This window comes from Tyto alba, unplaced genomic scaffold (genome assembly GCF_018691265.1).
Source record: "Tyto alba isolate M040663 unplaced genomic scaffold, T.alba_DEE_v4.0 Super-Scaffold_9, whole genome shotgun sequence".
Classification (NCBI taxonomy): domain Eukaryota; kingdom Metazoa; phylum Chordata; class Aves; order Strigiformes; family Tytonidae; genus Tyto; species Tyto alba.
The window spans coordinates 12,669,719-12,730,385 of record NW_024881330.1 but is presented as its reverse complement, the minus strand read 5'-3'; the positions used below and the strand labels follow the sequence as shown (position 1 = coordinate 12,730,385).

Below are 60,667 nucleotides of genomic sequence, written 5' to 3'. Positions count from 1 at the left end.
AAGTGTATGAATCAGTCAGCTATTGCAGCACAGCTGACATGTAAGAACTCAGCCATGTGTCTCAGCCCTCTGGGCTAACTATTGTCACAGTGTCCTTCTTCCTGCATTTGTCTCAGCTTGTTTATGACCCTGCATGATTGGGTCACATCAGATTTATTTTGTGCCTTCCATTAGCAGAGACCAGGTTCCCATTTCATTTTTGCTATGCAGTTTTCACTTTTCTGGGCTTCTGTGGTTTAGACTTTTCTCTCTCCATTCAGGGGGGTGGTTTGCTGAGCTGTGGAAGTATTTTTTATGTTTTTACTTAAACCACCCATTGCTGAGTCTTTCTATTCATATTCAGACATGTTTTTCTATTGCTCTCCATGCAAGTAATAAAGCCCTCTTCATAAGCAAGCAAACAAAAAAAAATTAGCTTAGCACTAAAAGCTGTTTAAAACAGATAAAGCTTAAAGCCTTTACATAAAAACTGGGGCTGACTTTTGCAGTCCTCATTGTACTCGGTGGAGCATTTTGTCATAACTTTGGACTATAGCAAAAGAACCTTGCAATAAAAGGCTGCCATAAATTGACCTTTTGTTGCAAATTCTGCCATTCAAGCATAAAACAGCAAGAAAGGCGACATAAGCTGCGGTAAAAGTAGGTCACTGTACAGCCACTGTTACCACGGCTGGTCCTGGCTGTGTGTTACTAACTGGGTTTCTTGGTTTAAGCAACGATACCCATGCAGGCGAGATGGTGAACTCACTACACAACTTCATACGGTGTAGAAAGTCCAGCATGGTTTTGGGGGTGTTTAAAAGCCTTGTTCCCAGGTAGGGCAGGACTGCTGTGGACCATCTGTAAAGCCACTTTCCTAGAAACTGGGCAGCCTGGTGGCAGGGACAGTGTTTCTGGAAAGAGCCTGGTGGCTGGCACTGCCACCCCTTAGGTGGGTCCTAGGACTGCAGAAGTGACACCAGGAGCTGGTGGGAAGCTCTGCTGGTAATAATACAGCTCTAGATGCAGCAACATTACTGCAGGTCTGTGTTGGGTGGCCTTGCTGAGCCTCTCTCCCCCCACTGTGCCCTCGTCCAGAGCTGGGACAATGCTACCTGTGTGGGCTCCTTATCACGGCAGTAGTCCTCTCCCGCCAGCCCAGGGAGTCTTCCCTTTCCCCAGCAAAGTGCTTGCTCTGTTGTGCTCTGGCAGGTACAAGGTAGAGGGAAACAGAAGGGGTCAAGAAATTACCTGCACTGGGGATCTCATCTCTTCCAGTCTTATCTTCTCAGTCTTCCTTGTGGTAAAAAGTTGCCCCGCCTGCTGAGCTATTAGTTTGCTTTCAGCTAGAGAGTAGAGGGAAAGAAAATTTTACCTCCTTCACAACTGTCTGAAATGTCATTGATTCTTTGGTGTTGGTCCCCTGAAACATTCAAATGGTTTCAACCTCTGCAGCTCCAGGACAATCCGAGCAAAAATAGCAGAGGTGGCTTAATTCACTCCGCCTCTTTCCAGGGATACACCCTATGGGTGATACCTGTTAGGGGATCCCTGCTTTTTTTTTCAGCATTGTCAACAGTTACTGAAGACAAAGTTGAATTCAAGCCTCCAAGAGTCAACAGGATCTTTCTCCATTAACTCCAGTGGGACAGCTACAGACATTACCTCAACAAAACACCGTGCTCCAGGAATATGCTTAAGTGCACAAAGCTCTAAAATGCCATTCTGAATAGGAGTGAACAAAGCTCAGGGCCAAATGTTTCCTTGACTCAGACCCTAACCAGCATAATACAGATAATAACTGAGTGAGTCATAGGAACTCCTCAAGAAAACAATTATAACATCCATGTTTCCCCTGACAGTTCAAGCTTATCTGACTCAGCTGCACTAACAGGCCCAAAATAAAAGTGAATTCAAGATCCAGGCTCCTCCTGGAGTTTGACTGCAGACCCTGGCAGGTGATGGAGTGCAAGAGTACTTCCCCAGAATAGGCAATCCCAGTGCCAGTTCTGCTTTGTCCTCAGCTTGAGGGTTCCCTGTTAAATCTTTTACTCAGCAACAGTAAGAAGGAGCCTTCATTTACTATCCTTGACATAAAATGACATGATGGACTGAAGAGGAGAAATAGTTTTCCATCGTATGTCCACTATAGATTTACACAGTGAAATAATGCGCAGCCTTTGATCTTGTTCTGCTTGTTTTCTACACCATCTTTGCAGCTGATTGGAAAATAAAATATAGAATGTGTAGATTTAAAGACATTCAAAGTAACAGATTAGCTAGACTTTATTATTTGTGCTGAATTATTTATTGCACAATAAATGACTTATCTGTTTTAGTAGACAATCCGTCCACCCATCCCCTTCCATGAGCTGTTGTTCAAAAGAGCTTAAACACTGTCAGAGGAGAAAAGAAGCAATGGAAGAAAGCAAGATGCTGATGCCTAGTCAACAGAAGAAGGAACAAAAAGTGGAAGTTGTTGGGCTTTTTAAAATTATAACACTGAATAGACATTAAGCAGGAAGGTTCTTCCCACTATTTGTCTGCCAGTTCTGAGTGGTCTCAAATGGAAGTGCGGTTCCCTATAATGAATAAACACAGGCTAGATAGAATGCATGGCCCAAGATCCCACAGAGTTAGAACACCAGAACTTGGTGAGGAACACTGTAAGGCAACACAAATCTGGACTGACTTGATTATCTGACATACAAGGTGTTGCATTTAATGTGCACTTCCTACTAGTTTTGAAGAACTTCCACCAGAATCCATTGACTACAATTCTAGGTATTATATGCTAAAAGGTCTGTGGCCTGGATTGCACAGAAGACCTAAATCTACACATAGACTGATTAAAAAAATGCTCGGCAGCCTGTTTTTTCTGAGAAGTTTATGCAGTCAATCTATCTGCGTGTTCACATGTATATATGTGTAGATGTGCCCACCCCACAAAATCATGGAACAGTTGAACTTGGAAGGCATCTTCGGGGACCATCTGGTCTAGTCCCTGGTCAAAGCAGGGGCAATTAGAACTGCTTGCTCAGGGCTGCATCCAGGCAGGTTTTTAGTATTTCTGAGGATGGAGACTCCACAACCTCACTGGGCAACCTGCTCAAGTGTTTGACCAATGGACAGTAAAAAAATGATTTCTTATGTTCACACAGAATTTCCTATTTTTCTGCTTATGCCCATTGCCTCTCTGGTGGTGTCACTGTGCACCACCACTGAAAAGTGTCTGGCCCATTTCACCTGCTCTCCCCCTTCCCTCCAATTAGGTATTTATACACATTGATATGGTCCCCTGCAGCCTCCTCTTCTCCAGGCTGAATAATTTCAGCTCTCTCAGCCTATGTTTGTACAACCCTTAATTATCTTTGTGGCCTTTTTGCTGGACTCATTCCAGTATGTCCATGTCTCTCTTGTACAGAGGAGCCCAGCACTGGACACAGCACTCCAGATCTGTCTCAGGTGGGCTGAGCAGAGGGGAAGGATCATCTCCCTTGACTTGCTGGCAATGCTTTGCCTAATGCAGCCCAGGAGGCTGTTGGCCACCTTTGCCACAAGGGCACATTGCTGGCTCATGTGTCACTCCTTCCAGTTTTTCATCATCTGTGAACAATCTGAGGGTACATTTGGCCCCATTATTCAGTTCACTAATTAAAAGATTATACAGTACTGGCCCCAATATCAACCCCACAGTGTACCTCAATGGTGACTGGCCTCCAGCTGGGTTTTGAGCTGCTGATCACAACCCTCTGATCCCAGCAGTTCAGACAGTTTTCAACTTATCTTGTCTGTACTTCAACATTTTGCCTTGAGGATGTTATGGGAGACAATGTTGAGAGGCCTGCTAAAGTCACAATATAAAACATCCACTGCTCTCCCCTCATCCACTGAGCCAGTCATGTCATTGTAGAAAGCTATTGGGTTGGTCAAGCGTGATTTGACTTTTGCAAATTCATGCTGACTACTCCCAATTACTTGGGATCATTTGCTCCATCACTTTCCCAGGGATCGTAGTGAGACTGACCAGCCTGTAGTTCCTTAGATTCTCCTTCTTGCCCATCTTGAAGACAACAGTAATGTTTATTTTCTACCAGGTCTCAGGAATTTCCCCCAGTTACCACAACCTTTTACAGGTAATTGAGAGTGGCCTCACAGTGACATTGGCCATCTCCCTCAGCACTCATGAGTGCAACCCATCAGGCTCCATGCCTTGTATCTGTCTAGTCTGGCTAAACGTTCCTTAAAATAATCCTCATCCATCAAGGGCAAGTCTTCCTTGCTCCAGACTTTCTCATTGGTTTCAGGAACCTGGGATTCCTTTATAAAATCTTACCAGTATAAAACAAGGGAAAGAAGGCACTAAGCACTTTGACCTTTTCCGTGTCCTTTGTCACCAGTTTCCCTGCCCCATTCTCATCATTACTGCAAACAAGGCTATCCCTGACTTTCATACTGCTGACCAGTTCTTACTTGTTGGTGTCAGGTAGAGCAGAGCACATCTTTTTGCTGGCTCCTCCACCACCTGTGTCAGGAAGTGGGTTATCATCAAGTCACTCCAGAAAGAGCCTTGATTGCTTGTCTCCTGCTGTATTGTCCTTCCAGCAGATATCAGGGTGGTTCAAGAACCAGGACCTGCAAACATGAGGCTTCTTCCAGTTGTCTGCTTCTTCCCAGGCAGGTGATCTGTAGCAGACACCCACCACTGCTGCTCACATTGGTCTGTCCTTTAATCTTGACCCATAAGCTCTCAGCAGGCTCATCACCTCTCCCTAGGCTAGGATACACACACTCCCACTGCTCTTTCACATGAAGCTCTGACACCCTCCTAACTTCCCAATCTTCTAGTTGATTACAGAGGAATATCTATCTCAAGACTAGTGAAGTTCCTACTACATATTTCATGGGAACATGTCTCTATGGGTGGGGGGATGGGTGGATGGATGGACACATGACAGGACAGTGGGATGCAGGAGCTACTCAACCCTTCTTTGACACTGGAAATCCAGTTATAGGAGCCAAATAAATGGGGATCCAAATAAAGGGGAAAATCAGACTACCTTATTTCTACTGTGTACAAAGCAGTTCTGTATTTTTTACAGACGCATTATGAGGCTTTGGGCCATCTGAAAAAAAAAAAATCTGAATGTTATTCTCAGAAGAAAGGAATAGCTACGTCATTGGACATCCCAAGAGAACCGAAGAAAAAAAGTGAGATGTTCCTTACACAGCAGGAGTCCAGATCACAAAGTTGTTATCCAGTCCTATCATTCCACAAGAATTTTAACTGAGCTACAACCCCTTAAAAATAATGTATGGACTTAAGGATTTTGTACTATCAGAGAAAATACAAAATATCATTCATTGAATCATAAACATTGGGGTTCCCATTTCTAAGTAACTCACGGACACTGGAAACTCCCACTAGTGTCAATCATTTTTGTAGTTTTGGCACCACACAAGGTAATACTGCTTATTTGTTCTTTAATGAAGGCCAGTAACATGCTTATACCAAGCTTATAGAGAAGAATTAAACAAAAAGCCCTAAAGCTCCAAATGTAAAGAAAAGCTCCCATTTGCAGTTCCAGAGTCCCTCATCTCTCAGATTTACACAGGAGGGAGAGGGAATGAGTCCAGTCACTGGATGAAGTTACAAACTCCCCTTCAAATCCTGAAGAATTATTCTGATGGCTGTTGTTGACAATATGTGTATTAATTTCCTGGTGTAAACAGCTATATGTTCTGTGAAAAAAAAAAAAAAATTGGATTTAAATCAGAGTTCCCACAGCTTGTTGCGAATACAAACTTCTTGGAATTGTTTTAAAGCTTATCATTATTTGCCTGCTTTCTAAATAAGCAGGAATGAGGAACAAAACCATCAGTTGTTACCTCAGGCAGGTATCTCCTCCAACAGGGCTACTCTAGTGCCAAAGGCCGACCCTCATTCAGGGTTGCTGCAGGTCAGATGCAGCAGGAGCCCTCGGCACCAGTGTCCTGCGGAGCAGAGCTCAGTGCTGCTCCCAGAGCAGCCAGAGCAGCCCTCACCCCGGGGAACGGTGGCACAGCTGGCCCTGTGCTAAGGAATTAGAAGCTTCCCTTTTGAAAGGGTTCTTTGTTTCCATAAATAATGGATAAAACTCTTAAAAGTGCAAATCTGCTTTCTCAAAAGTGACAGGAAGCCCTTGAGCTTGAGTCGCCAGCGCAGCTGCAGCTGAGTTACCTGATCACAGGTATCCGTAGGATTCAGCATGCCCAAATACTTTTGATAATCTGGGCCAAGACCTTAATTTCATCAATATGAAATGGAACAAGGACTCCAAAGTGCTATTTTTTTGAGTACTTAGCAGCTGTCCTAATATGGCATTGTGAAATACATCAGTAGGACCAAAGCACCCCTTGTAATTATACAGCTGAAGAACTCTATTTTTGTGTCTGTTCTTTGCTGGCTTTGAAAAGTTTACCCCAAATCTATAGGGATTTTTCTGCCTGTCCAAATTCCCAGCCATCTTGAGAAAGATCTACTGCCAGTTACACCCTGCAAATCACCTTTACAGTAACATATGTGGTGGCTACATGCATCTATTAGGCCAGAATGGCCCTTTCCCAGGAATCTGTATGAATTTGGGTTTTTGCATGGTTTTTTTTTGTATGAATTTATTTGTTTCACAGGGGCTGTCCTGCATAACTGTGCAGCTTCTCCCCTCTCCATTATTACGTGACCAGCGCTAAATATCATTCCAGGCAGAAATAAGAGAGTATCAGATGGAATCTGAAAAAGAGCCTTCTAGGCTCTTGTAAATTTGTCTTGTAAATGCAAATTGCTGTCCCAAAAGACTTTTATATTACCTGCAAGGGGATCACTCCAGGGTCAATATCAGGAGATTTCTGTCACCACAACTCATCCTCCTTAGAAGATCTTCTGCAGCTCTCAATCATTTGTAATGAATCAGTGCCACCACAGTCAAAGAACATCTTAAGCACAGATGTCCTTTCTTACTGCCAGCATGCAGGATGTTGGTTTATCGTGTGTTTCCATAAACCCAGTTTAGAGAAAGGATTTTTTTTCACATGCAAACAAACATTTCAAGTATTTAACTCATCTTCATTAGAATATTGCATTTTGTCCTCCAAAGAGTTTTTCTTAGTTGAAACCCTAGAGTCACCCAAAAGCAGTGAATATAAGAACAGAAGTTTTTTCTTAGTTATAAATACAAAACCAGATAATAATTTAAAAAAAAATCAGGAAAAAAACATGGAGCTGTTATTTTCATTCATTCGCATCTGCCCACGCTGCTTCCATATGAAAATGACAAGAGAGTAGAATTAAATTCAAAAGTGATATAAAAGAAATTTTATCTAAGTTGAACCATCTGTAGTAGACCTGAAGCTGACCTGTCCTTTGTGGGTTTTTTTGCTAAATCAAAAGTGTTATTTTTCTTGTTGCTGTGTCCGTGGGCCAGCAGAAGCCCATGGCAGCTGCATGCCATCCTTCCACAGTGACATGCTGGAGATCATTCTGCAGGAATGCCTTATGTTAGCATTACTGCAAACGACATGATGTGCTAGTACAGATGTCAGGTGAGAATTTCACAGTTATGTTAAAAATCAGTACAAAGCCTGTAGCTGGCCAGCATACCAGGAAACCTCTGCAGACTTAGGCAAGCCTGTTTGTTCCAGTTACGTCAGTCAAAATTGCCCTGGCTCAGGAAAAATAAAGCAACTACAAACAATTATTTTCAAATAACAAAACTCCTAACATGTAATTGAAGAAACTCTGAACTCTGCTTTATTCCCATATAAAAAAACATTCCATACATATCAGGAATTCTTCAGAATTCCCCTCCCTCCGTCTTGCCTTCTTGTAAAATTTACTTTTAATAACTGTCAGCTTCCTGAACCACAAAGCTCTCTCTTCTGTTTTGCTGTTATTCACTGGGGCAAAATACAATGCTAAGGCAAGAAGAGAACCCAGGTGTGTTTACCCTGGGTCAGGGCAAAAGGAATTTGCACTCCGGCAGGAGTGGAAACACAAGCAAGGGGTTAATGGGTTGTTTCCAGCTTTTGCCTGCTGCAGTGGGAGGTCTCCTAGAAGGGCTTCTGAAGGGCACCAACCCAAACTGCACCTCCACCTGCATCTCCTACGCCTACATGCTGCCCACCTCGATGGCTTATCTTGGAGGGAATGTGGTCCTCCTCTTCCTACTGTAAGAAGTCACAAACCTGCAGAGAGCAGAGGGGTAGCAGGCATCTTAAACACTGCAATTTTCCCCCCAGAGAAACCATCCCACTTCCCTCGCAATCTGAAACCTTATCCTTGCAATCAGGGAGTAAGCTCCAGGGAGAGGTTGCAATGCCTTTCATCCCATCCATGTCTCTGAAGAGGAAGCTTGGAAATAAGACAATCTAGTGCAGATGTGACAGTGCAGCTCCCTGTTGCTGCGGCGCTCTTCTGATGAGGCCAGCAGCCCACCTTGTGCCACACCTGGCAATTCCCTTACAGAAGAACATGATGGCACTGCGCAGAGGTGACGGGCCAGGTTTGAGGAAGCATTGAACTCACTGCAAAGGTAGGGAGATCTTAGGGAGAGATTTTTCAGTTGTTTAAATCCTGTTGATTTCCATGGCAATTAGGTGTTAGTTACCTTTCAAAAATCCCACCAAGCACTGCTGCTTCATACCCTGGCTTTCAGCTAGCAATGGACAGTGTCTATAAACCCACATTTTCTGTGTGTGTGGGAAGGGGGTTGAGGCAATTACTTTGCTGAGAAAGGACAGGGAGAAATGAAGCTTAAGTAACTGAAGCAAATAGAATTACAGTTTGAACCTATCATGTAGAACTCTCTATAAAATGTATAAAAATGCTGAGAATATAGCAGTCAGTTCAGCCAACTAGCTTTTTTTTTTTTTTTTTGGCAATAATTTATAGACTTTGCTATAAAACATCCAACATCTAACACCCAACAGAATTATTCCCCAGATATTCTCTCTATTTCTTCAACACATATACAGCGTGTCAGTGCAGTAAGAAGCTATTCCTGTTCCAGGATGATGAGAAGATACATCTTTGGTGCATACATAGTGTCATATTGACCTGCAGTATTGACTACAAACCCACATCCCATTATGCCAGGAGCTGCACAAAGCGTAGAAAGAACTGGAGAGCAACCAGGGAGGGAGGGCTCTTGCAAGAGCCGGGAGGGAAACAGAGCACACAGTGCTTTTACAATTGCTTTGCATTTAGATAGGGAGTGATCTCTTTCCAGTTCTGGGAGAGGAAAAAAAAAGCAGTTGTGAGACCTGCTTCACCTCCACTCTTTACAATACTGACTACCCTGCGGTAACTGTCTTTCTCCATAGAGAACTTTTCCATGTTAAGCACATTTCCATAAGTCAGTGTAAGCACATAAACACCTACCATGCATGCAAATCAGGTATTGTCCTCAGTCTTTAAGTGTGTGACCACCTAGAGCATTCATGCTAATTCCTGGTTACAAACATAATCTTAAATTAGGAACAAAATACTGTGAAGAAATGTCTGCATATGTAATAGAAAAAAATTTAAAACATGAGAAAGAGCTCTGTTTTCCAAAGTAAATCCAGCAGTTGGTCTTCAACTACAAACATGGTCCAATAATTTAGTACACCACTTTGAAGCTCATCACTTGACCTATGTAGACCATGTAGAAACTTATCTGAAACTGTCTTAGAATAAATGCTGGCATTTCTGACCACACTTTTAACACCCAATATCCCCACCAGGAGATGTTTTTGCATGTTATGGATATTCTTCCACATGGATTTGTTTGTTGGGAATGTCTATATAAAATTTTCTGCATATATTGCAGAGTACTATAAAACCAAAAGTCTGGACCCTGCCAAAGCAAACACCTGAAGAACGGCGTTCTTGGTGTATACATGGGAATAGTTAAGATGCTCTTCAAGAAAGTGGGAGCTCTGGGCTCGTACCCTCTCAGGTTACCATTAGGCTAAAGAGAAGAATCTTCCTCCTCTTCCCCAAATTGCACTGCTGCCCAAGTACATGAGACCTAGATTTGAGTGTATTTGACTTCCTATCCATGTCTCTGGGAATTAACAGGAGCACTGACCTGGGCTTCCAGGTGACTTCATGCCTCTATTTTCAACCACTGATTTTAACATTGATTAACATTGATTTTCAACTATTGATTTTAAAGTTCACTTAACTTTTGAGGGCACATGAACAGCCTGAATAAATAAAGACTCAAATTAAGTGTCTCTAGTCATGACTAGGTGAAATTTAAGTCTAGCGTAGTTCTATATATTCAATAGGAACAGCTTGAATGTTGATTGCTAAATGTTTGTAATCAATTCTTCACAAACATCAATGAGCGAATTGGTAGAAAATATTTAATCAAAATGTAAAAACACCCCCAAAAACCAAAGTGTAGAAACATGGAATCTACTCATGAACAACTTACAAGCAACAAAGTTATTCTGTAAAAAATTTGACAGGAGCCATGGCTTGAATTATGCCACAGGTGCCCTCAGGTACTCGATTTTTTTCCCAGCTAGAGCAAAATGCTCCCTGGTCCTTTAATACCAGAAGATAAGGGGGTGCTCTGTAGATAAAAGTGAGCTGTACCGTCATGAAAAATTATAGCCTGCAGGGGCAAGCAGAGCAATTCAAATGTTTTGTTTTGTTTTGTTTTTTTCCTGTCTCTCTGCAGGCTGGTGGGCTCAAAGGAGCCACTGAGCCGGAGCCACATGATTTGCCCTACCCTGAAAGAGAAAATGCAGAGGGCTTCTGCCCTCTGGAGAAGGTCCAGGCACTTCTTCCTGCTTCTCCCATGTCACTGGGAAGTCCTGTGCAATCCTTTTTTCCTGTCCCCTTTGTGAGGCAGGAAAGGAAACCCAAGTCTCAACCTCCTGACTATAAAATACGGACTGAGGCAGCCAGCGTGCCTGAGTGGGCGTATGCGTGACAGGAGAGGGCAGCTCAGAGATAGGGGAGGGGAGGACTGGGACAAAGGCAAGGTGAGTAGGCTGGCAGCAGCAAGGCTGGGCAGGCCCAGCTGCAGCAAGGGTATGAAGTTCAAAGAGGGTGATGCACACTGAGGTGCAGGTTTGGGCCTCCCATACACACTGCGTGGTGGCACCAGGGAAGAGAAAGGTCTCCTGAGATACAGCAGAGAGAGAAAAGCCAAGTCAGGAACACGGCCTGCGATCAAATACCTTCTAAAGGTTAGTGCTTTGACAAGAAGAGGATGATCTGGAAATGGTGGTGGTTGATGGGGAAGCAAGTGGACTCAAAATCTTTTTTTATACCTTGCTGTAAAAGCATCAGCAGCTAAACTACAGACTATGTCTCAGATTCCTCTTTCCAGGCATTATCATTTATAGACATTTAAAAAAGCCACCCTCAAGTTCCATCACATTATCTATTAGGCTATACAGAAGCACAGAGTGGGGGGTCCATCATTTCCCTGCCTGCACAAGGCTCATCTGTGATCAGAAGTATTAACTCAAACCGTCTAAATGATTGCTGACTCTCCAAACAACATTTCTCCTTCCATTAAAAGAGTTAAGCAGTCAAATGGCCAAACCCCTAAAGCCATTAATATAGAGGCAAGCTTTTCTGGGGGTGTCTTGGCCCTCAGAAGCTGTTTTGCTAAATTAGACATTAAAAAGAGAGAGAAACCTGGATAACTAAAGCTGCCCAGGCAACGGTGAGCTGGTCATCTCTCTCTCTGCCTCACATCTGTGCTGACCAGCAGCAGCACACCGCTGCCAGATGGACAACACGGGCCACTTCCACGGCCCCCACCCAGGATGCACGGGCCACGCGGCAGCATTACACTTTTAGTTCCCAAGCAGTAAGGCCACGGGTGGGTCTTTCCCACCTCATACCCCATGAACAAGGCAACTGCCGGCCTGTGCTGGTTTTCTTCTTCATTTCCTGCATTTTCAGCAGTTTGCAGAGTTAAAATGTATTCAGTTGCTTAACCAGGGCCATCATCTGGAACAAAATCAAGATTAAGAAATCTGCATTTTGTGTCTTTCTGAGCAGAGTGCCTTTAGGTATCTTGAGATAACACACTCATTTTTAGCTCTGTGTCAGCAACAATTTTGTCTCACCCCCTTCATTTTTTTTTGTTTGTTTTAATATGAAGTGCACTCAAACAGAACCCAAATCTTTCCAAAGCTAACAAGGAAAGGATTTTTTCCTCTGACTGAAGCGGAGTTAGTAAGGCGGTGATGAGGCACTGCATGCTGAGACCTGTACGATGCCGGCAATGAACATGTATTAAGATGAGAGGAGTCATTGTAAAACTCTGGGCAAAGGGGTTGGGCCCATCTCTCTACAGCCTGATGTATGCCTCATTATTTCAACAGCAGACAAACAGCAAGACCAGATTGTTTACAAGAGTGTGGAGGTAAATCTTGACAGTATTTTGTTTATTTTATTTAGTGATGACAGAACAGGTGATAATGAAAAGCAATTGAAGTATTTCTTCCCAGATTAGATGATTCATAACTCCTTGTTGATGCCGTTGTCACCAAACCAAAGGTTGTTGAGGATGGTGAGAGGAGGAAGAAGGAAGAAAAGAGAAGGCACGAAGAAAAATACAGTGCACTTGCAGCAATCTCTCTGCAATCCTGAGCCACACCTACATGAATTCCTTAATGCACACATACAGATGAGCAGGCATCCAACACACAGGTAGGAACAGGAGTAAAACGTTAAAGATAGTACAAAAACAAACAATGCCTACATGGAAAGCAGAAGATTAAGTGCAAGCAGTAGTCTAGACACTGGGTCACGCACTTATTTCTCACAATAAACCATCACTCGGTTTACCCCAAAATGAATAACCCTGAGTAAAGCTCAGAAAAGTCTTTGTCTGAGCACAGGGACCAAGAAAGACGTAAGGCAACATGTGCTACATCCTCACCTGCCTCAGTCAGCATAACTAGAACAAAGCTATTGCAGCTGTGCCAGTTTACACCAGCCTAAGCTATGACCTGTTTAAACATTTTTGGATGGAGTCCAGTGACAGAGTCTAGACATTGTTATTCAGAAATAACTTGATCTTCATCTTTTTCTTTTGTACAGAAAGGAAGAGGAAACGTATGTCACAAAGCAACATTTCATGCAGAACAGCAGGGAAAGACAGGATGGTAACCCAATTAAAGGCAGATCAGAAATCTTTCAAAGCCATTTATAAAGAAACACAAACTATTTCCATCCTCCGGTGACTGAATGAAAAGAGATTGCACGGAGCAAGGAATCAGGTGATCTGCTTTGCAAAATCTTCTTTGCCTCAGAGAACAAAATTCAAGCGCCCATTTCATCAGCCTTGTCCCTTCAGTTATTGTTGCAATCTCCTGCTTTTATCTTCCTCAGTTCCCGATCTGGCAGACCCAGCACCCAAGAAAACAAGTCTTGCTTCTGTCTGCTATCTCATGTTTGCAAGGAAAAATCCAAGGAGCTTGTGAGGTCTTCTGTGTTTAGCAGCTATGTGAAACAGCACTGGGTTTTTTTGCCCCTACTTGCTTACTAGAAAGACTGTCTAAAGCAAAATACCTTCTCTAATTCTAATATTTTGTATCCTTCTGGTCTTCATTGCTTCTAGGTCTCCTGGTCATAAAGTTTTATTTTTAGCTTACTTCTCTTTATGTAACTTCCATGGAAGAATACGGCACGCTCCTTCCCCATGAATATCTGCACTAAGAGCAGGGACACGAGGGATTCTTTGAAAGGAACATCTGTGAAGTCTTTGTGCTACAGCTTCCTGAAGGCCATGACATTCTGTCTCTTCCTTTGCTTCTACATCAGCTTCTTGTCTCTTCATATATAGCTTTTAAGTGTATTTTTAGATAGCTGAACAATTCAAACAGTTTGCCTGGAGCCAGCATTTAAACTTAGACCTATATTTTCAGAAAAATAGATTTAAAGTTAGAATGGTTATTTAGAAGTTTCAAAAAGGTCATTCTCCTGCTGACATTTTTACATATCTTATTTTTGTAGGCGCTTATATTTCAGATGAAAAAATGGTGTGTTATAAAGAAACATATGTTTCGAGAGAATGAAAAAGAGGTCACTAAATTCTATCACAAGATGGCAGACTTTTATTTATTTACTTATACTTCTCAGGCTAAGCTCAGTGCAACTGATTTAGTACAGCCCAGACTACGATTTGGAGAGATGCTAATGTCTGTTTGAGGTCCTAGTACTGTATCTCAAGCATCATGTACACATCATGACAAGCACTGGTTCAATAAAACCCCCTCAATTTGCTAGTTCCTTTTTATCAAAAACATTTTTGTAGATTGATGTGCCGGGGGTAACCAGTATGCTGCATTGCATGCTGTCTATTCCCCTGTAGCTGACCAAGACCAGCATAAACCTCTTCTTGGGAGCCTTCGTGAGTTGAACAAAAGCACGCTCATAGTCCACACACTAATCTCATCCAACAGGGCACAAGTTCTACTTGCAAGTGGGAAACCAGAGCCTTACAAGATACATGAAAATGAAAACCAAATGATCTCAGCAGCTATTAGCATGGCTACGACGGTTGGATATTCATGAGTAAAACTGTTAAAATGGAGTCCTGCGTCTCACAGGTGCATCCCATCTCAGATTACAGGATTCATTGGAAGAGAGCAATCGAGCTTGACACACAGATTAGTTCTCCTTTAAGAGAACTCCAGCTATCTCCACCACAGCTTGTCTTCCAGTTCCCGGGAATGAAAACTTCCTGACCTTTCTTGGGTATCTGTTGAGAAATTGTCTCCATCAGTCATACGAAGACACTACAGAGAGATGAAGGGTGGGGAGCGCCAACGGATTTTGCCTGGAGAAGAAAACAGGAGTTCCAAGGACCTAACCTCTTCCTTGCTGGACAAACCTGTCTTAGGTACCTAGCTGGCCTCTGGATGATCTGATGATACCAACCTCAGAAGCTGAAGACTTCCTTTCTCCCATAGATGCAGTCCATGATCAGCAGCAAGTTAGTGCTGGCCCTAGACACCATGACGTTACAGGAGTTTCATACGAACTGCTGGAAAGCCACGTGTGGCTCCAGGGTCACAACACAGTTGCTGCTGCCTTAGCCATATCTACTTACCACTGGGATTGCTGCTGTTACCGCCTGCCTACCTGCTCCCCTCTATTGCTGCTGCTTCACTAAGGCTCAGACTGCTAGTACAAAACAAAATAAACCCAAACATGGCAGCTCCTTGCTTCCTTCTGGCACCACTCCTGGTCTGACACATCCACCAGTCACCTCTTCACTTTATATTTGCTGTTTTTGCTGGTGTTTCATGTCCATCTCATGCCTCCCGTACAAATGATGCCAGCTGCCACCAAAACATCGGGGTCTTCAAAGACTGCCACAACTGCAGTCTTGACACTGGGATACTTCCCTTCCCCACACTGCTAGCAGCATGCCTTGTCCTGGCAATTACTTCGGATGTATTCTGTGATGTTGGATTAGAGGAGACTGAGCAGAGGAAGACCAGAACACCAGTGGGGTGACTTGACCTTGACAGTCAAGGAAAACAATATTTAGGTGACAAGACAGCAGATGGAAGGGTTCAGACAGAACGGGGCTCTGCAAAGAAAAGCAGTTGTGATGGGGCTGTACTGGAAGAACAATTTACTTCTTTTCAGCTTATCTCCAGGTTTTCTCTGTGGTAATATGTGCTTATCTACAGCACATGTAAAGCAATCCAAAGAAAGTTAGTGTTCTCGTGGCCTCAGAATGGAAATCCAAAACAATAGGATATCTTTGATATTTGCTCATCTGGGCTTCAGCTCTGCCTTAGCAAAACAAGGAACTATACTTATCTCCAGAAAGGTATGAAAATTAATTAAATAATATCCATGATAGTTCTGAGAACCACAGAAGAGCCTGTTAGGAAATTAACATTGGTGACTTTGGTGTACTGTTAAACAGAACCCACTGGAACATGGTCTGAAGCTGCACAGTGAAACTGTTAAAGCTGATCATTCAGCAGACATCATCCCTATTTTGGACTGAACAAAGCAAGCATCATATGGAAAATACAGCATGTAATCACACAATAAAAGCCTGTATCATAACACATAGAAAGTGTATAAAATAAGGTAACATGGCAAATTTAATTCTAATGCTTCTCTTCAGAATTGCTGCATTTGTAACTCAATTTTCTTCTAATACAGCTTCTTGGATGCAATACCGGTATATGCTAGCAAAATAGAAATTCAAACCAGACAGCTGGATGTCATTTTTTCCCCTCTAAGGAATGTCACGTTTGGAATGGCCCAGTGGGCAAAGGCGAATACATAATGGTTATTCAGAAAGCAATTAGATTCTGACCGCAGGGAAATGTTTTCTGAATGGATTGGGCTTTAATAGAATAGACCCACTAGTCTTTTTTGTTCCTCTATTTCTTATATAAAGAATCTTTTTTCCTTAGAGTTAAGATCTGGGTTAACGATGAACACATAATTATACTCTTCACACAGTTCTTCACTATGAACAGATATCTTAATAGTTACAACAGCTGCATTCTAAGATAGATATAAATAAAAAAGTGGCTAAAGATATTTTGAGGTAAATGACTTTATACGTCCCCTTAACTACAAGCACAGTTACGCTAGTGAATTTTTTGCATTTTCATGTACAGATACATGGAATCACAGAAGTAGTTAGCGTTTTGGGCTGATACAAACAACAAAAGGAAGTAGTAACCCAAGCCAGAATTAAAATGAATTTATTTGCCTTTGAGCAAATTCTTACGGTTTAGAAATCTCACATCTTCTTGTGCTGTTTCTTTTAGTTCTAAGACATGAGAAGTTATACCGTATTTTGGGAACAAATAAATAACAGGCCTAATTCTTCTCTCAACAACACAGGCAAATCTCAAAGCAAAGGCAAGAGGGTTCAGGTAGGTTATGTAAGCAACACTGCTACCAGATCTCATCAAAGGCTAATCAGCAGCAGAATAAAATAAGGCTGCTATAAATCAGTATTTGAAAGTATAAGAAAAGTTAAGTCTTTACAATATCTAATCTCATACCTCTGTAATGACAACCTGTAAATACCTACATTATCCGAATAACCAGCAATAGGCAAGATTAGGTAGTAACACAGCACAGACAGTACAGACACTGAAGGAGCGTGGAGGGAAAGGAATAAAGAAGTTTTTTCTTTGTTTTTCTTATAGACATACCAAGGACAGGATGACAGTTTGCTCCAAGTTAAAAGGTGCAAGGCAACACAGAAGAGAAACAGCTTTGCTGAGTAGCTACAGAGCAAAACATGCTCTTCTAGGTAGTGACGTCTCATCAGGGCAGCTATGGTTTTTTTCTTCATAAATTACTATTGCTGTTTTTGCACTATTCCCAGTAACACTCAGATGGTCCACTAGAACAGCACATTACTGCAACAGCTCTAAAAGCCCTGATACCTTACAGACTCTTTTTTTTTTTTTTTTTTTTTTTTTTTTAAGGGGGTTTGTCAGATCTCAGTTGTGGCAATTATGTACACCAGAGCTGCTTGACACAGGCTTGAACATACCAGCTGTTGCTGGTCTTTGGACAGAATCAATTTCAAGTGTCTCTAATTAACCAGGGAGATCAGGTGCTCTCATAAAAGATTGCAGTGTTGGCTCAGCTTCTTGGTGTATCAAAACCAGTCTTCTGTGTTTGGTAGTTGATCAACAGCTGAGGTGTGAGTGGAAATGCCTGAGGTTACATCATCTCCTTTTTTGATATTAGGTATAACATAAGGTGGATAAACCTCTTTTTTCTTCCCATTTTATTGTATTATTTCTTTTTTGTAAGTGGAGGAGGGGAAAAAAAGTCTTTGTAATTAAATACATTTCTATGTCTGAACAGCCAGAATACCTGTACAACTCAGTTTCAATATCTGTGATGATTTACAGGAGAAAAAAAAAAACAAAACAAAACCAAACAAACTTCCTTGATTTGGTAGCACTATCCATAACAGTATTTATTATGTAGTGAACAGAATCGAGATGTTAAGTAGAAGAAGGGGCTTTTGTGTTATTTGTGACATGCACATAGTGAATGAATTCTAATCATGAAGCTTGTTCCTAAGAATGATAAAACACCTGCTCGCGTAGGCACCAAAGTTAAAACGCATGAGTGATATCACGAGTTATCAAAGGATATGATCTTGCTCTTATGAAGTGTGTTTCACTGGTATGCTCAGATCATAAAGCACATTTAAATGGAAATCAATACTATGGGAAAACAATTAGGAAGCTGGTAGACAGAGAAGTGAAGGACACACTCTGCCAGCTAAGAGGTCAGTGGGAAGAAAATCCTTGTCTCTCCCTTCCCTGATCCATTTTCTGTCCCTTGCACTGTTGCAGACTACTGTCATTTAATGTTTTGTTTTTTTTTTTTTTAAGGTACAACATTATAGACACAAGTGCAAAAAGAGAAAAATAATCCTTGTGGACCATCCTTTCAAATTATTCTAATACTATAACGGAAGTTTGTCCACTGAAACCCAACATCTTCGACATTGCAAGTTCAGACTTTCAGGAACAATATGGGGGAACTATGTTTTATGTTCAAATAATGTGTGAAAGAAAATGTATACTGTAAACATTTTTACAGCCACTCTTCAGCATCTAACTGCCTTCAGAAAGAATCATCAGGATTATGTTCTGGCATTTTTGAAAGTGTATATATTGTTTTCTTCCACACAAGTAATTTTTAAGAAATGCTAGAAGAACACGGCAACTGTATTTTCATTTATTTTCTGCCTCTGTGTGAAACTGAATGTAATGGTTTACTGCCTCTTCCTCCTTTCTCCTTTAGGGATCATTTAATCAGAAGCTTATAGTCTCGTGGGTGAAACATGAAAAATCCCACAGAAATGCATTTGGTGTCCTGCCTTTTGCAGGCAGATCACAATAATATCAGTTGTGAGATGTGAGGGCAACTGATCTAGAACTGGAAATATCGAGTTTCTGAAATATTTTTTGACACATGCAATATCTGTATAATATAGATGTTGAAGTTTGCCTGGTTTATGGTCTTTCTTCTAAATCTCTCTGAGGCCATTGGGTTGGATTGGTGAAGGGCCATAAATGCCTTAAGTTAGATTTAGGTGGTGTTTGGGTACTAACTTCAAAATACACAAATCTCAAAAAATTCACTTAGCACTACAGACATATGAATTCTGTAGACATCTGAACTTCCACTCATGAATTTTCCCAGCAAATTAAAGTTCTGCTTTCTGGGCCTGCTCGGAAACACCAGTCAAGCTCTACACTCAGGTCATCTCCCTACATTGCCTGAAAGTCCTGATCCAGTTGCTGTGCTCACTTAATGAACACCTGTAACTGCAACTTCTGGTTGGAAACATGGCTAGCAGAAACCTTCCAGAGCTTACACAACTTGTCTTGTAGTTTAGATGCTCTAAGGGAAGGGCAGCAAGAGGTTGCTAGCAGACATGTAGAAGAAAGGGGCAAACTTTTCCCATCTCCTCAAAAGTACGTCAGTGTATTCCCATGAAGAATATTGTTGATAAAGAATTACTGTATATGGTCTTAAGGGTGTCTCTTTTTTTTTTTTTTTTTTTTTTTTTTTTTTAGCTTGGGTGCGAAATCTGTAATTTGTTGGGGTTTTTTGGTGTTTTTTTTTGTTTTTTTTTTTTTTTGTTTTAGAAAGAGCAGAGCAATATTTTCTTTTATCTTTTCTGGACACAATAAGGAGCATCAGTGATGTTACAAAACCTGTATAGAGTGTTTCTGAAATGTTCTCTGTGGTCATCCAAGATTCACAGAGCTTCTTATTAAACAGAGACAATAGCAGATAAGGCAATTTTATACCATTCATAGGATATAGCTATGCAGCAAAATTTTTTTGGAAAAAAATCCATCATACTGGATGCTACAGATGTAGACAGATTTTAAGAGAATATTGTTTTGAGAAGTACAAGAAGCTCCTAAGCCAGCGTCCTCTTCGTTACTATTCCAACCTCAGTCTCTGTTCTTCTTCCTTCTGTCCCAGGATATGAGTCAATGACGCTTAAATCATATCTGTATTGAAGATGGGGAAAATCTGCAACCACCACCAAGACCATTGTCTCATGATACGTAAATGCATTAGCTGAGTAACTACACCATCATCCTTGGTACAAACCCTGCTTATTTTTCCTGACTCTTCTTTCTCTAATCTTCTTGACTTTTACTGTATCTTATTCTTAGGTAAAATTTGAAATTTAATGGATTCTTTTTGTATACATACATTTCCAAGTTCAAAGCCAAAGTGCAAGTAAGTTCTTTGTAGATTGTAAGATTGTCTTACACCATTTTACATGTGGTAAAATATTAGATTAATTTATTATAAGAATATATTTCTACAAGAGTTAGTCTTGAAATCATGGCTCATTGACCAAAGGTCACAAATTAGCCATCAAATGTACTCTGTGGGCTTTAATTTCTGTGATAATCCTGGAAAATGTTTTACAGTTAATTTTAATGCACTCCTTGGATCAATTTTGAGCTGCAATTTGTCATGCATCATTAATTTACAAGTCTAACCATGACCTGATATTAATTATTATTTCACAACAGCCAAACATTTTTTAAAGCTATAGTGATATTCCTGTTCTTCATCTCTACTTGTAACCTGCTGAGTATTTGGTACTCAGTGCTTATTTCTTCTCATACATTGACTTTTTTAGTCTGTACTTACGAGGAAAAATACTACCATATAAAGTAAGCAATTATTATATTCACTCTTTAACCTTCTGTGTGGTATTTGACACCCAGAGAGATTTTCCCAGCTCTGGGAATTGTTGAGTCAATGTTGTCTCAGCTACAGACCAGCAACCATAGCTAATGTTTTCAAAGCTGTCAGAAGCTGCACTCTTAAATCCATTATTTATGCCCTTAGATAAAGGTGATCTGATTTTTAGAAACATAAAAAACCCAATAAATTCCTGACTGAAATAGATGATAATTATTTATTAGCATTCTTAATTAGCAAATAAAAACAGTAGTCTTTTTATACTCTCATGTATTTGTATCTAGTCATACATCCTTCACCAGGACCAGTTTGGCCCATTAAACAGCCTGTTACATTAGAAAAGCAGGTTTTAAGTTTGGGATTAGTATTTCACAGCAGTGGCCAAAGGGACACCATAATCCAGGTCATACCAATAAACAAATTGCAACCAGTATCTCAGAGAAGAGATGTCTAATAGTTTAGTAATGAATGTGAGTGGATAAAAGTACCCAAATGTAACATGGCTCTAAAAAATTTTCTTTACGTACTTAAAGAATTAGAGAAAGTTTTCATTCTAGAGCCAACCAATAGCTTTGTAAAGGCTGATAAACAAAAGGAAGAGGGGGAAGATTATTGTCAAAATGTTTGCCCTTAGAGAACTGCCTGGAGGACACAGTGGGAGAGGTGAAGACTCTGTCAGGTCTCACAGCTAAGAGGTGGAGGTTTTTTCCTTCACTGCAGTGACTCCTTGATCTTCCTGCCACCCTGGCCCTCCTTTCTGTTATCGCAGGACACTGAGGTGAAGGCTGCAAGTGCCACACTGATCTCCCAGCCCTGCAAGCACAGAGCCCTCAGCCACTGCTGATGTTGTAAGGGGAAGGGAGAGGAGAAGGAGGAAAGCTCCCTGAAGTCAGGTGGGTTAGTAGCAAGGAGAAGACATGGTCATCTTTACCCTGGATCCAAACAGCAGTTTGCAGGTGGTACCTTCACCCTGCCTTGGAATTAGGTCTCTGATTTAGCCTACCCCACCTATTTAAGCCGCCTGGGTTTGTGTTTCCTCTGCAGCAGTAATGCAGCCTGGCCAGTCTGGCTGACCTCAACTGGCAAGCCTACAGCTGAGAGTCTCATTATAGCTCATGGTGATATGCTGTACTTTTATATCAAGAGCTGAAATAACAAACTCGGTTCATGCAGCGGGCAGAGCTTTGGACTCATCTCTACTTGAGAGGCCTGGTTATTTATTAATTATATTTAAAGTTTTATAACAGCTTAAAAGGAATGTGAGCCGGAGGCAACACTTCCAGTGAAGCCTCCCTTGTGCAATGCTTGTGTAATTTTCTTTTAGCACTGGTTTGTGCAGCTATGAAAACTCCATCCTGTTCCCTTCTCTAATGCCTCCACTGGTCCTGGCAATTTCTTTGTCCTCTGACATAAGAGTGTTCTGACACACAGACCCCCAAAAGCACTACTTTGCTGTGAAATCCCAATACATGGGAGTTCAATGGGCAGACTAGTGCTGGGGAAGGCAGAAAAAAAAACTGTCCAATCACTTTCTAAGGAAAACCTTTAAGATTCCTGCCTTGTGATACCCGCTCGGTGAGATTGGAGAAAACGTTTTGCAAGCCACTTCTCCCTGAAATCCCACTCACAATAATAAGGCACCTGTGTGGTCGGTAGGCTGCAGGATCCAAGTTTCTGATGCAGAGCCTGCCAAGATTAGAGTATTAAAGGGTGGTGTAAATGAATGAGTTCACGTTAGTTAAGAATTGATGTATACCGGCTCGCTGAGTTGGGAAAGGCCTTCCTAAACATATGTATGATTAGCCACGGCCTTTTACTTGGTGCAAAGCAACCATTTACCTGGTAGGAGGCACTTCTGAAGTAGAAATTCTCTCGTGCGAATGGTTTGGACTTCAAAACGCTGCATGGAGCAGGAACAGAGGAAATTGATTTTGGCTGAGCTTATTTGGGGCATGGATAACTGAGGCTCGGACTCTGCCATAGGGCTGCTTGTAAAGGTACCTGGCGTTAATCACATCAGTAACCCTACTCGGGGTTTCCTCTGGCATGGCTGAAGGTGTCCTGGGAGCCTGCCCCAGTGCGGGGCAGCTGCTGGCTTGTTCCTACATGCTGAAGGCTCCTGTAGTAGCTCCTGCAAGGCACAATGAGAAGATTGGGTGTCAGTCTTTCATACCACAAAGCCTTTTTAAACAAACTTCACCTATTTAATCTGAGAGCAAGTTCTTGTTCTGAACAGATCTTCCGAGATCTGTATTGCCTTTGTGTTCTCTCTCTTTTTATAAATATTCCCTTTCTCATTTATACAAGCCAAGAGTTACTTCCAGACACTTAGTGCATATAAGCTAATGAAAACATCGCAGTTTTGCAAATCAGATTAGTAAAATTATGCCCATTTTGCAGCAGGGAGTACTGAGAAGTAAGTCAGATGAAGGTTCAAGGTCTCTGAGCAGCATTATTGGCATGGGCTCGTCTGGCCATTCTTGCCTACTCAGTTTGATACTTGCTGCTGTTTTGTGAGATGCTGGCCCCAAGGAAGGAGAGGCTGGGAGATAAGATGTGCTGCACCCTGTTAGGAAGTATACAGGGAGCCCCTAGAAATCATTTTACCCTCTGTCCTTCCCTACTGCTGAATTTAGCTTTGCAGGAGTGCAAGCAGGGAAAGGCAGGCCTAAGAAACCTGACATAAATTCAATGTATTGCAGATGAGCTGCGAGTTGTACTTTGATTAAATTAATTTGCATAGCCAGTATTAGCTATATCCTAATGTATTTAGAAATATGTTAATCAATTAAGAAGTGCTTAGAAAATGATATGCAAACGAAATAAAATAAGGCATAGGAAGGCATACTTAAGGGAGTGGTTCCTGAGAGGTTTCTTCAGCTTGCTGTCTGTGGATAAGATGCCATCCTGCTTCAGCAAGGCCTTATCAAGATAAGCCAGTGACTGCTTTGATTTTAGCAATAAAAGATATTATCTGTGTTTCTTTATTTCTTTTAAATTAACATGCAACTTTCTGTAGTAATGTTACAGGTTTCATAAACAAACCCAGCAAAGGTAACAAATGTTAATTGGGCCTACTAACCTCAATTTAATATGATAATCAACATCTTTTGTTTTTTCCCTTCCTATGTTGCTGACTGTGTCATTCCTGCCTTATTCCCCTGCTCAGTGCATTAACCCTTCAGTTACCCCGTTGATTTAATTTTCTCTAAGAAAAAACCGTCTTCCTGGGCCATTATGCATCCCTTCACATCTCTGGCCTTTGGTGCTATCCAAAAGAATAAAACTGGAACACCTTGTCCTAGAGTTCTCACTGTCTAACACTCTTACAAAAAAGAAGTGGATGAACAAACTGACTGTGGTGGCAATAAGGAAATAAAAAAGATGGCTGTGATCTGGAGTCCCAGACCAGTTTCGATCTCTTCCTGCCAGCTCCCCTCCGCAGATGTTCTCCTAGTAATGTCACTGAAAGTCTACTTCCTAACCAAGGTTCAAGCCTGCACATTATCCTCATCCTCTCTGATATATCTGTTGCCCTTGACACTACTATTAAATGCTTGTCCTTTGATACCTTGTCACATTGGACATCATGACTTTTTTATGTTCTTTTTCTCTCTAGCGTCTGTCCCCAAAGCTTTTCCTCCCACCTCAAAGTGTAGCCCCCTCAAAACTTCCTGATGCCTCTTCCCCTCCATCCTCAGTTTTCTGTCCTTGGGTGACCTCTTCTGCTGATGTGGATGTAATTATTACCTCTGTGCCAAATACCATTAAAATACTTATCTACTGCTGATCTTCCACATATCGGTTTCGCATCTCACCGTCTCTGTAGTGCTACATCCTGACAGACAGCTTGCTACCAAGCTCACTGAGATCCAGAAAAGGAACTCATTAAAAAACAAACCCAACAACACAGCTTTCCTTAGCTCTCTGGCCAGCAGCCAGTGTGTGTCAATTTTAATGTCTTTGATATTTAAATTTAGCTCTCTCTTACTGCTGATACTATTTAGCAGGTGTATTTACAATACTATTCCCAAAGCTATTCACCAGGCACCTCTCTGTTACACTCAAACCTTCCCAAGGATTCACTTCTGTGAATAAAATAATTTAGAGATGAGCAAACTATCAGTGCTGTCCTAATTGGCTAAAGGGATGATTTTCTTGTTTTCACTCTCTTTCTGCTCTTTGTGTGTTTGTATGCTGTATAAATCATCTTCCCTTCTAGCCAAGGACTGTCTTTAATTGTTCATGATGTATCTTCAGGTTTCTTGGAAAATGAATGCGTGTTTGTGCGGTTCTCTCATATAATTACGAGGAATAAATAAAAGTATTTTAGTAAAAGGACAGCATGACTATACAGCTGCAATACTGGAATGTGGTATCAGAGGCAGATGTATTATCTGCCTGAGAATGCTGTACTTCTAGATCCCAGATTTTACACTGGTTGTGCAGGGTAGGGCAGATTGGGCTAAAGCTTTTCACATGTTGAATGTCTTCGTTAAAGAAGAGAAAAAAACCTAAGTTATCTGACAGCTAGATTCAATAAGATTCTTTCCATTCTTTTGGCAGTTCTTTCAGGGAAAATTCAACACTTCAGAGTTGTGCAAGTATTACCTTTGTGTATTTCTTGACTTATGAATTTTTCTTCACTGAGGTTCCTAATTTCTCTTTTGGGAAGTATCTGAGAAATTATTACTCTTGGTTTATTATGACTCAATTCTGTACATTTTTAAGACATTACAGAATGTTGAAGTTACATAACTGGGATTCAAATGATTCTATGTAGTTTTAGGTGGTTTTGACCGAAATTATATGTGCTAATGGCTGTAATAAATAAATAAGTATTTTTTTAAAAAAAGAGAAAATTAGTGACGGTTACTTAGATGTTGACAAAACCTGAAGATGTTTATTGTGCATTGCTACCAACATCTATGTCATTACAGTACCCAGATACTTTGAATTTAGACAGAAACCTCACCAAGGTTCATTTTTTTGCCCCTCCTATTTCACCCGCAGGATTTGGTATGATGTATATGCTGATATGCAACTCGATACAGCCATGGCTGAAAGAGTCTGCCTTTTTTCTATAATAGCTCAGAAGTGAAGCATTCACCTAGACCTGGGTTTTCTTCCTTTTCTCTGATTTTTATCCCAGGACATTGGAAGTGGCTAGGTAAGTGCTATATCACCCAGCTATTCAGGGAAAAAGTTCTAAACTCTGTTTTCCATAAAATGCTTAAATACTAGCAAGTTGGGCACAACACCCACTTCTTGAATGCTCTAATGACCATATTGTAGTATCATACTCATTTGCTTTCCTTCTCCTGATATATATTCAGGTATGCCATACAAATCAGAATTTCCACAGGGGACCAGAATAGCCTGCAGCAGATGGGTGGAGTAACAGAAAAGAGAAGGGAGCTCTGGACTTAAACCTTCTCCAGAATAATGGTACCTGGATTTTGGTGACCCACATCCTGGGTGACTTACCCGGGCAGTCAAGTAATTACCCTGAGCATTTAGGTAAATGGTCAATGCCTGGATATCCTTTGAAAGGGCTAATGACCTTCATTCTGTCAAAGGAGTTCTTCCCAAGAGAACTACACCTCAGTATGTGCAGAATCAGAACCGCAAGTGCAAATGCTTAGAAAAGAGGAGTTACAGTAAAGTTCTAATTGATGAAGTCTTGTAACTAGATGATTAATCTTTCATGAATGACTGCAAGAAAGATCTTCCTTTTCCCTTGCCTCCTAGCCCTTTTTTGTTCATGGAAGCCTTATTACTAAGCTGTAGAGAAGACCTCCTCCTTTTAGCTCCTTATAAATGCTCAGCCAGAACTTTAGCAGGGGGTACTTAAAAATGCAAGTTACATGAATTTTATTTATTAAATTTGGCAGACATAAAAATCCATTGATTCTTCCAGCAACAGCTCAAGAATAGTATTTAGCCGTGAAGTTACCTATGACTTGTTCTGTATTGCATCTTTTTCGTACACAGTTTTTGTTCACAGTATAATCAAAAGCCTGTCAAATTTAGTGGGAACTGTGCTGTTGCTTCTGTTACTCAACTGGAGATTTTTTTCTCACTGTTCTTTAAAAGCTCTGCAGAAATACAAGCAGGAAAGTTTCAGCCTGGGAAGGCTGCTTGACATTAATTATTGAACATATATTAACATTCATAAGGGACCCAATTATCTGGGAAAGTCATAGTGATCTTATTTGCTGATTAGCAAAGAAAACACATGATATTTTTCTTAAGTTCACCTTGTGGACTAAAATTTGTGTCAGTGAGCACACGCAAGGTTAAGATGGAATAAGAGGATAATCACATTGGTGAGATAATAACTGCTGAAGTAAAAGAGATAGAAATGCAACTGAGTATGATTCTTACCTGCTGAAAAATCACGAGCCGTACAATAATTTAGTTTGGAAGGACCTCTGGAGGTAGGTTGGTCAAACTCCCCAATCAGAGCTGGGCCAAATGCAAAGTTACATTCGTCAGGGCCTGCAGGGGACACTGCAGTGTTAACAAAATATGAAAAGGGAAATGCTTGAGCAAAGGAGGTAGATACAATGAGGTATAAAAGGCGTATTTCAGGGTGGTTCTTTGGAGTTTCATCCGGGGAAAACAGTTTTTTGAAGTCATCAACTGTCCCGTTTGGTCAGGCAGTGTTAAAAATAAGAAAAATAAGAGGCTGAAACCTTATCTAAAGTGAGCGCTTCAATTCCGATCATAAGGGAAGGTCTCCCAGTTTCTGCTACAATAAACCTCAGACTAGCTAGAAAAATGCCAATGGTTCAGGACAGCCACGAATGTAGTAAGTAGCAGCCGGGCTTTATCTGACAATTTAATTGAATAGTCAGCATCTCCAAAACCTCCGGATCACTTACTGAAGGACCACTGCAGAAGTGGCTCACAGGAGACACCTGACTTGGGTCTCCGGGGATGAGAAGAGCTTCACAGCACAAATGTGTAGGAAGAGGGGCCAAGCTGTACCAATATCTTCCTGAGCCCTGGCGTGTGATGAGCAGCAGCCCTACATGCACAAACATCACCATATAATGAAGTGCAGTGCTTCCTGCTCACATGCACGCCTCCTGGCACATACTAACACTGCTCTCCATCACAGATATTAAAGCCAGAGAGTGTTAGTTCCCACTCCTGGGAAGGGTCACCACCTTGGGATTTTATCCAAGATGCATTCAACCTTGTTACAGCTCTGCCCACTGCTGTTTATCTGTCTCACGTTGAGGGTGAGAATCAAAGGCAAGTGAAGTCCTTGTGGGAGCTGACCTTCTTCAGTTGGTTCTGCCATCTTCAGACAATTTTCAGGTTGCTTCTATACAGCAAGAAAAGGCTGAGTCACTTGGTTGTTATGATGCAGAATCTTCCAGGAACTTTCAAAATTGGATTTTGGTTTCTACTATTTCCACACTGACAGTGTTACCATTTTTGCAGCTAAGACTGAGCTAATTTGACAGCTGGAATAAAAACTGATAAAGATTCTTATGGAACAACTTGGATTTTTTTCCCTATATCATCTGCAATTTTTTGAAAGCCCCAAAATTAAAAGGTTGGGAAGCTTACTAACTTACGTGAGACTTTCTGAATGCCTAATTTCTCCTTGTATTTACTTCTTATTTTTCTCCCACTTGTTTGCTTTCTGATTCGAACTACCCATGCCAGCACACTCTTACTGCCTGTGCATGTTTCATTATTCAGGTCTGATGTATGGTGATGAAATTGTTGGGATCTGCCAGCTACTCTATTGTCTCATAAAGTGCTGTAACACTTGCTTTAATTTTGCAGTGAAGGCTTAAAAGGACTGCCAGTCAGAAAAGCATTTAAAAGTCTGATTAAAAGGTTGTCTTTCCAGGGGCAGCTTTTGGATTTATGTAGGAACCACAAACTGAATTTTTTGTCCTTTCTGAAATGTTTACCAAAACATACGATGAGTATTTTTGTAATCTGACCTCTCCAACACAAGTTTTATCAAAAGACTGCTGTGAATACAAAAGGAAGGTTCTGGATAATATTAATTTGTGATTATAAAATTAATAATTTAGTATCAAATAGTGTCTTCTCCATGCTGTTTTGAATTTAATGAATCAGAAGTTCCAGACTACCTCCCTGAGAAGATCAGCTCGAATAGTCCCTCAGTCCAGATCTGTTTTCAATTGAAGACGAACATGCATAGCCAGAGCTAAGGAAGATAAATTCAGAAAGGTTTCAGCAGTTAGAAAAAATAGACAATGGGGTATGGTCTGTAAGTTATGAGCAGTAACAAGAGAAAGGCAGAGGAAAGACTTACTGGTGTGATCTCTAGAAGAAGCTGAAATATGGTCTTTCTGGGTCCAGACCCTGGGGTCACACACACCCACTTCTACAGGCGATGAAACTTCCTACCAATGTTTGCTGCTTCTGCCTACACAGAAACAGGATTTATGCACATTTTTTGCAAATAAACATGATTATACTAAGAACATATCTGATATGCATCAGCAGTTTTTATTCAAGTAGAAAAAAAAATCCTTTCAAGGCCTTGTAATTTGATGATCCACTTGAGCGAAAAGGGCAACACTAGTCAATAACATTTCAAATGCAAAACTCTTCAGTAGACCTTGAAATACTTTGAAGGGTTGACTTTTAGTTAGCATTTTACTCTGTGATGGTCACAAAGTAAACTAAAATATCAAATTACATTTCTGTTTTTTCTCAAATACTGAAGAACAATATGTGTGATTATTCACAATAATACAAGATTGAAAGGAGAATTGTTCAAACTGATCTTTAAAGAAGGCAAATCTGAACACAGCAGACAAGCAAAAGAAACTGAAAAGATTTGGGAAAGAAATGAGAATCAGCAGAAAGTCTGAAAATGGAGTAGAAATCTCAATCACGTTTGGTACTGCTACAGCAAAGGCAGGACTTTACATAACGGGAACTTCTACAGAGCTAATTGGGAATGCAAAAGAAAATTTTAGGGAAACAAATTTCTGAATTCTTGACATTTATGACTACTTGACACTTGCGAGATACCGAAAGAAATTTTTTTTTGAAGGCAAATACATACTTGTGTGTATACACGTATGGTTTATTTATAGACAGAAAAATTCAAACTGTGTGAAACTAATAAACGAAACATCCATTTACTTCAGAAAATAAAGACTGATACAAAGTTTTCATAGGTAACAATAAATCAGATTAAAACGATTTTCTTGCAGCTGCAGATTCACCTTTAGGTTTCTGACACATACACAGTGACAGATTAAATCTGGTTGGCTGAAATTGTTCTATCTCTGGCTGTCTGCCAAATCTTTAAGGCAGAGCTAATGCCACTGTGTTTTAAATTTAAACTCTGAAAGTGAACTAACCCCAAACACAACTTGCCTTATTACAGTAGCGTGAAAGCTGCGGTGGTCCAAAAGCTGCTTTATTTGCCATTTACTTATCCCACGGCAAGATGACACACATATGTGGGGTGAGCTGAATCTACCATCAATTTTAATCTGCCATCAGATTGTGTTCAAGCATTGAGTACAGTTCTGCTGCTGTCAGAGAAGTGGAAACTTCATCCAAGAAATGTCATTGGACAAGACAAACTTGAGAAAAAATGTTCAGTCTGATCTGTGAGGAAAAACATACGGAAAAAATGAGCCAGAGAAGCCGAAGTTTGTGGGTGAAATCAGTTCTGTAAAAGGTATTAATTAATCTTTAACTATTTAGCCCATCACGTGTAAATGGGAACAAGACATAGAGGAGCCAAGAAATACCCTTATTTGTATAGTTAACTTTTTCTTCATAGCACAGTAGCATGAATGTGGCCAAAAACATTTTGACCTTAGCTAATGACTTCTTTCAGAGCAGAACTGCCCCCTAATTCACACACTCCTTGCATGGCCTGCTTGTCATTGCAAACCCTTGCATGGTTTTGAATGTGAAATCAGGACTTCTCCAGGACCTTCTCTTTGGCTCTGGCTCCAAATAGCAGGAATGCCTGCTGGTGTCCCACACAGGGGAAGTTAATGGACAGACCTCACTTGACTCTAATGACCATGTTTTTATCTTTGTTACTCTCTCAGTAAAGTCCCAGCACTGTTTTCTCAGACCAGATCTTCCAGGAATATTTGCATTGCTAAAGACTATTTGTTAATTATAGACCAGGAATCCTCAAATGCCAGAACACGGTCTGTGTTCAGGCTGTGAGTAAAACAGCTGATTAAGGCCTGGCAAGACTGAGGAACAACCAAGACCACAGGGAGAGCTCAGCCAGCAGTGCAGCAGGCACTCTGCATAGGAGGATGGGTTGCTTGGGCAGCAGGGAGCATCCTGTGTCTGCTTCCCCAAGGAACAGGCTCTGTGATCCCTGCTTGTCCAGTCCTACTACTGCTGGCTCTCCTGTCAGAGCACCTGAGCCCCTCTCTCAGTCCCTTCTGATGCCTGTGTTAGGCCCTCTGGTAAACAGCAAAGGATAAGGCTCGTGTTGATGATCCCTATGTTTAGTAGAAGCACTTCAGCATTGGCACAGAAGCTGTTGTCCAGCAACACATTGCTTGATTTCACTCTTGAAGCATCCTAGTCACCAGCCAACAGGACTAGAGGCGTTGTGGGTAACAAAATATAAAAAAAAAAAATCAAAAATAAAATAGAATGTTTCAGTTGGTAGGGACCTACAACACGACATCCTTGGCTCTGAATTGGAGAGACATGGATTTGACAGATGGACCACTCAGTGGACAAGGAATTGGCTGGATGTTCGCACTCAAAGAGTTGCGGTCAACGGCTCAATGTCCAAGTGGAGGGCAGTGACAAGTGGCATTCCTCAGGGGTCAGTGTTGGGACTGGCACCACTTAACATCTTAGCTGGTGACATGGGCAGTGGGACTGAGTGCACCCTCAGCAAGTTTGCCAGTGACACCAAACTGTGTGGTTGACACACCGGAGGGAAGGGATGCCATCCCGAGGGACCCTGACAGGCTGGAGAGGTGGGTCTGTGCAAACCTCATGAAGCTCAACAAGGCCAAGTGCAAGGTCCTGCACATGGGTTGAGGCAATCCCATGCACAGATACAGACTGATTGGAGAATGGATTGAGATCAGCCCTGAGGAGAAGGACTTGCGGGTGTTGGATGACAAGAAGCTCAACATGACCTGGCAATGTGCGTTTGCAGCCCAGAAAGTCAAGTGTCTCCTGGGCTGCATCAAGAGAAGTGTGGCCAGCGGGTCAAGGGAGGCGATTCTCCTCCTCTACTCTGCTCTTGTGAGACTCCACCCGAGTACTGCATTCAGCTCTGGGGCCTCCAGTTCAAGAAAGACATGGACCTGTTGAAGCAGATCCATAGGAACGCCACAAAAATGGTCAGAGGGCTGGAGCACCTCTCTTATGAGGAAAGGCTGAGAGAGTTGGGGTGATTCAGCCTGGAGAACACTCTTGGGAGACCTTATTGCAGTCTTTCAATACTTAAAGGGGGCTTATAAGAAAGACGGAGAAAGTCTTTTTATGAGGGCTGTAGTGACAGGACAAGGGACAATAGTTTTAAACTAAAAGAGGGTAAATTCAAATTAGACATAAGGAAGAAAATTTTTATGATGAGGGTGGTGAGACGCTGGAACGGGTTTTCCAGAGAAGTTGTGGATGCCTCATCATTAGAAGTGTTCAAAGTCAGGCTGGATGGGGCTTTGAGTAACCTGATCCAATTAAAGATGTCCCTGCTCATGGCAGGGAGGTTGGACTACATGATCTTTAAGGTCCCTTCCAACCCAAACCACTCTATGATTCTATGATTCTTCATATCCAAGCCCAGACTGCAGCAATAAAGAGTAAATGGAAGACAGACGTTAGTCAAAGGGAACTACTATAGACAATAAAATGGAAGACGTCCCCTTTTTCTAGGCTCTTCTTTGCCCCTGTGATGCATTTGCTGCAGACTTGCCTTGTTTTTTCTTGTCTTCTTGCATTTACCATATGTTTGGGAGTTCTCTTTACAAGCTCAGCTCTGGTACTTGCTCACGGAAGCAGCTGTCCCTTCCTTTTCCCAATCATTCCACTGGTAGAGTCGTACTCATCTTCATTCCATTATGTCAGCTATCAAGAAGAAAAAAATTCATTTTTCTCTCTGAGAGGCAAAGCTGCATTTTGCTTTAAGGTTGCCAGCTAGCATTTTCAAATAGGATGCTGTGATGTTCACCTGCTACTCTGCTTCTACCATCAAATCTGACCTTTACAAGTGTTTCTGCTACACTCAGGTACTTAGGTTTTGTATTTGGGATTTTTCCTAATATTTAATATAATTAGTATCCCTTGGTATTTTATAGATGCTCACAGAGTATCTCAGGAGTTTGAGGAGAAATCCTTTCATTAACGCTACTTCCCTCTCACACTGGTAAACAGCTGATTTTGAAACCATGAGAGAACACAAATTCATAGAGTTAAGTTCTAGGAGGAGACACAGTCACTTAAACTGTCACATGTAATACAATCCATCTTGTGTCAACCAGCTACCTCTGTATTTAACCCAATTACTTGTGCTGAATAAAAGCATGGCTTGGGGTTGGCTAAAATATGTACAATGTGACACCTGATTTACAGACATAAAGAGGTGACTCTATCATCTCTCCTGGGAAATGGTGCCAGGCATTGATCACACTCAGCATTAAACATTTGGACCTTATTCCTCATTTGAATGACTCTGGAACAGTTGGCAGCCACTGCTGCTTGATTAAAGAATCCACTGGCACACAGGATTTTTTTTATCCCAAAGTGTTTCTCTGCTTTAATTCAGTCACTTCTCAGTCATTTATTTGACAAATTCAACACAATTAATTTCTTAAATATTCTGGTGAAATTTATTTTCTCCAGTCTAAAAAATCAGGTGTAGTGCTCTTTTGGCCATCTTTTTTTCCCTCAGGAACGCAAATTCCCACAGGCCATTCTGGTATCATTGTCAGCAATGCCATATACCTCAGTAAAATAATTTTAGTTTTCCTACTCACTCTGCTCATTTATACATCCAAAGATTACTATTTGACTACCTCTTGCTTACAGTACTATCATGGATATGCATGCTTAGTGATTTTCACAGTTGCTTCTTTCCACAACAGAGTCTCTCATTTCATATTGACTGAAGTGTCAAGAGAGCTTCTAAGACTTGTGACCCTAAAAATATATAAAGCATGAGATGAGCCTCCAAGTACCCATTAGTTTTTTAAAAAAATTCTGCATCAAGTAGTTAAAACTAAAAAGCAGAAAAAGCTACTGACACAGATTGAGAAGTCCCAATGTCACTGATATCAGGAATGAAAACTCCTTAACGCTGGGCTTAGCATTAATGAGCAGGCATTACTTTATTTGGCTGGAGACATGAGGGAATCATTCCATCTAACATGTCCACCATATGTTACAATAGCCAAAGCTTGTATCACTTTGTTACATACTGAAGCCAACATTAAACAGTCCTCTAAACAGACCTTGTTGCTACTGTCAGTTTGTAATTTTCCATGTCTTCCCTCTTCAATCCATATTAATAAAATTTCATAAAACTCATTATCATATTTACGTGTTTATTATACATGCAGATTAAGTCTCTGAGGGGCTTCCATGGGGGTCTCTGGTGGTCTTTGGAGAGGAGCCCTTCTTGAACTTTGTCTACTTTGGAACTGGCTTTTTTTGCTTTATGTCTGCACTTTCTTATCTCTTGCCTAGCTTCAGCTAGTTCATTATTTTTCAGAGGGCCTTAATCTTCAGGGACAAGGGCTCTTGATTAGTAGTCTCCCAATTTACGCACGGAGCCTCTCCATTTATGCATTTCCCAGGTGGTGTTTATCATGCTTGCCTAGCTGAAGGACCTCTGCAACAGATAATAATTTGCAGGTGTTCAACTGATTGCTTAAGTTATTGCTTATGCTACCCTCAACAGGTTTTTTTTTTTTTCTTCATCCATTTTCCAACACCAGTAAACAGAAATTATTGATTAAACTGCAGATAAGTTAAATTCCTCTACTGAGATCACCTCCCGTCTGGCTTTGGCCCTTTTATATTGCAAAGTAGCGCACCCAGGCAGCAGCGTGCCTGTGAACCAGACCCTGATACAGAGACAAAATACGGAAGTTTTGGCTTGTAATTTAGCAAAACTCCACAAGAGGGGGGTGCTAGCCAGAAGCAAAGCCTGCTCGGGAAACGTTAACGTCATCTGCCTGAGTTGGTCTGCAGAGGGTTTTGCAGCAAGGCCTAACCTAGATGACAGGGCTTCTGAGGGGCTCTTTGGAGATGGAAATGCAGCCCCAGTGTGGCTGCTGCTTAGACAGCCCTATCTCAGGTGGTTTTAAGATTCTAAAGTAGTTGAAATACTTTCTATATAAAACAGTTGATAATAAGATGCATTGAAGTAAACATTGAAAATATCCTACCAGTCACTTCAGCTTTTGAGAAAAACAAAGTCTGACTCTAGAAGGAAATACAGCAGCACCTAACAGAAGAATTTGTTCCCATGCCTTTATAAGAGAGGAAAAAAAAAAACAGGTATCCCTTTTTTACAGGGAATGCTAGAGTCAGAACTACAGATCATATTTAAAGCCAGCACTGTTCACATACAACTGTACTATACAGAGCAGTACTTCAATCCATATTTAACCCATTTTATTACCTTTTTGGCCCTAGATACTTTGTGTGGTTTTTTTCCAAACTTGAGAGTTTGAAACAGTAAAGTCTAAACCTTGAGTCCTGTTGATTTTCAATGCAGCTCCATTCTATTCTTCTCAATGCTGAATGCTTAGCAGAGAAGTACTTCTGTAACCAAGACACTGTGAGAGCTGTGTACCTGCAGAATAAAAAACTCAAACTTAGGGTCCTGTTGGGCTCATTTCTGGACAATCCAGTACATAGCAATTTCTCCAGCACTGATGGAAGTTGAAAGCAACCAGCATTCTTGAAAATCATCTCCGTTTTAGCTAAGAAAAATAAACTTGAGATTGTACCTTTAATGAAATGTGTATACTTTAAGGTAAATTCAGTGTGTTTATGTTTCCTGATATCTATGTTTCCCCTTGCCCTGGTTTCAGCAATACATTTGTACACATTATGCACTCCTTTCTCCTTTTGAAAGGTAGGTGATTGCTGGTTACCTCTCTGCTGTTGTCCTGGAGAATAAGCCAACCAGGAGCTGTTGTTGCTCTGACCTATTATAAGAGATTGCAGTGGGAAACGCAGCAGGAGCTGTAGCCTCAACTCCTGGTCAGCAGAAAAGGGACATGGGCTCTTGTCCCACTAGAGGTGACTTATCAGCTCATTACATGCAAGTAGAGTCCTGTAGGAGGCCACAAATGCTGTTAAAAGTACTTCCTACAAGGGTTTCCTGCAGGAATATTCATCTACACTTTGACAGCAGGGCTCCAGAGCGTCTAGAGTGTGACCACACTCTACCGTGGGTAGAGCACTCTTGGAGACACTGCTTATCGCTCCAATCCTTGCTGTGTACCTGCTAACCACTGTGGGTTTCTCCTCGCTCAGTAAATGAGTCAGGGAAGGGAGATTACCCAACTAGAGTGAGTCCTCTTGTCCTTCCACCAGTCCACAGTGTCTGTGTTTGTGGCTGGTTGTAGTGGGCAGCTAGGATACGGACAGCAGCTCTATGAAGCCTGGCTGTACAGAGGATGTCCATCACCTGTGCTGCACATCATTTGTGAGGGAACCAACCTCTCCCTAGAGGAAGAGGCAAGCTAGGAAGGACCATCAGAGAGCCTGATGCTCATCAGTCTTGACAGCTGAAAGACACTGTCATTCTTGAAAACCAGCCTGGTCTTATATGCAGAACAACAAATTTGGGAGCCAAGGACCTGCCCTAAGCTGGGGGAGACAGAATGCATGGGACATGGACTTGGCATTGACGAAAACATGTGGAAGAAGCTAGAGCAGAGGCAGAGCTAGAGTAGGACATTCAGCAGCCACCATTTAGAGCTGGTGAGGCAGAGAAGAAGCGTGGAGAGGCAGCAGTGTTGACAGCTGTCTGTTTATAATTGTAGCAGTAAAGCAGGCTTGGCCATGGTTGTGGGTGCTTGAATTTTCCCATCATAGAGAGACTACTTAGTGAGCTTCCTTTGAGGTACAGGTGACATGCCTCTGGTGGAGGAACAGCAAGTTAGAAGGCAGTGCAGACTTTCATCAAGGGGTTCCTATGTCGCTCATCCAATGCCAAGTTTGATGTAGCACAGCTGAGTGAATTTCAGTCACTCTTATCAACAAAATTGTTAAGGTGTGAAAAAATACATGAACTAAAGCTTTGCCAGATAAGAAAAATATAGAAAACAGAAGTGAAGCTGTTGAAATTGTAATATCAGCATAAAGATTAGAGGAGAATTCGGGTAAAAAGTCCTAAAAAAAGATCCTAATGAAAATCCTAAAAAACAGATCAGGATCAGAAGGCAGAAACTCAGCAACATTGTGGACGTCTCTGCTCCACAGAGCAAGGGATGTCAGGCCCTCCATACCTGACTGATGTTCTGAAAAGCAAAGAGCCACAGGGCACCTTACCTAGGGCAGTGAGCTCATTAGTTCTACTCCTGTGTTTGTTATGTATTTAGGCCAACAAACGTTTGGGGTTTGCTCTTCAGTGGTGTTAATCCTGCCTGAAGAGTTTTTGCTTAAAAAGTAAAAGTTACTTGAACAAAGTGGCCTCTGATACCTTCATCTAGTCAGGGTGAATCACTATAAAGATCAGTATCCTCAAGGAGGGGAAAAAAGAGATGAGAAGTGACACTGAATTAAGTTTGGACTTCAGAGGAAAAATATTCAGTTCTCTGATCCAAAAGAGTATTTTTCCTAGGAGTACTTTTTCCAGTTTTTAAAGATTAAGAAGCCATTGCACCTCCTAATTAAAAACAATAGTAGATGCAGAAAAGACTGAAAAGAAATAGGGAAGATGGATGTCAGGGCAAATACACATAACTGAGCGGAAGAATTTATCAACACCTTGAGATGATGAATTTTCAGAAGTTTTTATCACATGCTCCTACAGTCTAATGAGACAATCTCATTTACAAAACAACCAACCAACCAACCAAGCTGCTAAATGGAACTTGCCAGCTGTGTGGATTCTCTCCACCAAGTTTTGTAGGTCAGGCATCTTGCTGTAATGTGCCCCTCCAGAGCCTGTAATTACAGTAAAATTACAGAGGCTGTCTCCACTTTTACTGACATTTCCAACTCGTACTTTTCAGTCATAAACTTTAGCTACCCTTGACTGTTGGAGAATGGCTCAGAGACAAGGGTCCTGAGCCCACCGAGCAATTGTATGATCAGAGCCTGCTCTAGCTGCTGATGCTGGGCCCCACTAGAGTTTGCCTGCAGCTGCTCGCAGCTGCTGATACCTGAGGAATGTCAAGGACGCTTCAGCCCTGTGTACCGTGGTGTGTCGAAAACAGGTTAAGGGGAATTAGGAATAGTGGTCTGAGAAACCCAGTGTTATGATAACGGTGGTCTGAGAAACATTGTGTTACGGTACTGTTGTGTATCGAAAACAAGTCAAGAGGAATTAGAAATAGTAGCATGAGAAACTTAGTGTTATGAGAAGCTTGTGCTGTAAGCTAACTGCAAGTAGGTGGACCGTGAGAATACGACCCTTAGAGCTTAAGCCAATCAGCTAGTGACTAGTAGGCATAATTAGTAGAAAGATTATAAAAGGCTGTAATGAAAATCAATAAACTGAAGCACACTTTATCACTCATACTGAGTCGGCTACGTTCTTCCTCCTTGGCCTGGGTCCTTGGCTCGCCCAGCCCGGCACTTGACATTTATAGGTGTCAGATGATTTATATGTAAAACATTTTTATTTGCAAACATTACTTTCTGTTATGCAGTCCTGTGGAATTTAGTATGTGTCAATTAACCCTCTTGGGAAGTAAGTTAGCTCAGCAGTAGGAAAAGTTCACTCACAGCAAAGTCGATGTGGATTAATTCCTGCCTCAGAAGATTTTTTTTCATTATTTGCTAAGCTTGCTGTGCTGTTCCCGGCTGGTTGTCTGGTTTGTCCTTTCTATCTGCCCTCAAGAGCTCACCTGTTCTGAAACTCTAGTGCATGGACTGATTATAGTTGGTGTGTAATTTGCAATTCCACCTCATGGGAATTCACCAATATGAGCTGCTTTCCCATTTATAGAGCTTGTGCACCTCTTGGTTCAGCATTGCTCCACACTGAACTTGAAGACTTGCATGTCTTCTGGGTGAGTCTGAGCTCCAGATCTGTAGAAACAAACTGCTCACAGAGCAAACAATGGAGGGATATGGCCTCTGGGATCCATGATGGGTCTGCCATAAAGAGAAGGAACCGTTTGGATGGCATGTGGAGATAGACACTACAGAGCTTCATTTCTATTCAGTGCTGCATAACTGCACAAAAGGAATGACTTTTTAAATAAATGCCAAAGAACTAGAAAGAACCTAATAGCTAGTGGCTTTAATTCCCTAATTATGCATTAATAAGATACAAATTATTTTACAATCTTCCCACTGGCATAGAGAGAAAATATTGCTAAACATCCCTTTGAACACTTTATAAATACAGTATGTCATCAGGGTGAGCTTTCATGATGTGCTGCATAATATTTTAAACTTCTTAATGGAATTCCAATTCATGCCTTACATATATATTTGATAACGTTTTTGCCATTGCTCAGACATTAAGCTGTTTTTGACATTAAAAACATACTGAAAACATCTCTGCAGAGTTCTTCATTGTGATCAGTCTTGAAAGCATCCAACTGCATTGCACTGTTAGAAAAATTAAACCACCCAACTTCTCAATATAATAAAATCCCCACATGAAGGGTAACAGTTTTATATTCCTTCACATACTCACTGATATATACACAACGATTACAGCTTTTTATGCAAGTGGCCTCTTGCTTCAAAGCATCTCCAATTCTGAATAGCTGCACTTTCACATAACCATCCTCCTCATTTTTCAGGAACCCTACCACCTTCCTCTTCCAAACATTTACCAGGCTCTGCCCCTCATGATGATTAGTGAAACGTTAAGGATAGGTATTCTTCTTTTACCTTTTAGTCTACACACCAGCCTTTCCCCATCTATCTACCAGTGTGAGTAGATGACCATTAATTAGATGCACAGTGAGACCAGGCTCTACATCACATGTAGCATGTCCATGGGTGGTGAGGCTCGGTCTCACGCAGCACCTGCCGGTCAGTTGTGTGGCATGTAAGCAATAGGTCTGACAACCTGGATATTGGTCTTGATGCACGAGCTGCCAGAGTAGTTGTGACAATGAGCTAGGGGCATGTCTTGTGTTTTATAGGTCTACATCTTAGGGTGGCATACATGATACCTGCTTCTGCACAACCAGCAAAGTCTTCATCACGATTTATTTTTTATACCCTGGAGTTCAGCCAACTATTTCTGGTTATTCCAGCATCACATCACTGCCCTGCCAACTGCTGGTTGCCCAAGCCTAAAAACAGCATTTCACTGAGTGAAGCTGCTTCTGGAGGAGGGATAAGAGAGAAGTCTGCTCAACTCCAACCTCTTCTTGGGTGCCTTTATTTCCTGGTTGTGAAGTTGTTGTGGAATTTTAGAAATTCTTATTTCAGCCTGTTCATATTTGCCACTGTGAGATTTAAATCATTAAAAGATGTTTCATAGTAGTCATCTTGACAGTGCTTCACAAGTGAAGAAAGAAGCTTCTTATTCTAGAACAAAAATCCTTAACAAAGTTCAAGATTGCATATAAATACAAAACAGTAAAGAAACAATGTTGTTTTGTAAAGTTGGCAAATAAGTCCATAGCAAAAAATCAGTAGCTCTACCTATCTGCAGAGATACCTTTTTATTTACGCTAATATAAGAAATAAAAGATAGCTCTTACACTGAACAAAGAAATGCAAATATGTCAAGCTCTTCACCATATCCAGGGCAATGAGAGTAAATGAAGAGGTAGTGGGAAGCCACCCACTTTTGATGTTTTGGCTGGAAACATAGAAACATTCTAATGACATCTGAGCCTTGAAGAGATGCCTCTGTGAGTGCTGCACTCAAAACCAGAATTTGGTAATTGCTTCAATTCCCAGTGTTAACCACTCCAAAGAGAAGTATCAAGAAAAATGACTCACAAATTACATAATGCTGAAAGACATTCTGCATTTCATCAACAGAAGGTGATTTCTTGGGGTGGAAGGAGAACAAGCGTGCAGTTTTGTTGGTCACCTAATAAGATCTAATTACAGCCTGCAGCCCCACTCACTCCTTCCTGTACCAGCCATGTTTTACTGTCCTCTCCTCTGGCTCAGGCGCAGTGGCTGCAGGGTGACCTGGATCAGACAGCAAGTTGATGTTCAGTAGTGGGTTACACTTACATGTTGTCACAGAGTTGACACAAGTAACCTTACAGCTGTGTAAAGCAAGATCCAAAGGGTGTAAAGAGGGGTTTGGGGAAGTTGTCAGTGAAGCTTAAATTTTCCTCTGACCTTTTTCCCTTCTTCAAAATCCACTCTATTTTACTACTGCAAGGATCTCAGCTCCTTTTGCTCGTTTGCATGTCATTGGTTTTGCCCATTCTTTTACCAGTTCTGCCTGGAGTGGGGTCCTGATGTGTTTTGTAGCTTCATCACTTTTAATTATTATTATACTGTAATAGGGAGACATTTTCAATATTGTTGCACTGAGACAAGTACATAGCCCAAGAAAGGTCCCTCTCACAGACAAAAGGGAGGACCACAGGTGTGTGTCCCTGAGGAGCTCGATGACAAAAAAGGATTCTTTCTGTTTTATTGATTTTATCCAGCCATACAAATCATCCCAGGAGCAAATCTCCAAATTCCCCTTCCTGTCAGTAAGACTAGGGCACAGCAGGCTCTTTCTTACCTTCTCCGCCCGCCCCATTTCTCCCACTGGTTTTACCCTTCTGGCCCCAATTAGCAGCTGAGCGGCTGCCAGCCTGCCCCCGACCCTCTGGCTGTCCCGCAGCCGCGCCCTTACGCCTTTCCCTCAGAAACTGGTTTAAAACCTCCTCATGCCCCAGGACGGCGCCGTCCCTCAGGACTGACCAGCGCACGGACGAACACCGCCGCCTCCTCGTCCTTGGAGCAGTTCGCCCTCAGCGTTCTGCTGCCCGCAGCCGGGCAGGGAGCACGGAAGACCGCGATACCGGGCCGTGGCACTCCCTTCACCGCCCGCCGGCTCCCGCCCGCGCCCCTCAGCCTCCCCGCTGGTACCTGCGCCCCTCGCAGCGCGCATGCGCGGCCCACTTAGAGGGCGGGGGGGGGGGTAGAAAGCGCGGGAAGGGCGGGCCTGCCGTCGCCCCATCATCCCGTCACCACGGCAACCTCAGCACCGCCCTCCCTCTCGTCACATCGGCCTAGGTGCCCGGCGGGCGCAAGCCCCGCCTGCCTCCCGCTCGGATTGGCCACTGGGCCATAGCGCCATCTCGGCATAGCGTCGCCGATTGGCCAGGTGCCGCTGAGGCATGGGGCGCGCGGTACTTACAAGGAGGCGGAGGCGGTTGCTCGTTAGCATAGCCCCTCCCCCGATGGCCACCCCACCGCCCCCCGTCCTCCTCCCCCCCCCCCCCCCCCCCCCACGTTGCGCTCTCGGTGCGGCCCCCCCGGACCCTGGGACGCCGGGCGGGGGTTTGCCTGGCGGGTAAACTGGGTCGGGGGGAGGCGGAGGCGACGCCTCATCCCCCCTCCGCGTAGGCGGCTGCGGGGGGGGCCCCGCCGCCGAGCAGGTAGAGCATCAGCCGCGCCCCCTCCCCGAGGCGTCAGCCGTCCTTCGCCCAGGCGCGTCACGGGCGGCCGGGGCGGCCCCCGCGCAGCGCCGCCGCCTCCCGCACCGGGCGTAGGAGCTCCGGTCCCAGCGCGGCCGGCGGAGGCGCGGCCGTCCCGGCAGCCGGGGCGGGGCTGGGCGCGGCGGGGAGCGGGGCAGCGGGCGCGCTGCGGCTCCGCGGGCATCGCTGCTGGCGGGCGGCGGCGTGCCTCTGCGAGAGCAAAGCGCCTCTGCGGGGCTCGGTGATTTTAAAGAAGACTTTTTTTTTTTTTTTTTTTTTTTTTAAAAAAAACTAGGTATTTTTTGGCGTTTTTGAAAGCTCTCTCTGGGCTCCTCTGGCAGCCCAGCGAGGTGGGGGCTTGTTCCTCTACTGGGTTTTGTGGAGCAACTTGTTCTTTCATTGAGGTCTCCCATCAGAGAAGTCTTTGCGTTTCTATACATACATTTTTTTAATACCTTGCACAAAACCCCGTTTTGGGCAGCATCCGTCAACGGGAAAGCTTTGGAGGAAGCAACCAGGAACAGCGACCAGTCCCCTCACGATGTGGACCTTTCTGGGTATTGCCTCCTTCATCTATGTGTATAAAAAGTGCGGAGACCTCATGACTTACGCTAATAAGGAGGTGCTGCTCTCCGTGTTAGTGTTTTTCTCCCTTGGCTTGCTGCTGTCCTACAGATACCACTTCAGGGGGCCCAAGCAGCAGCAGCAGCAGAAGACCCACCTGGGGATGCTTTCTGATATTCTCTCAGCTTTACCACTTGTTGGCTTTTTCTGGGCCAAACCCACCCCAGGATCTCAACAAGTTGAACAACCCAAATCCAGAAAGGTAGGTTCAATTCAGACATGTCACCTGGGGTGCGATGGCCTTCTGCTGTTCCCTCTGCCCGGGTGAGGGAAAGGAGCTAAGAAGCGGTTGGAGGGAGTTTATCTTTAGATGCTAAATGTCTGATTTGCCATATATTATGTTAGTTTGGGATGGCAAACAAACAAACTTATTTAAGTGATTGATGAGGGGGTTTGTAGAGTCAAATCAGATGTGTTTGAAGAAAGATTTATAGTAAAGGTTTATTATACTAGCAGAAAAATATCTTCAGTTGCCAGTCTGTTGTAGAGATGAAGGACTGGAACGTCTCTGCTATGAGGAAGGGCTGAGAGAGGTGGGACTGTTTAGCCTGAAGAAGAGAAGGCTCAGGAGGATCTCATCGATGGGTGTAAATATATGAAAGGAGGGTGCAAAGGGCATGGAGCTAGGCTCTTTTCATCAATGCCTGGTGACAGGACAGGAGGCAATGGGCACAGACTGAAATACACGACGTTTGCTCTGAACATGAGGGAACACTTTTGCTGTGGGGGTGACTGAGCAGTGGAACACATTGCCCAGTGAGGTCGCAGAGTGTTCATCCTTGGAGGTATTCAAAACCCAGCTGGACAAGGTCCAGGCCAGTCTGTTCTCACCTTGCTTGGACAGGGGGCTTTGGACCAGATGACCTCCAGAGGTCCTTTCCAATGCCAGCCATTCTGTGGCTCTGTGATCAGCTTCCTAATATTTATGGATAAAACACATTTGTCTAGATGATGGAAGATAGAGTTATTTGGAAATTATTGCCAAACAATTGCTTGTACAATAGGTACAGGACCAGAGCTCAGGTAGTCAGTCTGTTCTGCTGAGCCCAGGATGAGACTTGCTGTGAGACAGTGGAGAGAGCTGTAGTTCCTGGCTGGAGCTTAGCTGGAGTCCTGCCATCTGAGACTACCCACTGGACATGCATATTCAGTACGTCTGTGGATCGGCACTGTTTGGCTTCTTTCCTGTGTACTTCTGGGCATTTTCAGCTGAGCACTGACCCCTTGAACAAAAGAACTTGGAACTGGTTTTGACTGCAAGTCAAAGGTTCTGGATTTTTATTTTGGTTTTTTTTTGATAAAGCCTGCCTTTACCACAATTTCTTGTATTACCTGAATTCAGATAGTTTTCCACTCTCCTGTTGCATTGTAGGTATAAACATGACACTATACCACTAGAAATTCTGATGTCAATGTTGTTCTGGGCATTTGTTTTACTGATGCAATCATATTTTTACCACTGTCAGCACTGCAGTGCTGAGGCAGAGTGAATTGGACTCTATTCTTCATTCTACCAGCTGGAGAAATGACTTGCAGGTTTGCTCTGGAGTTGCCCTCACAACATTTTTTTGCTTTGAAGAGATGCTGTTGGGAAGGTACTATAACATCGCTGGTCTTTGGGTACCAGTTTATATGTTAACTGATATGTAATCTGATGTATGTCAATTCTTAATAGTTTTTAAGTGTAGGTGAATGGTAATTTTGCCTATACTTTTGACTGACGAGTTTGCATTTCAGGACCACTTCTTTATAACGTTTCATAGGTAGCTGCTTCTGACACTTTTCCATGCTAAGTATTACTATAGGCTGTTATTTTGGTAGGTAGGTTCACTTACAGTAAAATTAGAGGAATGCATTTTCCAGTGAATCTGATAACTTTTTCATTGCAAAGTGCTAAGGCCTCTGTGTGGTAGTGGCTCACTGGTATCATGGCATTGGTGTGTTACTTTATAGACCAGGAATATGGGGCAGCCTTGGCTTACTGTGTTTTGTAGGAACTTGACTTTTGGTCTCTCTGACACTGTGTTAGTGGTTTGGTTTGATCATCAGGGCATTTTTATGCAAGTATCTTGATTTTGTTTGGGGAGGGTCGTTGTTTCTTCTTTTCTCTGCTTGTTGAGTTTTTGTTGCATTGTAGAGTACAACTGATTTCATTTTGGACAAAACTAAACTGGAAGATGCTTTCCAACTACCGGTGTGCTTTCAGTCCTCTGGGTCAAAGTAAAACTAATCCAAAGTCGGCCCTCTGAGAAGGTTATGGTACACATACATCGGCACATGTAACTTTGTTGGCTTTCTTTTCTAAAGGGTAAAAGAGAAGTAAACTTCTCAGATGTACATCTGACAGAGACTGTTCCAAATGCAACATTATCGCCCCAATACGATCCAGAAATTATCATTGTGGGATCAGGCGTCCTTGGGTCTTCCTTGGCTACGGTGCTCTCGAGGGATGGAAGAAAGGTGACTGTGATAGAAAGGGATCTGAAAGAACCTGACAGGATAGTTGGAGAACTGTTGCAACCTGGAGGTTTTAATGCACTTAAAGACTTGGGTCTTGAAGGTGAGTGCATTTCAAAATGTAAATATATCTATAACAGAACAGTTATTACACTCAATTATGTTTTCAGAAAAAGCATGCCTACTGGGAGAATGAAAAAATACATTATCTGTGCTTAATATTTGAACTAAAATTGCTTGTGTATTTCTAGTCTTCCATTTTGAATATATTCATCCTTCAGCATGTGTTTTGATTAAGGAAATGGACTCTATGTAAGCAAATATTTTTATAAATAATTAACCTCTCTTAAAGACTTTTTTAAACTCTTCTGTTGTCTTATATTTTGCAGATGCAGTAGAAGGTATTGATTCACAAATAGTAAATGGTTACGTAATTCATGACAGAGAGAGCAACTCGGAGGTTGAAATTCCTTATCCAACATCTGAGGATGGCCGCGTGGCGAGTGGAAGATCTTTCCATCATGGCCAGTTCATCATGGGTCTCCGAAGGGCAGCTATGGCAGAGCCCAAGTGAGTCACCTCATGAATGGCACAGTTGGAATACAGATATTCAGAAGCACCGTTCCCAGTACCTGTTGAGGTTCCTTAACTATTTCACTCTGTCCCCACACAGAGGGCTTCAATGAACAGGGCTGAGAGAAAGTAACAGCTATAATTACTCGTTCTGTTTCCTGTAGACATGTTAATGAGTTGCATATACATCATACATTACCCTTTGGGACAAGTTATTCTTTAAACTATGGGAATATAGGCTTTAAATATTAGTCAAGGTACTGGCCCACCGTGTGAGAGAACAGTTCAAGGGTAAAGGGCTGAGTCTCTTCTACTGATTCTTGGGTTTGGCACTTTACTAGAAGAAGCAAACTCTTCTCAATGAGCAATGTGTAGAACTTCTTTAGTCAAGAAACAAGTGGCAAATCTGGTGTTGTTTCTTAGAATCATAGAATGGTTTGGGTTGGAAGGGACTTTTAAAGGTCACGTAGTCCAACCCTCCTGCAATGAGCCGGGACATATATTTCTTGCACTGATGTTACTTGTGTTGCCAGAAATCAAGCTTCGTTTACATTTGCATGTTTTGTTTTTTTCTTATAACAAGTAGTCAAGAAAAATAACTAGAAAGGAGCACTAAATGGAAGTAGCTTTTTCCAGTTATTAACTTCTGGTTTTTGGAGTCTTGAAGACAGCTTCTCCTAATGAAATAAAAACTAGTGTTTGATATTTCCTCTTTGACTTACTTTATACAAGAGATGAGAAGGTAACTTTTATTGAAACAGAATAGATTCTAGGTGCTGGTTTCTGTGGGGTATTTTATTGTTTCGGCTTTTTTTTCCATTAAATAATGCTTACAAGGGAAACATGCCATTATAATTTTTTTTTTTTTACGTTACATGTCTTTATTCTGAACTGGAAAATTGCTTTCTCCTATAGTAACTGTTCTATCATGAATTATTAAAAGTGGCACTAAAAGGTAGCAGATCCATAGTACAGTTAAAATTAGTGGCAACCGCATTTATTAGCTATAAAAGCTAAAGCCTTCTTGTTGAGGCTTCAAGTTCAATGAAATTTGGGTACCTGTTCTCTCAACTTACGGGGAAAAGTCCAGTAGTTGTACACAGTCTTTGAGGCAGAAACTTATAAAAGATGTCTGTGACTTGAATTCAATTCTTTCCCCCTTTTGCACACTGTCCTTAATGTTCGTTTCTTGTATGTCTGTTTTCCATTTTAATTGTAGCTTTGAAAACCGCATGTTAAATTAAGTTGCGAGAGAGATCAAAAACTCTTAATAGTGCTATGAGGCTTTGTTTTTCATCTCAAAGTTTGTGAAAATGTAGAGGATAATTATTACTGATTAATATATCCTCTTTGTAAGTACTAGACAATATGAATTTATTTCAGATGAGTAAAATTAATTTTGCAGAGGAAAGAGGTAGGTCATCATCAGTTAATTATTTTTATAGTGGGTGAGAACCAGAAAATGAAGTGGGCATGTACTTAGATAACTGAAATGACAGCTATAAATTTAAAGCCAGTAGGATCTGCAGATCTGATTCACCTGCTATTAACCTGAGATGTTGCTGCACTCCCTTGGTGTTGAAGCTTCTCCCGGTGTGCTTACACATACAGCCAACCTGCCTGTTGCTTCTCAAATTAAGCCAGTCATGATCTGCTCTGAAACTTCTGTGCTAGCTGACATGTAGAAAAGACATGAATTCAATTGCTCATATTCCCTCTGAGAGTCTGAAATACCAAACTGTTGTATTCTCACATGGACATTTAGCTCATTTTTACAAGTGTCCATTTCGAGCTGCTAAGTCTGAACTGCTGGGATCAGGTTCAGACCCAACATGGGATATAAGTATACAGAGATCTAATTTGTGAACCCCAAATACCTCTGGTTGGGAGGTAGAAGTAAGAGATACTCATTTCTGACTCTGAACATGAGCACTAGCAGAACTTTAAAAGCATAAATAGCCAAAAAAAAAAAAAAAAAAAAAAGTGTATTCTGAAATCTTAGGTGTCTTTGTCCTAAAAAGGCTAGATTATTTTGGACTACTCTGAGAATTAGGTACCATACTTTTATCTAGTGTATGTGTTAAGTGTTGAAGTGCTACTTCAGAGCTTGCTTCTGAATTCTGCTTGGAATTATGTCTCACCTGTACTGCCAGCGTTTCCTACCATTTAGCAGGGATGACTCAGTCAGCTGCCTGATTTCTGACCATTATTAGGTGTCAGACTCCTCTCTGCATCTCTCACATGGCCATGGACCACCTGAAGCACAACTGGGGATTCTGCTAAGCGGTAGGGTGTTTAAGAACTACAGTTTTAGAATATTCTCAGGTATCAAACCAAATGGTAGTGTTGAACTGAAATTAATGACAAACACTTTTGATGTTTAATGTGGCTTCTGAAAGTGCTCAAGAACACATCTGTAAAATTTAATCAAACTGCTTGTGTTGGCAGAGACAAGATTAGTGAAAATCTGTTTTTCCTTCTGTGTCTAGTGCCTTGAAATGTTTACATCATTATTTTTCCATTCTGTTCTAACTCCTCTTTTATTTCAGTGCAAAATTCATTGAGGGAACTGTGTTACAATTGCTGGAGGAAGATGACTGTGTTGTGGGTGTTCAGTACAAGGACAAAGAAACTGGAGACACTAAGGTAAGACAGTTTTCTGTTACTATCTTTGTTAAAATATTGAGAAAATCGAGAATTGTTATATATATATATATATGTATATATATACAAAAATTTTTTAAAACTTCTGTTTTGGACCACTGGTGGAGAAATAATGCAATTCTCAAGAAAGCAAAAGCTTTAATAAAGGGAGATTACTTTCAAGTAGATACAATCCCGGCATATGGAAATTCTTCTTATAAATTTTTGTGCAGCTTCTGCTTTCTGTGTCTCTGGAGAATTCAATTCATTATTTATTTCAATATTCATATGTCTGGAGTTTAAAATCTTTTGAGAGGTACTGGTAGAAAAAACTATATTAAGAATTCTGCTTTGCCTGTGTGTAACGGTTTAAATTTCCACTTCCACCATTGACTGAGGTGTCTGAAAATAAGAAGATAGGTGCCTATTTGTAGAGATATCTCTGTCCAGTTATTTCTTGGATCACAGAAAGAGAGTTCTGACCTATTTTAATTGTGTCACAGATTTGATTAATGTTCGTTGCTTCAACTTATGCTAAACTGCTGGCTAAATGCTGTGAAATTGTGTGAACTTGTAATAAGAAGTTCAGGAAGGACCAGTCTAGGTAGAACCTATGTGATGAAGTTCTGGATATACTGCCTATTCTCTAGAAAAGCCAGATTTGTAATCTCCTCCTTTGTTGACTTTAAAATTCCTTTGCTGGTTAAAGTTACATAGCCAGTGTATTCAGATGTGCTCTGATGGGAAGACAGGAATCTCCTGCCTACCCTCTGCTGCCTTCCAGAGAAGACTGAGGAAGTTCCTGAGTAGTTGGAAGATCCTGCTCTGAGCATTACTAACAAAATCACTCATCTTTAGGTCATTTAGAAATGGAAACTGTTGTATAAAACCATATGTAAGAGAACCTTTTAAAAGTACTTGCCCAAGATGTAGGAGAGCTAGCTGATTTTAGACCCTCATCAGGCAACTTGATGGCGAAGTGCTGTTAGTAGGAAGCTGCAAGAGAGCTGAGTGAAAGCAACATCCTTGGCCCCTCTGGAGGTAGCCGGAGAAAGGGAGAGTCCCAAGTCCTGTTCATTGGTCTGTCCTACATGTAAAATGAATAAAAGTTGTATTAAGAAATTCACTCTAGTAGAATAAACCATTGAATCACATATGGGTGATGGAAAGATAGGGAGTTTGAGAGGGGATGGTTTATTTTTTTTGGTTTTGTTTTTTTTTGTGGTGGTAGTGTTTGGTGGGTTTTTTTGTGTGTTTGTTTTTGGTTGGTTGGTTTTTTTTTTCCTCCGATCCAATTGGCTTTATCATACAGCAATGCAGAAGGTTTATTTTTGGTTTGGTTTGTTTGGGTAGTGGAGGGGGATAATGCATATTTTGCTTTGAGATTTGTTTTTAAGCTTTACACATTTATGGATGTTGTTGTTGTCATTTTAAGTGTGAGTTACTTGACCAGCAGTAGGGTGACCAGTGTTTTAGCCTGCATCTTTTCTGAGAGCATGAATGGTGTTCTTAAGGTTTTGAGTTTCCTGTCAGTATAACAGGGATAAACATACTCATGCTTTACGCTGAATGCTGAAGTTCTGTGGCTGGAAAGAACTGTTTCATTTGCTGGCCTAGATACACTAAATTTCTAAAATCAAAGGGTAAGAAATATCCACTAAACATTTCTTCTTAACTGTGTTTCCCTACCTGTGACTTTTTACAACTGGGAAACAACTTAGGGAAAAAAAATAAAAAAACAAAAAAAAACAAAACCAACCAAACAAAAAAAAAAAAAACAACAACAACAAAAAAATCCTCTTTACATTCCCTAGCCTGCTTTCTTAAAGAAAGGAGGCCAATCTATGTTGTGTGTTTTTTCTGTTCTCTCCATCCCTGTTGTCCACCACATTACCGTTGATATTTTTATTGTCTTAAATGAGGTTCAAATTAGCCAGTATGCTAAAAGTCAACTTACAAAATTTATCTAAACCAGGCAACTGAATAAAGGTCTTAGTATGTTGACTGGAAAAATTGTGGCGTGGATGTTCAGATCATTAGACACCAGGGAACCCATGTGGGCAGGTGACTTTACTCTAATTGCAGGAATTATTAGAGCTTGCAGTCATCTAAAACAGGAATCCATAGGAAAGAGGTTTTGTTAGCTCTACTTAGGATCTCACTTCTATAAGCTTAACACCAGAAATTTGTATTATTTTACTCAGCTCTAATCTCATCTGATTTTTGTCTGACTTCTCTTGACATAGCAAAAGATGTAAGGATTGTGTGACACAAGTGACTGAGTTGATTTTTCAGTTTTCTCTCTGAGTTGAGAGGAAATCATTCACGTACTGGCTTGCCAGATACTTCCATCCAATAGTAAAATATTTTCCAGGAGTACAAATGAAGCACAGCATGCTTTTTTGCCTTGATGCTCCATATAAATCTGCAGTCATTTGCAGTTAAATCACTGAATATACTGGCACTGAGAAAGCTGTAAGTAGAAGGAAACATCTACCTCTAAATGATTTCCAGTATAATGATGTTGTTATATTACCATAACAGTAAAATGCTTAAAAATATATTTTAATGACTGGAATAATTTGCTCATGTTAGAGAACAACGTGTATGTTAAAGATTAGGAAATTGTGCATACATTCAGGCTGAACCAAATCAGTTTACTCAGATTTTATTTTATATTTTGTCTATATACGCTATTTGTTCTCATAGATCCTAAGTGTACTAGGAACTGCTCAGAGTTCACTGCTTGCTTTTTTAAAGAAGATCTTGGTATGTTTGCATTTCAGTTTGTTACACTTCAGTTTGTTTTTGTTTAGCTACTTATGCATGTGTCTTTAATTTAAAATTTCTTCTTCATTTTCTTTTTCCTCCTGAAGAGCATTGTAGGCTGAAGGGAGCAATTACTCTACTTTTGAGTGTTTTTTTTTTTTTTAATCCAAGTTCGTATACAGTCTCCATAACTATCTTACATGATCACATGTCTAAAAAAGCCTCCTGGAGTATATTGTTAGATCAACTTTTAGAGGAAATAGGGTTAAATATGAATATGAGGCAGGTAAAAAATACTAATTTCTTAATATATATTATAAATATGGCCTGTGGTCCTCTGACATGTTTGTTGTTTTGTAGAACATCTAATATGCAAAAGAAAATGAGAGCTTTGGAGTTGTTTCCCACTGTCCTGAAGCAAAATTGAAAATGTCATATCTTTTTTTATTTTTTCTTTATGCTGCAGGAACTTCATGCACCACTTACTGTTGTAGCTGATGGACTTTTCTCCAAGTTCAGAAAAAACTTGGTCTCCAGCAAAGTTACTGTTTCATCCCATTTTGTTGGTTGCATTTTGCAGGTAATTTTTATGTCATTTATTTTTTTATTTTTATTTACTATGTAAGCCAGTATGCTACCACTTGTTAATGTGGGTCTGAATTTCACTGAATATGTTGTTCATTGTCTTTTGTAACAGAATCAATTAGAACTATGCTTTCAGGTGTTTATCCAGCTGTTCTATCAGTTTCTGTGTCCCTTTGAGGAGTGCTTGGAAATTTTGGAAATGTTTTTAATTCTGAAATTATTAATGCATACTCCATCCCAGGTTTAGGATAGCTGAACTTGCTATCTGAGACTTAATGTATTTGGTATCATTACAGATCAGATTTTCAACTCTTAAAACATTTCCAAGTAACTCTGAGCCAGTTTTAGTTTTGGTTGTTTTTTTTTTTTAAAAGTGGATATTGTTGTTAAAAGTTAGAAAAGTTTTAAGAGTGGAGTATAGTGTTAATCTTAAACACGTAGTTGAACAAGGGAGGATTTAAAACCAACCTGGATTAGGATTCAACATGGCCAGTTTAAACTGAGCACTGGATTTACACAGCACTAATCTCTGGATTAGAAGTAGGCGCCAGTGTAAAGATGGAACCCAGTTTGTAAAATTATTTCCCTGGATATAGGCTCTTTGACTGGTTTGTGTTAAGATATCAGTAGCTAAGATGATGACACTTGTTTTTTCCCAATACTTACGGCACTTGTTCAGGGAGTGGAAATCTTGAGTTTTAGATCATCCTAGCAGCTGTGGGTCAAGCCACCTATGTTTTACACTCCAGAAGAATACCCAGCTGTGCCCCTGCCTGACGGTGGGATGCCTTTAACCAGGTACACACGTACCTTCAGGACCATAAACTTCAAGAGACAATGTGGGAATCTAGTTTGGTAGCTGGGTGGTTGGAGAACTTGGATATAAATCCTGGCTGGGTCTCGCCTTCCGTGGCTGCTGCGTTAACTATCGTATTAACATCAGAAATAATTAAGGGAAAGAAACTAAAACTACAGAACTTTCACTGGACTGGGAACACTGACTCGGAGGAACTTCAGCACTTTTTGGGTCCCTAACCCACTTACCACTGCCCAAGTGCCTCCTGTTTCTCTTATTTTGGAAATGTGTTTAAGCCCTAGTTAGATAGGACCCTGTGGTTCTTGCTCAGTTGCTATCTCCATGTAGTTTTATATAGACTACTGTATTTCTTTCCCTCCGACCACTTACCTTATGAAAAGAAACCAAAATGATCTTACCAAAAATGCTACAATGATTACATTACAGATTATCAATGGCATGTATTACATATTAGTGAGGTATTCAAATGAAATGTATAACAACATATTCTAGTAAATATTATAGTGTATTGCCAAAAGAATTGTAGCTACACTGAAGTTCAGCACTTCCTTTTTGAAAATGCTTCTCTTGTTCATTTAAAGAGAAAAATAACACAAACCTAATATGATACAGGATTTTATTTCAGAGTATTTCAGAAAATTATTTTGTATATCTGGAGTTTAATATTCTTTCATTAATCAGTCTCAATCTTTCTCCCCCTTCTTTTCTTTTTAAGGATGCACCACAGTTTAAAGCTAATTATGCTGAACTTGTTTTAGCTAAAACTAGTCCAGTTCTAATCTATCAGATTTCTTCAACTGAGACTCGGGTCCTTGTTGATATTCGAGGAGAAATGCCAAAAAACTTAAAAGAATACATGATTGAGAACATTTATCCGCAACTACCTGGTAAGTCTAGAAAAGATTTCCATCCATAATTGTCACAACTAAATGTGCCAAAAAAGGCACATTTCATTGAATCCATTGAACTGTGTGGGTTTTTTTCCACGTGTTCAGTTACTGTTTCAGTAACCATTCACCCTTCTTCAGTTGCCCAGCACATAGCAGTTTGTTCAGCTCACATCTGTGTGGTTAGCAATTCAGAAGGATTATATCTCTAAAAGGAGGTTAAAATGGGTTATGTGTAAGTTATTTTTAGACTCTAAGTATTGTAACTAAAATATTTGGTTATTGCAGATCACTTAAAGGAACCATTCTTAATAGCAGTTCAGTATGATCGTTTAAGGACTATGCCAGCCAGCTTCTTGCCTCCTTCAGCTGTAAACAAAAAAGGTGTGTATTATGAAATAAGAAGAGGGAAAAAGGCATTATAAACTTCTTCTGGGACTTACGGCTTTGTTGTCACAGATGTATATTTGTTGTTCAATACAACTGTCTCGTAATTCTTCTATGAAAAATAATATTTTGAAAAGGTGTACCTTGGGCATAGTTTAACTGGAATGTCTGTATTGACACCAAACTTCAAATCAGTGCCTGCTTTATTAAGTTTAAATCACTCAGTTGTTCAAGCTTATACAAGTATGGTCTCTTTAAGGAAATCTGGATTAAAAAAGGAAAGAAATTACCTAAGAAAGTGTGGGTTTGTGTTGACACACACATATGCATATATATAGGGAAAAAATATTTTGACCTTGATCTTCATTAAGCCTTTTTAAGCCTGTTAAAGACTTTTTTTTTTTTTTTTCCCCCGTTCTTTTTTCTTTTTTAACTTCTAGTTATTCATCTTATTTTCTGGTGGGAATGAATTCTTTGTAAGACTGACTTTTAAAAAAATAGATGGTTTGAGTTCTAAGATTACATATTGCTCATGCAGGATCCCATTGTTTTTTTTTCTTCTACGCAGGTGTTCTTCTTTTAGGAGATGCATATAATATAAGACACCCTTTAACTGGTGGAGGAATGAGTGTTGTTTTAAATGATGTTAAAATATGGAGAAGTTTGCTCCAGGATATTCCAGACCTTTATGAAGATTCTGATGTTCTTAAGGTGAAGCTTAATTTTGGACTTATTTTGGGCAGATTTTGCTGTGATGACACACTTTAAAGTTTTGTGCAATTCGGGGACATGTAAGTTATTAGTGAGGCACAGCAGTTTTCAAAGGTTTGGATAGATAAATCATACATTAGGCATTCACCAGTAAGCGGAGCTGTGATTTGCGAGTGCTGTGGCTGTGCAGCAAGAGGCAGATTCAAAACTGTGCTTACTGAGCTATCGTGTTTTGCTTAAAGAGAGTGGAGTCTAGTCAGCATGGTACTTAAATAATAATGAGCACGTGTGCTGAGATTTTCAAGATGCATCTCGATGTTCCACTAGCCTCTTGATTGCTGCATTAATCTCACAGTAGTAAGTTGGAAGACATTCTTCTTTCTCAGGAACCAGCACCAGAAGTGTTGATGTTAGGTTTATTTTTTCAGTGAGATTTAGAGCCAAAATTCTGATGAGTAGATAATCAGATTTCTTATTTATTTGTTTACTGCTTTTAATTGGGTTAGGCGTATTGTCTTGGCTAAATTACAGCTAGAATAATTACAGACTACACGTAAATGATTCAGAAAGTGTATTTGAAAATTGAGAAGCACTTAAAAGGACCTTAGATGTCAGGGCAATACAGGATTTACCAAATGCAGGTACGTACATCTCAGACTTTCAGTTATTTCCTACTTAGTCAACAGAGAGAACTAGGTGAGTGTTATCCTTCAAGTTTCTGACCTACCTCAGCTACCTACTGTAGGATGAGATGAAGCGCACCCTGGAACTACCTTCTTTTTCCTTCTTTTTCCCACCCCACCCCCACGCCCCTATATTTAGTCTAAGAGGAGCCTAAATCACTGGCTCAAGTTTCCAGAATTCCTTAGTGACCTGGCTTGGTATCTAGTGTGTCACTAAATCTGCTCTACATTTTCATGAGTATGATTCTTACCACTTCTTCGGGAATTTTTTGAATGCTCTTCTGTACTCACTGACAGAAATACTTTTTTTTTTTTTTTTTTTTTTCCCATTTTTTAGGCAAAAAGAACATTTTACTGGTCAAGAAAGAAATCTCATTCTTTTGTAGTGAATGTTCTTGCCCAGGCACTTTATGAACTCTTTGCTGCCACAGATGGTAAGTATATTTTAGAGATAACTTCTGACTAATTACAATTTAATAAATAAATATGCCTGGGGAGGGGTTCTGTATGTCTATAAGTGTATGTTCATGTGTTTGTATGTGTATATATATGTGTATATATGTATATTGATAATATATCAATCAAAGGATTTTAATGAATTAGCTTGTGTTCTCTGCCTAGTTGTGTAGTTCTAGTGTTACGTAAACTGAATTTTAGCAATGTGAAGGCATATCTGGAGTTAGTATTAAAAAATCAAAACTAAAGAGAAACCCCACAAAGAAAAAAAACCCAACTTGTTCTTGTGTCAGTTAATCGATAGAATATCTACATATTCTTAGGACTATCCTTTATTTAAATAAAACTAGCTCAAAATCCAGCTGAATTTAACAGAACAACAGCTACCAAAGTCCTGGATTTAATATCACTGTTGTGTATGCTGAAAAAATTTTCAGTATGTGTTAATTACATTTGTTGACTCATTTTAATTCATTTTGTAGATTCCTTGCATCAGCTAAAGAAAGCCTGTTTCCATTACTTCAGACTTGGTGGAGAGTGTGTCTCGGGTCCTGTTGGATTGCTATCTGTGTAAGTCCAGTGTGCTGGTAGTAGCTAATGTGAACAAGGTCAAGCATTGTGAGTCTCTGTGAGGATCTGCTTTGTTCCCAGTCAGCTCTGCATAGGGAGAATGGTCCACATGAGCCTGTATTTTTAGGATTATACTAAAGGTTGGAGCTTTGTTAGAAGCTATGTCTTTAAATGCTAACTCTGGGTTTTTTTTGTTGTAAGAAAAGCCACTAAAAGCTGCAGAGGAATTAATGTAGGTGTCATGGAAGTTTGAATGAGGTAGCGGGGTCCAGACTAGCAGAGGAGCAGGTGGAGATATTTCACGCTTGACAAGTTGAGAATAGTGAAGGATGAGGTCTCCCATAAAAGAGCATAAGGAACCGGGAAATGGGTAACAAGGTGTTGTGAATGACCCCTTAGAAACTAGTGAACTCCCAATAAATCATACTACTTTGAATATGTGAGAACGCATGTATTTATATTTTTCTCTTTTTGGAATGAGAGCTAAAACTGAGAGCCTGTTAAGGGGTTGATAAAGGCAGGGAGAGACTACCCAAAATTAAGAGGAAGCAGCAGTGTATGTTGGCTGTACTGTGGAAGGGAATAAAGGGTGTGTAGCAGCTCCAAGACAACCAAGTTTTGTATTTTTCAGTTGAGACAGCAGGACCAGAGCTGCCTAAATCAGAAAAGGGTATATAGTCTTGAGTGAAGATCCCTATTTGTAAAATAAAAATTTGACAGTGCTTTCTGATTCTGTTTATTTATGTGTTTTATCTATTTATTTTTAATACAGGTTATCTCCTAAACCAATGGTACTGATTGGCCACTTCTTTGCTGTGGCATTATATGCTGTTTATTTTTGCTTTAAGTCAGAGTCCTGGATCACCACACCTCGAGCATTTTTCAGTAGTGGAGCTATTCTCTACCGGAGTTGCTCTATAATATTTCCACTTATTTACTCTGAAATGAAGTATTTAGTCTATTAAAATCCAGGAGGAAATGACTGGAGGAAGAAAACATGAAAATTACAATGCCTTCAAAATCTTTGGACATGTACTATTTAATACTGTATTATGTTTTCTGCTCTTCAAAATGTGATTTCCTTGATAAGGATTTGACTTAATTTTGGTTTTGTGGTTATATACATATATATTATATGTAAATATTCTTTTATTTGCAATTAAAGTTCAAAAAGGAGTTAGCTGTTTACAAGGACCATAATTAAGTGTTGACATGTGGTAGATAATTGGTTTTATCAGAATTTCATTCCTTGCTTTATCCATTGCCGAGTGCACCACTAATATTAATAAACTTAAAAGTGAAAACTGTAAACCATATGCTGCTATTATCCTTCATGCTTTTTTCTGTTCAATAGTTTCATAGATTTTATTACTGTGAAATACTGTAACATTCTTGATTTGGGTTATTTCATTAGGATTTGCCTCTGTTCTTTTTCAGTTGCAGCTAAGATACTAGTCTACTGACACTTAAAAGGACACTGTGAAGGATTTCAGACCTTGCAGTGTCACCATGTCTTTAACTTCAGTCACTGTTGCAAGTGCCATCTTGCTCTTCTGAAATTATTTTTTACAGCAGACTTAATTTAAACAAGTAATAATCAAACCATAGTCATGCTGGCTACTGCATTGCACTCAGGTACTGAAAGCACATGTTTTTGCAAATTTCTTCCCATCTCAATTCCTTTTAAAACCTTAGTGGGTTTGTTTTGTTTTCCTTGGGGGGGGGGTGGGGGGGGTGGGGGTGGTGGGCAACTGAAGTTTAACACTGCCACAGGCTGAAGCACAGCAACAAACTGTATCCACTGAAACAAATTCAGTCCAGGCTATATCCAGTAGAAAGTAAAGTAATCTTTAATAATACTTCTAAAAATTCATGAGAAGTACCACAAAAGTGTCCTTTTAATACTTGGAGTATGTTTATTTGTTTGTTTTCTTGTAGAAATTACTGCATGCTATTACAGAGTTCATGTCTTTTACTGTTGGTCACTGTTCCTCTCAATGTTACCTTTATCAATATGCTTTCCTTCGTTATGGTGTATTTTCATTTTTGTTTATCTTTCTGATGATTGCTTTGTGTATCACTGTATGGCTCTACTATTTTGGCTTGCCTAAACAATCACACATCAGTGCAGCCAACAGTTTAGAGAGTACTAACAGATTACATTTTTCTGTACTGGTGAAATTTTGACTATATCTTGAAAATAACAGATTGCCGAAGCTGTATGTAAACATATATTTTATGTTGGACTGTGAAAAAAAATCTGCAGAGAGGCTTTTTAGTATTTTATTTGACAGATATTTCAAATGACCTGTTGTTTTCCAGAAGCAAAAGTATGTATATTTTTCTAACCATTATCACTTTTGATACCCTCTTGAAATTACACACATCATGAATATGTCTATGTTTAAACTTTAGGGTAAAGTACTAATATTTTCAAATATCATTATATATGGTAACTAAATGATGCCCCTTTAAGGGCACACAAAGTTTGCAGAATTTATACAACTGTTTTCAAAATTTGTGGCAATTTGAAAAATACTGATTAATTTTACATTTTCTATTTTTTTATATTATTTGCAGACAGTCTCTTTAAAGTCAAGGATAAACAGTCCTGAGCCAAATACGCATTCTCAGCTAACGTAAATAAAGAATTATGATACCTGTAGATTATTTTTTTTTTTGTTGTGTATCTCTGGTTAATGACTTTTGTTAGGTCCTGATTTGTCAAGAAATATCAGTGTGCTTAAATTTACATGTATGTTTAAGCACTTTTTCCTTTTTTTGGAACTCCGTGCCTGGTTACGTGTCTTGGTGATCTAGGTGGCAATCACTTGTTGGAAATTATAGCGGGGGAGAGAAAAATCTTATGTGCATGTGTAAGAAAGAGCCACCTAAAAATACAACTCCTGAAATGGTTACAGGCCTTGTCCTCGGGACAAGATGCAGGACTTTGAAGTATCAAACAAACTGGGGTCATTTGGACAGAGGGCAGCACAGGATGTGTGGGGGCTTCTAACTGAAGTTACTGATGAGTTAGTCTTGGGTAGAGTTTGACAGCATTGGCTGGGCTCCTGCTCCAGCTGCTCAGTGCCATGGAGCCGCGCTCTGCCCTGCTGAAGAAAAGTGTCAGGGCAGAATCTCAAACTGTGTTCTGTAATCCCTGGCTGCTGTGTTTTCCTAAGGGGCACTGAGGCTGCGGGTCAGAAGGTATGTCATGAAAGAAGCAGTTCTGGAGCCAAGTGAGAGTATGAAGAGTAAAGCTGGCAGTGAGTGGGCAATGTCCATAGGCAAAATGTCCAAAAATGGAATCTAGTAACAGCTAACGCTAGCCTGGTTTACATTTTCTACACCTATATGCAGCAAAGTGAAGCAAACCACCAGGAAAGGTGTCACAGGCATGATTCTGAGGGGAACACAACACACATACTTGATGCAACTTGTGAGTTCTCTATATATCTGCAAACAATAATGTAGTCTTCACAAATATTTCTTGTCAAACACAAGGACGCTTAGGATGTATTATTATCCATACAAATGTTTCTCATTGAGTACAAAGATAAGGTGCATCAGGGCAGCCTGCTCTTTAAACTTTCAACACTAATTAGTAAGGAATCTCTAATCAGGAGTTGCTGTCCTTGAAGAAGGAGGCTTGTTAAAATTGTTTACTGTGAATCAGTTTAATTAGCGATTAGAGTGTCCTTTGGAAGAGCTATTTTAACTCATTATAACAGTAAATAGAGCTCATTGTAATAGTAAAAATCACTCCCACTGCCTTGAAGTCACCTGCCTGAATAAAGACCCTCACCCCTTGAGCATGTGTAGAAAAATTAAAACCCACTGCAACTTTAAATTGAGATGAGGATGTTACTAACCAGTGAAGCATAGAAGTGATAAGTAACTAACCAATGGTCATTATAGTAATTATGTAATCATGCAGTTTGAAGTGTATAAATACTTAGAATTTCTTTTGTGTACTGTGCTAGCTTTGTGGAACTACCACCTAGCAC

The 60,667-nt window shown here is 40.8% G+C and overlaps 1 protein-coding gene and 2 long non-coding RNA genes across 4 annotated transcripts; 1 reads left to right on the top strand and 2 right to left on the bottom strand.

Moving 5' to 3' along the window:
• Nucleotides 1-17,927: 17,927 nt before the first annotated feature.
• On the bottom strand, nt 17,928-29,152 carry LOC116964845. Of its 2 annotated transcripts, XR_004408986.2 has the most exons (6): nt 29,043-29,152; nt 28,858-28,934; nt 27,122-27,235; nt 22,736-22,865; nt 22,574-22,634; nt 17,928-22,420 (listed from the first exon to the last, which is right to left on the bottom strand). It is a non-coding gene; the product is annotated as an uncharacterized LOC116964845 (long non-coding RNA). The 2 variants fall into 2 exon arrangements; XR_004408985.2 differs by lacking the exon at nt 28,858-28,934.
• Nucleotides 29,153-32,669: 3,517 nt separating this feature from the next.
• LOC116964846 lies at nt 32,670-41,920 on the bottom strand. Its single transcript, XR_004408987.2, has 3 exons — nt 41,780-41,920; nt 35,373-35,546; nt 32,670-32,815 (listed from the first exon to the last, which is right to left on the bottom strand). It is a non-coding gene; the product is annotated as an uncharacterized LOC116964846 (long non-coding RNA).
• A 391-nt stretch (nt 41,921-42,311) lies between these two features.
• SQLE (squalene epoxidase) lies at nt 42,312-59,325 on the top strand. The gene is made up of 11 exons (XM_009972607.3): nt 42,312-43,324; nt 45,430-45,682; nt 45,969-46,149; nt 48,702-48,798; nt 52,031-52,144; nt 53,682-53,853; nt 54,142-54,237; nt 54,809-54,951; nt 55,972-56,068; nt 56,573-56,660; nt 57,433-59,325. The coding sequence occupies exons 1-11, from the start codon at nt 43,040-43,042 to the stop codon at nt 57,623-57,625; spliced, it is 1,719 nt and encodes a 572-aa protein (XP_009970909.2). The 5' UTR covers nt 42,312-43,039; the 3' UTR covers nt 57,626-59,325.
• Nucleotides 59,326-60,667: the final 1,342 nt, after the last annotated feature.

Excerpts from the sequence above, each read along its gene's own strand:
- SQLE (XM_009972607.3), top strand. The coding sequence starts at position 43,040 with ATGTGGACCTTTCTGGGTATTGCCTCCTTCATCTATGTGTATAAAAAG. Across the intron at positions 43,325-45,429 it reads AACAACCCAAATCCAGAAAG|GGTAAAAGAGAAGTAAACTT; the intron begins GTAGGTTCAATT and ends TCTTTTCTAAAG. Across the intron at positions 56,661-57,432 it reads CCTGTTGGATTGCTATCTGT|GTTATCTCCTAAACCAATGG; the intron begins GTAAGTCCAGTG and ends TTTTTAATACAG.